This window comes from Ambystoma mexicanum, chromosome 1p (genome assembly GCF_040938575.1).
Source record: "Ambystoma mexicanum isolate Mex_15411 chromosome 1p, UKY_AmexF1_1, whole genome shotgun sequence".
Lineage (NCBI taxonomy): Eukaryota > Metazoa > Chordata > Amphibia > Caudata > Ambystomatidae > Ambystoma > Ambystoma mexicanum.
Genome location: NC_090921.1, coordinates 608280561 through 608352649, shown reverse-complemented (window position 1 = coordinate 608352649; position 72089 = coordinate 608280561).

Sequence of the window (72089 nt, the reverse complement as noted above, 5' to 3'; positions counted from 1 at the left end):
CTGCCACAGATCTTCGCACAGAAATGTATGCTCTAAGAGAAACTACGGATGTCTATGTAATGGACGGGGATATTGGGTCTGTGCGGGATATCCAAGCTGATGCCACAATGGAAGAATCTAAGAAATGGGCTGAAGGCTTGGGGAAATTAGATGATGATGGGTGTTGGGTGGACACAGTTGAAGGGAAATGGTTACTTCCTAATGCCTACATAGTCATGATGGTTACTATGGCACACGGTCCCACACATGTGTGTGCTCAACAGATTATGAAAATGTTAGAGAAAGTCTGGGTAAATGATAAGATTTCGAAAATTGCTCAGCATTATGTAAAAAATTGCATGATATGCCTACAGCACAATGTGGGGAAGGTGACGGTAACTCCAAGGGGTAGCTTTGGGCATCCTTCTGTCCTGTTTGAAGTGATTCATTTTGATTTTATTGAGATGGAGCGGTGCAATAGCTTAAAATATGTCCTTGTGGTCATTTGTGCCTTTAGTAAATGTGTTGAGGCTTTCCCTGTCAAAGATGCTATAGCCATGACCACTGTGAAAATTATGATAAAAGAGTACTTCCCGCGGTTTGGGTTGCCAAGAGTCATTTGGTCGGACAATGGTCCACATTTGGTTGCTGCTGTAATTTTACAGCTATGTACGGCACTACATATTGATAAACGATTTCATTCGGCTAGACATCCTCAAAGTGCCGGGTTGGTAGAGAGACATAACAGTATCCTAAAGAACAAACTCGCTAAGACGTGTGCCGGTACCAAACTAAAATGGCCGGACGCCTTATCGATCGTGTTACTAGCCATGCGCACTACCCCTCAAACTCAGACTGGGCTCTCTCCATTTGAGGTGGTGATGGGGAGGCCTGCCAATATTTGGGGTCTTCCGAAACCTAAAGCACTGAGAAGTGTTGAGAATGTATTTTTTTTTTTTTTTTTGATGCTGCAGTTTATTTGAAAACTTTTTCATCATTTGCTTGAGTTGGATTGGCTTTTTTACTTTTGTTTGTTTAGTTCGAGTATAGAAGATAGGAAGAGAGCAATTGTGTAAGTGTACTTGCTGTTGTGGCCGCTTAGGAGAGCGGTCCATCTTTCTTGCGTACACATTTGTGTCGATGAGAGTTGAAAAAATGCACCGAATTCTTTGCGTTGTGAGGCGAGTTCATTACATTCCATAACGAGGTGGAATATGGTTTCCTCGATTTTTTGGTCTTTGCAGAACCTGCAGTAGTTGTCTTCGTGCTTGATCTGTCTTTTTGTGGATAGGTATGCTTTTGTAGGAAGAATGTTTAGGCGAATTTTTAGAAATGTTGTTCGAATGGTTTGGTCTGGGAAGGTTTGCAGGTAGGCTGGTGGTTCGTGGATTCTCCTATTATCTTTTGTGCATTGTAGATTCTGTTTGTAGGTATTTTTTTGTTGGATGGTCTTTATCCAGTCGTTGTGCAGCAGTTTTGTTTTTGCGTGTTGTGGACGAAGTGTAAGCAGTTCTTCTGTGATATTTTCACTATCCATTTCTTTTCTCATTGTATCTTTCCATTTTTTCAATATTGTCGTGTTGAAGGTGTTTTCTTTGTGTCGCAGTATTTGAATTGCTGGAGTTTTCCCATCTGTCAATATTTTCCGAAAGATATCTAGTCTTTTCCATTGTACGACTGATTCGATTGATTGAGTTGCCAATTCGTAGCGTATTCTTGGCATTGGAAATGTTTGCGGGAGTCGAAGGACTTTGCGCCAGAAAGTCGCTTCATATTTTGTCCAGTTGACTCTCTGAGCGTTCAACATTGCTTCGGTACCGTAGGTCAGAATCGGAATGTACTTGTGTCTGTAGTAGGAGATAATTGGCTTGAAGGAGAACTTGCCGTATTTTCTGTGAAGGAGGCAGCCTTGTCTTGATAGAGTTTGAGATGTTTGTTCGATTTTGTCTATCCACTGCTCTTCTGATTTTGACTGGTTTATTGTGATCCCTAGGTATTTGAACGATGTAACATTTTCTATTTCTGAATTGTCGATCGTGAAGATGCATTGGTTTGTTCTTTTTTTTGATGGTTTGGTGAGGGTCATTGTCTTTGTTTTTTCCGTGTTGATCGTTAGTTCGTTTTTTTTCATGTAATGGCTTAGGTCTGCTAGTGTCGTTTGTAGCCCAGTCAGTGTTTTGTCTAATAGCACAATGTCATCAGCGTATGCCATGATTGGGACTGGGATCGAGTTGATTTTGGGGGGATTGGTTTTATGTGATTTTAAATGTTCTTCGATATCGGCAGTGAACAAGTTGTAGAGTGTCGCTGCGAGAGGACAGCCTTGTTTAAGTCCATTTTCTGTTGGTATGGCAGATGTTGTAGCTCCTTGTCTCGACAATCTGACTTTTATCGTGGTTTTTGAATACAGCAGGATAATCGGTTCTAGGATATCAGATGGACAGTTCCATGTTCTAAGTTTCAACCATAGTTTTTCGCGTGAGATTGCGTCAAAAGCCATTTTTAGGTCAATAAATGCTGCGTAGATTGCCGAGTTGGAGTTGATGGCTTCATGTTTAATTACTTGTAGTAATATCAGGTTGAGGTTTGTTCCAACATTGGCCGTGAATCCTGTTTGTCTGGTCGAGAATTTATTGTTTTTTATGGCCCACGCGGTGAGTTGGTTTAGAAGTACTGCTGCAAATAATTTTCCTAGCGGATCGAGCAAAGCGATCGGTCGGAAGTTTTGGGGGTCTTCTCTAGGGCCTTGTTTGTGGATTGGTACGATTACTGCTGTTCTCCAGGAGTTTGGTATTCTGTGCAGTTTATTGATCAGTTTTGTGATGTGGCACAGGAGGCTTGCCCAAGCGTTAGGATCTTCTTTGATTATGGCATTGGATAGTCCATCAGGGCCTGGTGCTCTGGAAGTGTTGAGTTTGTTAATCAGGAGGATGAAATCTTCAAATTCTGCGTGTACTTTCCATGTTGGGTCTGTTGTGGGTTGTGTGTTCTGTTGATCTGTTTCTCGTGATGCATAGATGGTAGTAAAGTGCGTTATCCATTTTTTTTGGGTTACATTAGCTGTAAGCTTCTGCTGTTTTTGTTGATTGTCATTGAGTAAGTTCCAGAGTTCTTTTGTATTGTGGGATTTGTGGATTTTCAATATATTCTCTGCATCTGCTTGCTGAATGAGACTTTTTTGTGATTTAGTCCAGTTTCGATGGTTGTTTTTCAGAGTTTTGATCTGGTTTGGAATATCGAAAGCTGGGGTTTTCTTTATCTGTCTTATTGTTCGGTTTAAGGCTTTTTTCCTTTCGGCAATTTCTTGGTTGTAAGAATGTCGATGGTCTTTCTGCGGGCGATTTTTACTGGTTTGTCGGAACGGAATTAGGATCCATTCGTAGTCGATTTTTAGAGCATTTGTCAGACTTGCCTGTAGGAATTTTTCCAGTAATGAGGCTAAGGATGCTTGTGGGATTCTCAGTCTTGTTGTTGTTCCGTTTAGTTCTAATAGAGGAGATGGTAACCCCGGCTCTATTTTTTCCAGTGCCGCTTCAGAGTGGGCGGTAAGTTGATTATGGTCGCTCCTATCTGTTGATATCGTCTGCACGTTTGTGACTGATTGGTGAAGTTTTTCAGATAGAAATATATAATCGATGATAGCATGGGATGAACCTCTGCTCCATGTTGGTGTATAGGGTTTCGAAGTGTTCCCTTGACTTAGAAGGAGTAGGTTGCGTATCGTGGTTTCTTTTATCCATCTCTTTGCGTTTGCCGATAAATCTGAGTGCTTTAAGAGGCCACCGTTCTTATCGTATAGTTTGATGTTCAGATCGCCACATATTATTACTTCCGATGACGGATGTTTAGTTATGGCCTCATCGATTGAGATGAAAACTCCATCTAGGAACGTATCTGTTGATATTGCTAGTGGGTTCCAATAGAGGTTTAGGATTAGGATTGTTGAGTTGTCTTTCTCTTCTCGCTTTTGCTGGTTTTTTGTATATATTATTGTGGTCAGTTGAGTCCAAGGGTTTATGTTTTCGGAGAGTATTACTGTACTGTGAGGGTTTATCTTGATTAGGGTGAGTAAGCCTGAAGCGGGTCTTCTTTGTTTTTGTACGATAGCTGGGTTTAGAAGTGTGATAAAACCATCACATGCTGGTGGGTCGCTGAGCCAGGTTTCTTGGAGGCATATGAATTGGTATTGCTCTAGTTCAGCGGCTGTGTCCGTGAATAGATGGAGATTTCCTCTGGTGTTCCACGAGCAAAGTGACCACGTAAATCCATTGTTCGTTAATTGTTATGAGTTAGAGTTCATTGAGTATTCTGTAGATTCTGTTTCTGAGAAGGTGGTTTCGAAGTCATAGATTCTTCTAATTGCATGGGCATCTTTGTCTGGTCGTTGGGTTCTTATTGAGTCTTCTATAGATTCAATGTCTGATGAAGGAGTTTCAAAGCTTGTTCTGTTAGGTTTGTTATTTCTGTTTGAGTATGCTTCTTCTGAGGCACGATTTGAGTTTCTGTCGTCAGTTGCCTGTTTTTGTTTCCTTTGGTCGATGTTTTTTCTTTCGTAACTTGCTGTTGCTTTATATTTTGGTTTGCTTGGTATTCTTATGGATGTTGAGGCCCAGCATGAGAAGCCCAATTTGTGCAATTGTCTTTGTGTTGATATGATGAGTTCTTGGTTATTGGGGTCCGAGAGCTCTATGACGATCTTGTCCAAGTTTCGATCGTCTTTAAAGGTTATCAGATCAAGGTCTTTTGTTGTGAGTTTATTCAAGCGAGGTATTACGCCAAAAAGGCGTAGTAGATTTGTTCTATTTAGGATTACCGGTTCCAGGTTTTTATTTGCATTTTCAATGTGGATTTCATATATTTCATTTTGTCGTAGTGGATTAACAAATGTTGGTCGCATCTGGCTGTGTTGACTGGAGTCTTGTGGTGGTGTTGTTATCGAGATCGACGAGATGGGGTCGTAAGCTTCGTCTCTGGTTGTGTATGTTGAGATGTTTTCCGTTGATATCATCGAAATTTCTTCTAGGGAGAGTTCAGTAAAATTGTCTTGATTTTGTTTCGCATGTTGGTCAAGGATTGTGGTATATTCATCGATTATTATGTAACTCGTCTGGATTATTGATTGCGAAGCCTGTTGATTGTTTTCTGATGGTTGTTCTTCGTGGGTGGTCATGTTGAGCAGTTCCTCATCGATCGGTGATTGTGGCAGGATAGGTTCCGCTAATTTGGGTTTGGTCTGGGCTAGATGAAGTTGAATGCTTTGTGTGTTGGCAACTGGTAGTTTCTTCTTTGATTGTTGAGCAGTTTGGGTGTTCTGGTTTATATTTCTTAGAAACGCTCGAGAGCCCGTTTGTCGTTTTTTGTTATTTTTCTGTTGGGTGGGTTTTATTTCATTTGTTGTTTTTTCTTTTTCGAAAATCTGAAAGTTTTCATTTGGGTTCTTTGTTATGTTGCTTGGGGTGATGGTTTTTGTTTTTTTGTTAATAATATTTTGACTCGGTTCTTTTGGTACTTGTTGGGCGAGGTCCGAGGTGGTTTCAGGTAGTTGTTGTGTCTGAATTGGACATTGTGGCGATTTTAGAAACGGCGGGCTTTGTAGTCGTTGGTCGTTTGGTCTGGTTGCTTGCTGGTGATGGTGTTCTTTGAGCATCTGTACTAGTTCTCCTGTAAGTTTTGTTTTCTCTTGTCGGTCTCCTCTCGCGATCTCGGCTAGTCTTTGTTGCCACCGGTGTGTCTCGTCTGCTTCTATTGTCAGTCTTGATTCCACTGTCGAGACAAAGTGTTCGATGTGTATCTGTTTTGAATGAATTAGCGCTAAAAGGGTCGCTTGATCTTTTATTGCATCTTTCATATCTTCATGTAGTTTCAAGAAGGGGATCATCGACTGGGAGAGTGTTGCGATGAGCATGTTTTGCAAATCTAGCATTGTTGTTGGGATTCTTGGGTGTGTGTCTTCTTCAGCTTGTTCGTGGTTGTCGTTTTTCTGTTGGGGGTCTTTTGGTTTTTGATTCTTGATTATTGGGTCTGGGGTATAGTAAGATTCATCCGAGTCATAGTTGAATCGGGATGGGGCAGTTTTGCGTTCATCCAATTCTGGTTGTCGTTCTTTTTTCATCAGCTTGTTTTGGTTGCCATGGGGGATACATGGTGTTGATGTTAGTTGCATTGGGTTTGCTTCCGTTAAGTCTCCAAATACTTCTTTTCTTTTTTCTGCAGTAGTCATGATTGACTCAATTTCAGTAATGTCCAGTGATAATTTTGCCGGTCTGTTTCTTGTTTTAGATGTTGTTGGTTCCACTGGGCTGGTGGATTTGACGGAGTTGTGGGTTTTAAGCCACGCAAGTCGTGCTAATCTTGCTTTTTCTTTTTGCTTCTGTTGTTCTGGTGTTGGAACTGCTGGTTTTGTAATTTGGTCTTGTGTTCGTTCAATTTGTTGGCAGTTTGAGGTAGGCTTGAAGCCGACATGGTGAGCTGTGCGTTTTGGTTCTTGGTTATTAGCAATTTCCAGAGGATTGCTGACTATTTCGTGTGGTTTCTTCGATTCCATGGATTGTTGATTTCGGATTTGTTTGTCCGGTGTTAGATCCTGTTTTGTGGATGTCTGCAACTGTTTGTTTGTAAGTTCCATGGGTTCTTTATTGCTGGTTGTAAGATTTGTCAGGGTGTCTTGTGTCCTATTGTTTGGAGGATCTTGTTTTGTGGGCTGGTGGTTTGTGTTCAGAGCAATTGAAGGGTCGATCAGTTGCTGTTCAGGTTCGAGTTGAAGAGCCGGTAATGATGATACGGACATGGTGGTTTGTCCAGTTGTTGTGGTTGGATTCTGAGCTTGAGGTTTAATGTCCGGTCTATTCATCTCGGTTGAGGTAAGTTGCTGATTTTCTACTGTACTGTGTGATTCCACTAATAGTCGAGGGGATGTCACAATGGGATTAGCAGATTCTAGGTTTTCTTCTCTGAAGTCTTCTGAGTTCTGTTTAGAATGAGAATTCTGTGTCAGGGACTTTGGAATTTCTTTATACAATGTCACTTTCTTGAAGGATTGTTCCAGTGTTAGCTGCAGTAAATTTTGGTCCGTTGTATTAGCGCTCGCGGTCTTGGCTGTTTGTCTTGTTTTTGGACGTTGAGTTGGGTGTTGTTTGTTGGTGCGAATTATTGTCATTGTTTCCAGGTTGTAGTTTGCAAAGCTTAGGTTTTGGGAGGTTCCTATTTGGTTTCTTAGAATACTGGCCCCCTGGTTACGGCTTGGTACTGTTGTCTTTATCTAATTCAAACGATTTGGTATTTGGTGCGGTCAGGATCCAAGGGTCGAACCCTTTCGGTCTCCTGATCAGCGAGGCTGCGCAGGTGTATCTTCGTTCTGCTTTTCTGTAGAGGATCAAGTTGCGCTTTCAGGATCCAAGGGCCGAACCCTTTCGGTCTCCTGATCAGTGAGGCTGCGCAGGTGTATCTTCGTTTCGCTTTTCTGTAGAGGATCAAGTTGCGCTTTCACGATCCAAGGGCGGGACCCTTTTGGTTTCCTGATCGGTCAGTGGTACGGGGTTGTGTGATCGTTTTGTTCCTCTGGGGCGGTTAGAGCTAAGTTTTCAGGATCCAAGGGACGAACCCTTTCGGTCTCCTGATCAGCGAAGGTAGGCAGATGTTTGCTCTTTGCGATTTTCTGCGGTAGGTAGAGTTGGAGGTGGTCTGTTGCAGCCTTCAGTTAGTCGGTATGGATCGGATCAGGATCCAAGGGTCGAACCTTTTCGGTCTCCTGATCGGTAGGCGTAGACGGATATTTGTTCTTCACGGTTTTCTGCGGTGGGTCGATTTACAGTTTGTCTGTTGTAGATTTTGATTAGTCGACAGGGGCGTTGACGTATATTCTTTCTGTTCTGTTTGATCTGTTCTTTTGATGTTGTAATGTTCAAGGTCTAGGGCGTGAGGCGGGGAGATTTTTTTTTTTTTTTTTTTGTTTTTTTTTGTAGTTAAAAGGAGGAGGTTTTAAATAAAAGCATTTTTAGGGCAGCATTTACTGCGAAATTGGGTAGGAGGACAAGTATCTGCTGCGCCGCGCGTTTGCCAGTTTACTGGGCCGGGTGCTGCTTTCAGATTGCTGTTCGTGGCGTTCAGCCAAAATCGGTTGTGCTGTTTCTTTCTTCGTCGGAGTCCTGACGGGCTGGTATAGGGCGTTAAGGGGGCTGCTGTACAGCTGCGGGTGTCGGGAGTCAGCACGTTGAGTGGCAGGGGCGGGGCTGCAAAGGCACACGCAGCAGAGGACCCTGTTAGGTGTTAGGTGGAGTGGAGGCACGAGTACGCCAGGCACAGGCAGGCTCCGGTGTCAGAGGGGAGTCAGAGGGGAGTTGTTCAGCTCCAGGCCAGCCGATACGGACACACGAGGGGACAGCGCAGCTGTCAGCGGTGAGAGGCAGGTCACCTGCAAGGTTTTGAATGTCTTCGAATGACTCGGTAGGTGGATTTCCTGGGGGTGCGCCGCGGAGCCTGCAGAGCCTAAAGACCAAAAGACTCTGCAGCAGACTCCGCGGCCGCTCCGCGGTCTTCTGGGTATTTTAAAGGCACCAGGTGGAAGCAGGTGAAAGCAGGTGAGACAAAAAAAGGACAAGAAGCAGGTCCTCACAGGGTTCAGGAGCAAAAGCTGTAGAGTCCTCTCGCAACCGCAACCAAAAGACTCTGCAGCAGACTCCGCTTTGAGAATGTATTGCTTTCAGACTACTGTAACCAGTTGACTAAAAATTTGTATTTCATTTATCATCAGGTACGATCAGCTTTACCTGTACGCTACGAGGGCCCAGGTCACAACATCCGGCCTGGAAGCTGGGTCCTGGTGAGAGCATATGAGCGGTTCTCTTGCCTCTCGCCTCGCTGGCGGGGACCATTCCAGGTCTTGTTGGTCACCCAAACGGCAGTGCGGGTGGCTGGAAAGAAGAATTGGATACACGCGACGCATGTCAAGAAACTTCATCACCCAACGCTGCACGTTACAGAAGAAACAGAACCCCTCACTAATGCTGCAATCAATGATACTGAAGCAGCAAATAGCACTGTGAGTGAGTCGGAGAATCTCTCTGAGCCCGTGGGGCTTGTGGAACCATCCATTTTGTCTCCACACTCTTTGGAAAAGTAATTTCCGGAAACCATTGCACGGAATTCTGCAACGTCCATTGCCTCTGATAAGTTGCTTCCCTCAGGGAGTGACGTTACCTTATTTCCGGATCAAACAGTACCGGGAACCACCAGATATAATCTTCGGCGGAGAAAATAGACCTACGGCACGGTTCGACTGTGCATTCAAAAGAAGGAAAGGATCATCAAGGGCTTGCTTTTGCCCAAATTTGAGAAAGAGGGTTCTGTTGGCTAGGGTTGGGGAAGGACTAAGAAGCCGCGCGACCGGGGGGTCGCCAGAAACGAACATTGGGGTTTCCATCCGAATACTACGATGCCTGCCACCGCTACTGCCCGTATTGGACTTGTAAATAAGGGGGTGACCAACTTGGACAATGAACAATGTGCCTGGGCCCGAAAACGTATTGCTGTGTTTTGATGATAATAATTGGGGTTTTTATAGTAACTGCTTTAGGATCCTGGTACGTCGAGGAGATTTATCCTCTAGAGCCTCTTTTGCCTACTGACATTGTACCTACTGTTTTTACTCCTTTTGTATATTTGCATACTCTGTCACCTAGGGACTCTCAGCATAGACAGAAGTATCACAATAATACTATGATGTTGATTATGAATTCGACACATGCCATTTTTAACAAAACCAATTGTTGGGTCTGCTTGCATTTACCACAATATGGGGATAAGGGGCTAGGTTGGTATATTCATCCCTTACCTTTGACGACTGCTTTTTATGCCTCTCTTAGAGCACTGTTCTTTGGCCGATGGAATGATAGCATCTCGGGGAATTTTGATGGAACTAATTTGAATAATTTTGAAAAACGTATTCTGACTCCCCTGGGATGCTCGCTTTTCGCAAATAGGAGTAAACTCAACGTTGCTTCAATTAGGCCTTCTGATAGACTATCTTGTCCTTTCCCATCTTTGGTTTCCTTTAAAATGGCTCCGATAGGCAATAAGGATGCCGTGCCTCCTTCTTACTCTGTTAACCATAGCCCCGATTCAGTTTCTTTCTGCATACAGAGGAATGGTACCCGGTCAATGGGAGATTTTAAAGGCTGTGCCAGCGTTGCAAATTTGACTGGGGAAAATAGACCTTTGTATGTAGGCGAACCTGTCTATTTCGTTTGCGGTAATGTAGCATTTCCATGGTTGCCCAGGGATTGGCAGGGAACCTGTTATTTAGGGATCCTGTTACCTGGGGTATTCATAGAAAGCACTTTGGAAGTTTCAAAGGCTCGTCCACGGCGGGACGAGAATGGTGATACCCCCGCACAAGTGATGGGAGATATAGCAAAATCAGTTGTGCCATTTTGGGGGCAGATAGCAAATTCCGAAGACATCAGGAGACTAGCGAGAGTACTGGAGAGAACCATCAACCGGACCACAGATATACTCTATAACATGACATTAGAGCAGAAAGCGATAAGATTAGTAGCACTCCGGAACCGGATGGCATTAGATGTCATTCTGGCTGAACTTGGTGGAGTATGTAAATTAGTGGGGTCCGCTTTCTGTGTTTTCGTACCAGAATCCTCCCCAACCATTTTCAAAGCAATTCAGAATCTACACGTCCTTAGCTCAGAAGTGCATGTTCCCGAGGGGAACTGGAATCTTAGTGCTTGGTTTTGGGATTTCTTGCGATCTTGGGGTTGGAAGGTACTTTCAGTTCTGTTGATCATTTTGGGAGTTCTGCTATTCCTTTGTTGTTGTATCCAATGTCTGCCGCCTGTTCGATGCTAGGGGGATGTTGTGCTCAGGCGATAGGTACGATAGGACATAAAGTATATGCCCCGGATAAAACTTCCAAGGAGTATGTATTAAAAGAGATCTTAGTGAACGACCTGATGGCCATAGATATCTCTGACAGCGATTCAGGGTGCATGGACGATGACGAATGGAGTTACTTGCAAGGAGATCAGAAGTTGTGTTAGCACTTGGCATGGGCCAAAAGGAGGGTTTGTCAAACTGGATATTAAATTATGCCTCCTATTGTAACGATTGTATGTATATTGGCCTAGGCCAAGTTGCTTAAAACTGTATGCGAATAACTCTCTACGGCAAGGTCTTGACCTTAGAAATTGATGTAGGCCGCCATCTTGAATCAAGCCGCCATTTTAGGTTCTCTTGCTGTGAAAAAGTCACCCTGTACATCAAAATGGTGGACGATGCCATTCCGAATAGAATCTAGGTCGCCTTGACCTCCGTACAGCTAATGTATAACTTGCCTACAGGCCACTTGTTAGGATCATGAACTGAGACCTTGTCCTTCTGTTGACCTGCGTGTAAATGGATTACCTGTATCAACGGAACTGATCTATGCGCATACTGATGTATATATTAGAAGATTGACCTGGCAGAGACCCTAGACCAGTAATACATTCATGGAATGGTTAACCCGCGAAGGAGTTGGACAACAGGCTGGAGAAATGTATAAAGCCTGAATGTCTCAATGTACAGTCTCTCACTGAATACATCGAACCCCGTTGAAGTTCGTTGTGTTGTACTGAGGGCCGATAACTATCCGATTTGTCATTGACTTTGTCATTGCTTGACCTTAAAATAAAGTACTTTGTCCTTTGTAACCGGTGTTTGGTGTGTTTCCTTTGGGTTTCCTGGCCTCATATTATTTTTCTCTTTTCACAGTCAACATGCCTAAACATGAACATATCACCACAGCAAAAGGTCCACTGATAACCTGTCTGGGAACGGATCCTATTTAAAGCATAGTCAATAACGCGTAGATGCCTTTCCCCCTTACCTTTCACGGAAATTAAAAAAGGTAACTCATCCAGACCTCCAGAACTGCATATGCCCATTGACACACCCAACCCAAATTCAAACGTGCCAAGGCGGGAGGCGAAAGCTTTCCAACCATTGCAGCCACACAATGGAACTTACCTCTGCAATCATCTAGGACCTTCCAGAAATCTCTAAAAACGTGGCTGTCCGCATAACATCACAGCCTGTTCCGTTGTATATCTGTTTTTTCTGTAAATGTTGAATGGACATGAAACTGGTAACTTATAAGCGCCCTGAGGCCTACGGGTTTGGTGCACTCTGCAAATGAAAAAGGGGGCAAGAATAGGGAGTTGGGGCTAAAATGATGTAATGTTTGCTGCTGAAAGTAGTTGCTATGATTTCATACTTGTGTTTATGTTATTCCCCACTGCACTACAAATAAGTGCAAGTCTGACTGCAAATGGTCAAACTACTGGAGTGGCAGGAGTTACACACTTTGGCCTCACTAGCAGTGTGGAATGGTTTATCTTTCTGTGTTGATCTGCCAAGATTATGGACACATAGGCAAGGACATTGCTCTACCCATCCTTCATCTATGAATTCCTTCGTCAATCTTTATGGAGAAGCCACTGGCCCTCATTATTAGTTTGCTGGTATCCCACCAATAATTCCAGCGCGATACCAGAAAAAGGACCTTACGTTACTGGCACTTGCTATGCCGATTTACCAGCATATTACAGTTGTCGGCATCGGTAGGTAAATCCCCAGGACTCCATTGGGGAATTGCTGGCATTACTGGCACCGGTAATACCGAAGCTGGTAATACTGGGTGTTTTTTACTGGAGATAAATAAGGTTATCCCACCAGCAAACGTGTACTCAGCCGGTCCGGAAACATGCCGGTAAAAGGAATTACTAGCATGTTAATTCCGTAACGGCAGAATTATATTTGGCCCTCCGTCTTTCCACTCCTTAAAGTCCAGATCAGTCCTTCCAATCATTATTTGCTGCTGTCATATGCCTACTGAAGAGGTATGTGGACTACTTTGGAAAGTAGTGTTGCATTATTTCACCTCTTAAAGGACTACTATCTAGGTGTTGAAGAAAGTTCTATTGTCTGGACGATGTCCAGTAGGTGAATATTTAGCCATCAATAGAGTCTGTTGCAGTTCAAATGTATATAGAAGCCCAACTTTGGCATCAGAGTGTTACCTGTGACCGAGGCACAATAAACCACATCTGATTGTACTTCTGCTGCTTGAAATGTATTAATGTACTGAACTGATCAAAATAGCCCAACAGACAGCCAGGTTGCTGCTTCTCTTTTTGTGTGCATCATTTTGGTCCCATTGGCTGAGTTCAAGAAAGGTCCTGATATTACGTAAGTGAACACTGGGCTTTTCCATTGATTCAAGTTGTGTTGATCTTTTGCTTATGTACTGTGATGAATACCCTGCTTATGGTATCATGCATTAATGGCATATTCCTGTATGTTCTATATTGGTTCAAAAACAGGTACAGGTTTTCTAGCCTGACATTCTTCTACAACATATAATATTGTGTGATATTGTTCTGTAAATAAAGGGTTATATTTTGTTGATGTCCTAATAAGACTCTATGGGCCTCATCACGGGTCTGGTGGTAGCCCGTAGGACTCCATGGGAATGGGGACCACGGAAGCACTGGTGCCATTAACAACGGTGCTGGTGCTTCCGTGAAACTCTGCAAACAAATGCCGTTACGCCTGCCAGGTCTAACCCTGGCGGGTGGGATGGCACCCGCCTGCAGGGTTGTGGTGTGCCGGTCTGGAAAAAACAGTGCTTAGGCTTACTGGCACTGTTCTTTCCGGACTGGAATACTCATAATGAGACCATGGGCCTCATTACGAGTTTGGGGTTAGTCATGCCATTAATAAGCGCACGGCTACCCCCAAACTCGGTTCCGGGTTCCCGCAAACCGGGATTTACCGGGACATTCTGACCTTGGAGGGCCTGGTAATTCCCTTTCGCGGAACCCAGACCCAGTACTTCCCCATTCCCATTTGAGCCCCCATAGGGCTGAATGGGAATGGGGAGGATAGCAACAACGGCCCCTTAATAACGGGGCCGTTGCGGACAACCGTTACTGCTCGCGGGTGCTGCTCTGCACGTCTGGTCTGACCAGGCGTTCCAGAGTGGCATGCGCGAGCATACTCGGAATGTTGCGTTGAGGTAACAACGGTGCCGGTAGCACTACTGGCGCCGTTTTTGCCTTACCCCAACATTCGTAATGAGGCCCATCATATGTAATTATTCAGATTGCATCGATGTACTAATCTGTAATATGACCTGAGCCTTCGGCCTCATTAAAACTCTGGCGGTAGCTGTGCTGTTAAAACCGGCACTGCTGCCGCCAGAGTTGCATTTTTCCTGGCACTCGTGAATGGGCAAGAACCGGGTCATGCCGAGTTTGGTGGACCCGGTAATTGCCCATTTTCAGGTGCCGGAATCAAGGGCCTCCACATCCCCATTGTGGCGCATAGGGCTGAATGGGGATGGGGACGTCGGATGCACCGGCACCATTACACCCACCAGGAAAAACCTGGCGGGTGAAACGGTTCCCGCGAGCAGAGCCTGTAGCTGACCATTCTCCCTGGGTACCAAAAGGCAAATAAGGTCTTCTTGCAAATCCCTGGTTGTACTTTACTAGAAGAGTTGCATGCGCTGGACTGCCCCAAATCTCCCTGAGGCCGACATAACAAATCACGGATTTACAGGCACTATGTGAATTAATCCACAATGAGACCAGATAATTGATAAAATAAAGATGACACTACAAGGTATTAAGAGAAGTAAGATCAAGGGAGTCACGTAGTGAGTCATTTTCAAAACTGGAACTTATATACACAGGCTCAAAGGAGACATCAGGCAAGATGGACCCAAAAAAGGCTTCACACACGGTGTTGTGCTTTAGGTTTTTTTGCATCAACTTCCCCCAAAAGCATGTAGAAGTGAGAACTCGGTAGGTTTTCTCTCTAGAGACAATTTGCACCTCATTACAAGTACAGCAGTGCAGTAATAAAAACACACAAAAATGCTGTGGTAACCACCACAATTCTGTTACCACCACATTACCGCACCACCGTACTGTAGGTTTGGCAGTAAATCCTCCACCTTACAACCAGAAAAACTGCAAAATAGGCCGAAATACCGCCGGCAGTACTTCCACCAAAATCTCCATGGAGCCCTATAGACTCCAAAAATGAGGACTTACACTGCCCTACCACCACTTGCAATCCTGAAGCAATTCTGTAGGACCAAGTGCCGGTAACAGTAATTCCAATTGGCGCTGTTTCGCCAGATTTACTGCCAAAATACTGCGAAACTTGTAATGAGGCACCGGGCCTTCTTGCTCGACTAATTGCCTGCTACTTTAAGACCCTGATTCACAGAAGGGCCCCTTTAAATCCCCCAGTGCTCGAGCACACGGCCTGCATAGGAGTTCACGTCCCTGTCTGAGTCTTAATCACAATGGTACTTAGCACTGTGGCTTTGAACAACACATTGGGTGCAATGGTTAATGGTTCAAAATCAATAGTGCACAATGGGACCCTAGGAAGCAGCTGTGATCTGCCGCTGCCCTCCTGCATTAAGAAACGGATAAAATTTCCCTTTCATTGGATGATAAAATGACATTCAGGAGTTATTGTGCACATGTGAAGTCTGCCCACAGGCTATAAAACATGGAATTGAGATGCTATCACTGCATGGAAAGCGGGTTTGCCGCCAAACAGTGTTACCCAATCCGAATTAGGGGAACTGAAGATTGTCTGCAGCACTGAAACGTTCTCCTTAAAAGAGAGAAACCTTTGAGTGCCCGTTCTGCGCCATGGTGGGTCCAATCTGCGCCAAGCATTTGTATTCTTCTTTAAGGCTTCCTTTCCCCTGTGCATTCTTGTATAAAAGCCGAGTTTTTTTCTGTTCTGAAGCCGGTGTCTTTTAAGGCATCTCGGACAAGCTGGACAGTAGCTGCTTTGAAAAAAACAAGGGGGGGTTCTAGGAGTCCCTCTGCTGGACATTAGTCTCGGTTACGAGAGACGTACCCAGAGTCTTTAGCTCACTATCTTTCACAAAAGCGAAATATCTAAAACATCTCACTCGTTTTCCTGCCCTACGACAGTCCAGCAACGAAATGCTAAGCAATTCTCCACGTGTTTCGGTCTGTTTGGACCTCATCAGTAAGGTGGAGCTGTGCCTCTCTAAGAATAGTGAGCAAGGCGTCCACGTCTGGATTCCCCAAGTAATTTAGGGTGAGACCCAAAGTTACTTAAATATGCAAAAAACAAGGGGGCCCTCGAGTCAGTCTGCTGGACATTAGTCCCGGTTACGAAAGACTTACCCAGAGTCTTTACCTCACTATCTTTCAGAAAGGAGACATTTCTAAAACATATCACTCTTCGTCCTGCCCAGGGGCAGTCCAGCAACGAAATGCTAAGCAATTCTCCTCTGAAAAAGAGTACAAACAGCAACTCCAGACACGTGTTTCAGTCTGTTTGGACCTCATCAGTAGGGTGGAGCTGTGCCTCTCTAAAAATAGTGAGCAAGGGGTCCACATCTGGATTCCCCTAGTAACTTAGGGTGAGACGCAAAGTTACTTAAATATCCAAAAATCAAGGAGGGCCCTGGGAGTCCCTCTGCTGGACATTAGTCCCGGTTGCGAGAGACTTACCCAGAGTCTTTACCTCACTATCTTTCAGAAAGGAGACATTTCTAAAACATATCACTCTTTGTCCTTCCCTAGGGCAGTCCAGCAACGAAATGCTAAGCAATTCTCCTCTGAACAAGAGTACCAACAGCAACCCCAGACACGTGTTTTGGTCTGGTTGGACCTCATCAGTAGGGTGTAGCTGTGCCTCTCTAAGAACAGTGAGCAAGGGGTCCACGTCTGGATTCCGCTAGTAATTTAGGGTAAGACCCAAAGTTATTCAAATATGCAAGAAAAAGTAGCTGCTTTGAGACATTTGTCAAAGGAAATGTTAGAAAAAGTAAACTACTGTTGGCACAACGGGTCTCATGTTGATGCAGGCAGAAGGGGGACTGGGTTGTAGTAAATTACGAGCCAGGCAATTTTCTTCGATTTGGAGCACAGAGTCTGGAGTCCACTTTCACCTCCCCCACCCACTCCATGCATCGGCTGCCTTGCCCTCGCATTGCATTTTTATGTGGACAGAGACGTCTGTTTTTTTGTACCTGCAAACACCATGCGGAATCCATACAGTTACAGTTTCACGTAAATGCTGTCAGCCATGCATGCACCTATGCACCGAGCAGCAAATAATATTAGTACTGTGAATAGGTTTGAAACACCACAGAAACTCGGGACCGCCCGCATTTCCATGCACGAATTGCACCCATGCACAAAAAACATCAAAATAGCACGCAGAGGACTGCAGGCGCACGTGTTAGCCGCCGCAGACTGCTCCATGCTACACGTGCCGAGTACAAACGCATGAAAGGAGCCAAAGGGGAACAAGTCTGTTGTACAGTGCATGTAGCCAGAAAGTTCTCTTTTATATAGGAGCTTGTGCCTTTTATTTTATGTAAATTGAAAAGGTTTAAAAACACATCTGGTCTGTTGATTAATCTGCTGTTGTTGTCATTTTCTTTTCTTCAGAGAATAGGCATAATATGGGCCACAGCAGTGCAAGCTTCACTCACACAGTCATAAAGCATGGGCCTCAGCAGGGAAAGCTTCACTCACACAGTGTTACAGCAGGGACCACAACAGTTCAAGCTTTCCACACACAAAACGAGTGCATCCTGGGCTTGGCAGGGTAAGCTGTATGGACACAGAATAAAGTACACCACGGGCCACGCGGTTCTTAGTGAATAGGTACAGCACGGGTAACAGATGTGCAAGCTTCAGTCGCACAGCGCTACTGCATGGGCCACAGCAGGGCAAGCTTCACAAACACAATGTTACAGCATGGGCCACAGCAGTGCAAGCATTCCACACACAAAACGAGTGCATGCTGGGCTTGGCAGGGCAAGCTGCACGGACACAGAATAAGGTACTCCACGGGCCATGTGGTTCGCAGTAAATAGGTACAGTATGGGTAACAGATTAACAGATGTGCAAGCTTCAGTCACATGGCGCTACTGTATGGGCCACAGCAGGGCAAGCTTCACAAACACAATGTTACAGCATGGGCCACAACAGTGCAAGCGTTCCGCACACAAAACGAGTGCATCCTGGGCTTGGCAGGGCAAGTTGCACGGACACAGAATAAGGTACTCCACGGGCCACGTGGTTCACGGTGAATAGGTACAGTATGGGTAACAGATGTGCAAGCTTCAGTCGCACAGCGCTTCTGCATGGGCCACAGCAGGGCAAGCATCACAAACACAATGTTACAGCATGGGCCACAGCAGTGCAAGCTTTCCACACACAAAACGAGTGCATCCTGGGCTTGGCAGGGCAAGCTACACGGACACAGAAGAAGGTACAGAACGGGTCACGCGCTTCACACTGAATAGGTACAGTATGGATAACAGATGTGGAAGCTTCAGTCGCACAGCGCTACTGCATGGCCCACGACAGGGCAAGCTTCACTCATACAATGCTACAGCATGGGCCAGCGCAGTGCAACCTTTCCACACACAAATCTAGTGCCTCCTGGGCTTGGCAGGGCAAGCTTAACTGACTCAAAATAAGGTACAGCACGGACCACACAGTGTAAGCTTCATTCACACGGAATAGGTACAGTATGGGCAACACACGTGCAAGCTTCAGTCACACAGTGCTACTGCATGGGCCACGGCAGGGCAAGCTTCACACACACAATGTTACAGCATGAGCCACAGCAGTACAAGCTTCACTCCCATGGAATTGGGTGGACCAGGAGTCGAAGTAGTGCAATTGTCCCTTAGAAAATCTGGGTTCAGTATGGCAAGATTCACTCAGACAGAGTAGGTACAGCATGGGCCATAGCTGTGCAAGCTTCACCCACACAGATGAGGTATAGCGGAGGCCCCAGTAGTGCAAGCTTCACTCACTGAGGTCTGGCTCCTTCCAGCAAAGCGATCCCCTTAAAGTGCATATACTTCTTCTTGCAGGGTCAGGCCTTAGAGAGCAAAATTATCCCTCTACAGTGTGCATACTGGAGACCCTGAAGGTCTGCATGTTACAAGAAGGGAGACCATGCACAGACAAATGGAAAAAATGGTGCCAAAAAGACAGGGCAAAGATAGAGACTATGAAGAGCATGTACAGCAAAAGGGGAAACACCAATGAAGAGGAGAGGGTAAAGCTGAAGGCCATGTCAGGGCAGTGTACCAAGAGGGGACAAGAACTATGCAGACAGGATGGGCCCACAAAATCCAGGCAATGGCAAGCTGGGACCCAGGGAGGACCCACATGTCATATGCCGGCAGAAAATAACCAGGCAAACAAAAGGAGCCCACATAAATAAACAGATGTCTTTTGTAGTTTTTGGAACCTGCTTTATAACTATGCAAGCTACATTTTTTGACACACACCCCAGAAATCATACCAACTTGCATAAACATGTAAATATTAGGACACAAACAAGTCAACCTCTCTTTGCTCCAGAAGGGCAGCCCCCTCTCCTTTAATCCATCTTTTGTAGTGGAATTAGCTCTTTATGGTTGAGACGATTCCTTGGTGGCTCCAGGAGAACCCTATGGGGATAGATCGCCACAAGACCGATCTGCCATTGTATGCGGACCATGCTGCAGTCATCTCCCAGTCATTCAGTGAAAAGGAAGTGGCAAAGAACCTGCAAGCTACATTGGACACCATCTCGATGGATAGCTGACCTTCACAGAAAACTAGTCATCGAGATGTTGGATGAGCATCTAGTCAAGCTGAGTAAGAACTTCTGCCAAAGACTGGATCAGAACCCGAACCCTCTGATCAGAAGACTCACTGCCACCACTGCAAACCCTTTACGACCACTACCCACAGCCCTTCACGGCGAAGACCCTGTGAGACCAGCCCTACCTTGACAAGCCCACACAGACCAAGAAGAATCCTAACCCACGACTATATCCTCAACCCGAGAAGATGGAGTAATGAGGCTCAAGCCTTGGTATCCAAAAATCACAGTTGATGGAAAAAATCTATCAGCAAGAAGAAGACAGACAGCCTCTCATCATCTACATATGCACTGCGGTTACTAGTTATAGTTTTGACAGTCAAAGTTTCGAATGCCAATATTCCCACACAAAAGTGTGGGGGGGGTCCAACTTTGTGTCGAAACCTTTGGCATTCTAAACTATTGTTTCAAAACTTTGACTGGACACCATGCACTGCGTAGCAAAATGACTTTATCAACCGAGGAGCCACTCCTGGCAGAGCAGGTGGAGGCACCGCCCATACCGGAGAGGTTGAGGGTGGTTAGCCTGCCAGCTGACTCACTGCTTGGGGGACCTATGATACGTAGTAATTCACTGGTGTCAAGGGCGGAGTGGTTCTCGTAGTTGCCACCACTGTTGGTCAATTCTGGTCCTTTAAAGACGCTGAGCAACAAAATAATTACAGCTTGCTTCAGCAAATCTGCTCCCCTCATGGAAACAGTCTTTTCCTTTGGTAAAGTTTCGAAAGTTACAGTTGAGTTATCTGATGCGCACTTGCTATTGGGTGCTCACCTAGATGGCTGGGAACTAGATATTGCATTCGTGGAACGGTGCAGGTCTGGCGCCATTCCTTTCCAGCTATCGGGTACAAGGTTAAACTCAGCAGTCTTAACACTTATAAACACGGAAGCTATTGTACCTTCACCAGTCTCGACATTGGATTAAAAGGCCACATCATTTCTCTTTGGGCCTCTCCGATTTTGGCTCCGGCCTTTTCAGTGTCATCATCCTCCATTTCTTCAACCTCACTGCAGTCCTTCTTTCCGCCTGTAGCTGTGGCCTCAATTCCTCCGAGGCCCCCTGCGGGAGTTGCGTCAATCATGACGTTCAACTTCATGCTTACTTCGGTAATGAAGCATTACAAAATGATTCATCCTAATATTAAGGATCATACCACTTTGTTAGCTATGCTGAACACTAACATCTTTATAGAAGGGTACATCACTGCGTTGAAAAATACACCAGACTTAAAAGGAGCCTCGACTTCCTAAATGAAGCAAATACCAATATACCAGGAAGTTCCAGACAGGGGTCCTATATTCACTAGTCCTGGCATTCCTACCACGTTCCTGGAGGAGAGCTGTTCATCTACCACTGTTGAGGAACTAAGACACATTTCTTGTACTACTCTATCTCCAGTGCAGGAAACCTCTGTGATGGCCATCGAACATGATCCCCTTCTTTTCCTCACCGTATTTTAGAAGAACAGCAATCACCCTTTGATTATCCTATTTTTTTTAATAAACGCTGAAATAGGAGACAAGCTGGAAATAAGGCAAATCAAATGAAAAAGTTGAAAACCAAAAAGCAGCAGCTAAAAATAAAGAAAATGGACTACAAAAATGGTGTTCGTTCTCGCAGAAGGACACCCGTAGCTCTTTTTCTATGTTTAAGGATCTTAGGGTTGGTCTCCCTAAGTTACCTAGTTCCAGACTTGGACCCCTTGCTCACTGTGCTCAGCGAGACACAACTCAACCTCACTGCTGAGGCCTAACTAGGCCGAAACACGTGTCTGGGGTTGCTGCTGTTCAAAGAACGATTGCCTAGCATTCTGGTGCTGGACTGCTCAAGTCCGTGGGACAAAGAGTGATGATATGCAAAAGATATGATATGGAATTTATAACACGCCTATACACAAGTGTTTCAAGGCATGACGAGGCAAGGGAAGGAGAACAGAGGGAAGATAAAGACAATGATCTTACTAGGCCAGGTGACATTGAGATCGTGCAAGTGCAGGGGAGGGGGAAAGGGAAAGTGCAGGGGCAAAGGGGAGGGGCATTGCAATAAATAGGATCATCAGTTAATAATTAATTAAATAGATAAATAAAAAGAACAATAGGTAAAAAGTGCGGCCCAGCTTGTGCAAGTGCAGGGGTAAGTGCAGACATCAAGTGGCAAGAGCTGGAGGGGACTGTAGGGGAACAGAAACGGCCTCCAAGTGCAGGGTTTGCCTGTGAGACAGTGCAGGTGTGCAGCTGGTGGGGGAGTGGACCTACGCCCGAGATCAGACGGTAGCCACGTGACTAGTGCAGTTTCAGTCAGGAGTTTAGCAGTGGAGAGGAGGAGAGAAAGCAGAAGCAAAGAGGAAGGCTTGAAGTGATTCCGGAACCAGAGATGGTTCTCCTCAAGTTTCAGGGAGGCAGGGAAGCTGTTCCAGAGAGAGGCCCCAGCCGAAGAAAGAGATCTACTACCAACTCGTTGCTTGGTGAAGCGACTGTCCCTAAGTAAGTTGGAGGCGGATGAGCGAAGAGCTTGAGAAGGAAGATATATAGGAAGAGGGAGTTGAAGGTATTGGGGCTGCAGGCCCCAGAAGGCCTTTTGGACAATGCAGAGGGTTTTGAACTTAATCCTCACAGCCACTGGGAGCCAGTGCAGAGATTTCAGTCCTGGAGAGATACGATCCCTGTGCTTGAGTCCAAGGACAAGTCTTGCAGTCCTGTTCTGGATGAGTTCAAGACAGCAGAGAGTAGAAGCAGGCAGATTTAGAAAGAGGCTGTTGCAGTAGTCCAGCCTAGAGAGAACTAGAGCTCTGGAGACAGTGAGCTTCTCGGGAAGGAAAGGAAAGGAAGAATACCTCTGAGGAGGTGCAGCTGGTAGTGTGACTTCATAGAGATGTCATAGTTGTGAGGAGAGAGTGGAGTCGAAGATGACCCAGAGATATTTAGCCTCACAGGTGGGAGAAGGTGGAGGGCCAAGAGAGGCCGGCCAGAGAGCAACAGGAAAGGAAGGAGTAGGTGTGCTGATGAGGAGAATCTCAGTCTTACTGGCATTAAGGCAGAGATCATTGGCGGCACACCACTCCTGGATAGTGGACAGTCAGAGATGAGAGTAGGAGAAGAGGTGGTGGAAGGGAGCTTGAGGATGAGCTGAGTGTCGTCCAAATAGCACTGAAAGTTGGTGCAGAGAGCAGCAATGCAGTGGGCAAGAAGTGCCAGGTATTGGTTGAACAGCCAGGGAGAGAGGTTAGACCCCTGGGGAACACCACAGGCAGAGATAGAGGTAGAGGAGAGGAAGGACCCAAGTTGGACCTGTGAGGGTTGATCAGAGAGGAAAGAGGCCAGCTAAGCCAGGGCCTGATTGGTGATACCCAGGTTATCACGGAGACGGTTGAGCAGGATGGCATGGTTGACTGTGTCAAAGGCAGAAGATAGATCAAGTAAGATGAGGACACAGAGGGTATTGGAGTCAAGGTTGGAGAGCAGGTCTTCACAGATGTTCATGAGAGCAGTTTCCGTGCTTCTGGCAGCTCTGAAGCCAGACTAATATTTTCATGGAGACAACAAACCGATTCAGTGTGAAGATTAAGCTAGGAGATGGCCAGCTTTTCCAGGAGTTTGCCCAGGAAAGGAGTGATGGGGTTTGGGTTGTAGGTAGCAGGGCAGGAGGGTCCGTCTGAAGGCTTCTTAAGAAGTGGGTGCACAGGGAGTGCTACAGGGGGGAAAGGAAGACTCCATTGGTGAAGGAGTGGTTGCAGAAGTTGGGCAAGGCAGGAGCCAGGGTGTCAATTTGGTTCTTGATGGTTTAAGAGTAACAGGATAACCTGTTTTGATGAGACTTTCATAGATTGGACTTGTCTAGAAACCTCATCTGGGGATAACAGGGGAAAGGCAGAGAAGGAGGGAGGAGAGGTGGTTAAATAAGGGCTAGAGGAAGAGTGGGGAGTAGAGGGAGGAGGAGGAGAGGAAGAGAGAGAGGACAGGATATCCTGAGTTTTAGAGATGAAATGAGAAGCCAGGGCCGTGCAGAGGGCCTGGGAGGGGGCAGGAGAGGTAGATACTGTAGCAGGATTGGCCAGCTCCTTGCAAATTTTAAAGAGTTTGATCGAGTTGTTGGATGCCACAGAGATGCAGGCTTGGATGAGGGCTCTCTTCTTGGTGCGGTCAGGGAGCCGTATTGCCTCCTTTGTGAAAGGTACAGTGAGCTAAAATGAAGCTGCAGACTCAAGAGTGGGTACCTTCCCATAGAACAGGTCATTAAGCTGTGTTCATTCTTGCAGAGGGGCGCCATACCTTTTTTTCTATGTTTATGGAACTTAGGGTTGGTCACCCTAAGTTACGTAAGGTTATCCATATGTGGACCCCTTGCTCACTGTGCTCAGAGAGGCGCAGCCGCACCTCAATAATGAGGCCCGACTAGGCCGAAACACGTGTCTAGGGTGGCTGTTGGTACTCTTGTTCAAAGGAGAATTGCCAAGCATTTCGGTGCTGGACTGCTCAAGTGGGCGAGACAAAGACCGATACGCAGATCATTATTCATCCTTTGTGAAAGGTACAGTGAGCAAAAATGTGACTGCAGACTCTCGATTGGGCACCTTCCCCTAGAACAGTTCATTAAGCCATGTTCATTTTCGCAGAGGTGTGCCCGCTCCTCCTTTTCTCTGACAGTTAGGGGGATAACTCTCTCCCCCTTTGCCTTTCTCGAGTTTTCTCAATGCCATGACAAGTGCCATTCTTCTCCTGGCCTGTTTGTCAATTTCCACTGTGCCAAGAGAATGATTACCATCTCTTGGCTTTTTGTATACTCTTCAACAACACCAGAGGGTATATCTCTCTGCTGCTGGTTTCATTCCAGTTCTTCACAGTGCCAAGAGAATGACTCCCTTTCTCTTGGTTCTTTTTACAATGTTCATCAACACCAGAGGATATTTCTCCCTTTCTCTGGTTACGTTGCGGATATTCAGTGTCAAGAGAATGCCCCCTTTCTCTTGGCTCTTTATAAAATGTTCAACAACACCAGGGGATTTCTCTCTTCCCCTTGTTTCTTTCCAGCCTTTCACAGTGCCAAGAGAATGACTCCCTTCTCTTAGGGCTTTGTGTAATGCTCAGAAACACCAGGCAGTATTTGTCTCTTCCTCCGGTCTTCCCCCAACTATCTCTACCAGCGTACAACAAAATCACAGCCCACCTGGTTCACTATCCTGCCAGGTACTGTGACTGTAGTGATGGTCTCAGAGGGTCCTAGACCCTTCTTGGCGCTTCTTGTTTTTTAGGACTTATACTCAGTTCACTATCCTGCAAGGTATTCACTTTGCTGGGTCCCAAACCCTTTTGCCATTGGTTACTTTTTCTCTCTTGTAGTCTAGGCAGCCCTGGTTTCCCAATCTGCTAGAGACTGCCTCCCTCTGTTGGACTCCAGGCCCTTTATGTAGGTATTTCTTTCTCTTGGGTCCCAGTCCCCTTTATATGGATTTCTTTCTCTTGGGTCCCAGACCACTTTGTGTTGTTTTCTTTCTCCTGGGTACCAGGCCCCCTAGTGTGGCTTTCTGTCTCTTGGGTCGCTGACCCCTTTGTATGGGCTTCTTTCTTTGGGTCCCCAACCCCTTTGTATAGACTGCCTTCTTTGTCCTGTTCTCTAGGCAGCCGTGAGTTCCCAGTCCAGCAGGGACTGCCACGAAGAATATGACTCTGGATGTCACTTGTTATTGGGTGTGAGACCCAGACCTGTGGCTCAGTGAAGTAAAGTGTCTCAGGGTTCCCAACAAGCCTCCCTTCTCTGGCTGCCCACTAGTCTTCTTCCACGACTTTTGGGTCTCTCGCCCCTGCTCAAGCACCTCCTTCCCTCCCCCAGGGGAAAATTGACGACTTCCGGGGATTTGACACAGGATGCACTAAGCGAATGAAGGAAATGGAATCCACAGGACTCATACAAATGCTTTCTGTTAGAGCGCCTCCCGATATCCACTCATTTTCTTTATTTTAAACAAATGTAATTTTTGTAAATTGATATAATTCCCTATTTACGTGCAATTGAGTCACGTGATTTTGAATATATGGAATTTGTCAATGATGCACAGTTGGATCGTGTTATTTCCAGACCAACTCCAGTTTGTAAAAGCGATCCCTTCTGGAAGCAGCATCATTGCTCCTCCTAATGGGCTCCAATCTCACAGAAGTAGACAGGCAAGAAATGGTGTCTAAACATGTGAGAGAGCCCATCGAGAGGGTGGACGAGAGAGTGCCCTCTAGGTCTTTGATGAGGCATTTGGCTGGGGGGGGGCTGGAAAATGCAAATCGTATAGAGGAGACCTGTATAAAGTACAATCTGATAGATCGACAGCAAATTTATGAAATGTGGTGATGAGCGCCACAGCAAGTGTGACTCTGGTCCAGGGGGAGTCCACCTTGGCTGGCAGGTGCATTAGCCTCGGAAAAATAAAATATTTGCTTCGCCCCATTGTTGGCAAATGAATCTATTCTTAGACAAAATTTGCTGGTGGACATCATCAAATGAATGCCTATGCTTCTAATGTGGCATAAAAGTATTTGCTCCAGTGGCATACACATTTCTTAAAACAGATACATATATCTGTTTTAACAAACATAAGCATAGGCATTCATTTGATCAGGAGGTGGACGTGAAGAAAAGACATCTTCGTGCTGAAATTAGTCAGTTGGAAAAACCGCTATAGCGGAGCAGATTATGAATATTAAACAATTGAAATTGCTTTATAAGGTATAAGAAATGGTTAAGTTCCCATAAAGAAATTTTGGCACAGCAAGGTGCTGAGAAAACGCTTCTTGCAATTGTGTCAAAGCATTAAGCTGATATTTGGAAGTTGATTAAAGGTATAGTCATGCCACAACTGGCCCTTCAGGACAATCAGGTCTCTGAGGCCGTGTGGGTGCATTACTTTGAAAAGACCTTTGCTAAAGGTTTGTTGGAGAGCCAATGAATGCCTTTTGCTCAATCTGCAATTTGGACTCTTGATTATGATAAAGAGGATATCCTAGATTTAATTAAGAAGAGTAATAACTCCTGGTTCCTGGACCAGACGGCGAGTAATTTAATTTTTAAAAAGTGGTCTGATTTATGGATGGATTTTCTATTTTCTCTTTTTAAAAAAGTGCTCAAAAAGAAGGCAGTTCCGCTGTCTTGGAAATCAGCATTAGTAGTCCCAATTTCTAAGAAAAACGATCAGACGGAGCCTAAGAGCTACCGTCCGATCGCACTTTTGGATGCTCTGGGAAAAATGTTCGCTTGGTTCTATCCAAGTTAAAAAACTAGATGAAGGAGAAGTCGAAATTTGATATTTCAAGCAGGATTTGTCAAAGGCTTGGGCACAACTTTAAATGGATTTATTATAAACCTTCTGAAGTGTAGTGTGCTCTCGGAATGTATAGCAGTCCAAGTAGCCTTCATAGACTTTGCCCTTGCCTTTGAGTCTATCGACCACACTTTACTGTGAAGTAAACTAGGGAGTTGGGGTTGCCCATTCTGCTTGGTGGAAATTCTGGTTGATCTCTATAGCTCCACGTCATTGTGCATTAGATTAAACCAAAGGGGTATGCTGACGAAGGAAACTATGACATACAAAGGATTGAAGCAAGGTTGCATTTTAGGGATCTAAGTGATTTCCCCGAGTTTCATTTTGCCAGAAACAATTTCATCTTTTTATTTAAATGTCTTTTTTAAAACAAATGTATGTGGGGGAGACCCCCTCCCCTGACTCCCCACAGCTTTATTATAACTCTAACCACCCCCACATACATTTTCAGGGCAATTCAGCATAATTTGATGAAATTGTCTGCAGCAAATTCCAACACGATGGAATCTACCTATACATATTTTAGCACTGACGTTATTTAGGGGGTAATTCATAGAATTCAGCGCACAAGTGGCGCATGCGGCTGGCGCACAGTGTGCGCGTGCGAATCCCTGCGCCAGCCGCGTGCGCCAAAACCCATTTCCGCGCACAGTGTATTCATGGATTCCAGCCACCAAAACCAGCCGTGGCGCACAGTGGCGCAGCGACCTTCCAGCAGCGCCAGTTACGCCCCCAAGAACGCCTTCCGCGCAGGGAAAAGCCATCAAAATCCCCAATCCAGCGCAAAGGGCTGCGCTAACCCTGTACCAGCACGGCAAGCGGGCTACGTGTATTTCAGGGGTTCACGTGAAGTTTTACACGCGAATAGCCTGGGCGCGTGTATTTCAGGGGTGCGCGTGAAGTTTTACACGTGAATAGCCTGGGCGCGTGTATTTCAGGGGTGCGCGTGAAGTTTTACACGCGAATAGCCCGATCGCGTGTAAAACTTCCCGCGCACCCCTGAAATACACGCGCCCAGGCTATTCGCGTGTAATACTTCCCGCGCACCCCTGAAATACACGCGCCCAGGCTATTCGCGTGTAATACTTCCCGCGCACCCTTGAAATACACGCGCCCAGGCTATTCGCGTGTAATACTTCCCGCGCACCCCTGAAATACACGCGCCCAGGCTATTCGCGTGTAATACTTCCCGCGCACCCCTGAAATACACGCGCCCAGGCTATTCGCGTGTAATACTTCCCGCGCACCCCTGGAATACACGTAGCATGCTCCCCCAGGCCCGATCGCGTGAAGAAGTTCACGCGAACCCCCGAAATACACGTGCCCCGCTCGCACAATTGCTGTATGTTGCCACTTTTGTAATGCGCAGGGACGCTACCGCCTGCCTTCGTGTGGCGGACGTGTATCAGCTTGTGCGTGTCTTTCGCTGTGCGTGGCTTTGCCCTATTCGGTTCCATGAATACGTGTGGTTCGGGTGCGTGTGGGCGTTCCCTCTGCTTCCCTGCAGTACATCCCCAGTTACGCCCTTGTTTTCGCAAGTTGTTCCCCATTCTGCGCGTTACGCCCCGTGTTCCGCCCACTTTCTAGTGTATGCGCAGAGGTTGTGCGCTTTCACTGTGCGCGTCGCGCACGTCTTTCGGGATGTTGCAGTGACGTGTGCGCCATGCACGGGTTTGGCGCACATCCCGAGGAAGACACGCGCAGGGACTTCCATGTATCGCACGCGTGCGCGTGCGCCTGTTTTTTTCCGCTTGCGCCTGCTTGCGCTGGCTTGCGCGAAGATTTTCGGCGCACGTTTGTTCCATGAATCGGCCCCACAATCTCTTCTTCCTTGACGTTGGTGAGACCTTGATTAGGGTGATATCATTTCCTCCGCATGTACAAGGCCATCCAAAGGTCTGAATCCTGTACGCTGATGATCTTGTCCCCTTGGATCAAACACAAATTGGCCCACAGAGTCAACTGGACATGCTACATCTTTATGCTACAAATAAGGTCTGGCGGGTAGCCTTCCTAAATCGACTGTTATAATTTTAGGTGCGTCAAAGAAAAGGTGGAGTGTGGCTTACAAGTGGCATTTGGATGTATGCCTCTGACCAGGGTGGTTTCTTTTACATATCTAGGGGTTTGCCTCAGCAACAGTTCAGTGAATAGCCCATATGGGAAAGTTCTTAGGCAAAAGGCATTCTTGCAGCGCAAAGGGTTACTTTAAACAGGTGCTTTGGGTGCTTTTCTGTAACCCCTATAACACCTATTCTGCAGTTCTATACATTTATACCAGGTCTCATCCTTGGTATATGGGGCAAAAAAGTATTTTGGTGTACTTCATTAAATGTGTGGAACCAGTTGGAAGATTTTAAAAAAAAAGAGATTCCGCCCGTACCAAAAAGTGTACATATACAACTGATTCGCTATGAGCTCGGCTTCTTATCACTTTATGCCAAAGCACAGTGTCTCGTATCAGAAATGTCTGATGGAAGAGGAGCATTCTATGTTTTATATATTGAGAGAGGCGCTAATTTAGAAAAGGGATAAAACTCTCGGGGCATGGGAACAAGTCGGTTTAGAAATGTTAGATGTGATAGATGCAACACCTGAACTACTGATTTGTAATCCTATAGCTGTTAAATCCAAATGATCATCGTCTGATTGAATTGAAACGCAGACAGCTTGTACAAAATATAAGTTGTTTTATCATTTTAAATCTGAAACTTACCCTATGAATACACTTCCTAAATTCTTACAGAAATGTCCTAATGCAACTTTTAGAAATCTGTTTTTAAGGATGCGTTTTAATTTATTTTCTACGACTGAAGTTCTTGCTGCTTGTAAAAAAAACTGTGATACAGGATTGCAGTTGTAGAATTTGTAAGGCCCCCCCACTGAGGTAGGAACTCTAAAGCATTTGTTAATGTTTTGTTTTGTAAGGGTTTGGCCAATCTGAGGTTTTTGTCTCAGTATAATGCAGTGGATGCACACGGTTGGTGAGGGATCCTTTGTAGTGGGACTACGATTCTTTGGTTTTAGCTGCTATCAGATTTTTAAATCCGTTACCATTATAATTCATTTGTGTGGTTGCATTTTCTTCTTGTTAGTCAATTTGAGATGTGTATTGTACGTGTATCTTTTGTGTATTTTACTGTATTGTAGTTATATTTGAAGTAATGGAAATTGTATTTAAAGGTTCTAGCGAAAGATTTCTGTACAAAGCTAAACGCTTAATAATAAACACATTTTCTTAAACAAAAGTCTAAATATCGTTTATGATGACTGGTTAAATATTCATTCTTTAAAAGCATTTAAAAAATAAAATTATATTCCTGGATTCAGAAATGCTGAGAGCCACAGAACTGCAAGAGAGCCGTGAGAAAGTAAATCTAGCTGGTGGTTTAGTATTGGTAAAGTTTTATCTCTGCAAAGAATCCTATCTATTTATAAACCCCAAAAGTGATCAGCATCGGCTAGTTACAGGATTACCTACAGACTAAATAGGGACATTGATGGGCCCATAATCTATGACCAGAGTCACTGCACCACTGGTTGATCACTTGTACCCTGAGTTTTGGAATGTGTTACCACACCCACTTGGTTCTCACAGAGCATGTGCTCAATAGGAGACAATTCCCCAATCACTGCCTTTTTTATGGCCAATTGATCAGCCTTGTCATTTCCTTCCTAATCTTCCCATGTGTTCTGGAATGCCCTTGCATCTTCCTCCAGTGGATTTTCATCTCAGTCACTGAAACAAGATTGTGAATGGCTGAATTTGTTTTCTATGTTTGAATGTTTTATAGTATATTACAAAACTATTCAGGGCATAATCAGCGTCGGTAACCAAAACTATTTCTTTCAATTTGTTTTCTACTGGTGTGGATATTGCTTTGTAAATTGCAGCCAATTCTGCCACTTGACTACTTTTGGGACCTAGTCTCATTCTCACTCATAGGATACCTTCACATTTGTCCCACACATTCCCGATTCTGGCCACCAATACTATTTTGTGATCACCCCTGACATGGTATGCACATCCATCCACATACACAGTTGAGAGATTCTGAACCCTTCTTCATCAAAGGCCTTGTGTGTTGATTGTTCAAATTCAGTCAAATGTGTTCTAATTCTGTATTATGTGTAGCAGCTACAGCTGCACAGTCATGTAAGTCTACCAGCCCCTGATGACTGGACTCTTGTTATTCTGCCCATATCACACTTCCATTGGGAATGCCAGTGTCCATGATGTAATTCTTGGCTGGCCTAAGTTCCCTGATCTGGTTTTTTTACTCTGCAAGAATTGAAGGGGCTGATGACTAGTTTCAACAATCACCCACTCTCCTTGAATAATGGGACAGAGGTGTTGAATGGCCCCCCACTTTAGTCAACAGTGCTTTTTTACATTCACTAACCTTTGTTTCTACCTGTGACAATGCTTTGCATGCATATGCAATGGTTTTGTTATTTGAATCATGCTTCCGATACAAGACCTCTGACATACACCAATCTGTGAACCCTGTCTCCAGAAAGAACTCTTGGTTCTTCTTTGGATAAGCCAAGCATGGGGCCTATATTAGACAATCGTTCAATTTGGCCACTGCTTCACCTTGTTCCTGTCCTCATTTCTAGGGAACTCCCTGCTTCAGTAATTTAGTCAATGGTTGTGGGATTTCTTCATACTCTTCAATTAATTTCCTATTGTAACTTGTCATCCCTAACACGCTGTTTAATATCTTCAGATTCGTGGGATCTTTTATCTTTTGGGTGGCTTTGACCATTTTCTTTTGTGGGTTTAATCCTTGCTCTGTAACTTCATGTTCCAACACATGTACCCTTTTTCTACACCGCTGCACCTTTTGCAATGACACTTTTGCCCAAAGCCTTCTGCAACTGGCTGAGCACATGTCCAATTTCACTGAATTGGCTTTCTGTATCCTAATTTCTTATCAGGACATCATAGGGAGTGCTTTGCTCAGAAAGATCCCAAATGTACGTCCACTATTGATGAAGGCAAATTGAGTACGATTCCATGCATATTGAGTCCCCTGGGTTGAAAAGGCAAATATATTTTGTATATCTTTGGCTAGGGGCACAAAAGAATACCCTGCTGTTAGATCTAAGGTAGTAAAAACCTTTTACTCTTGGATTTGTGCAAGGCCTTGGTCAATAAATGGGAGTGGCCACCTTGACATAGGCGCCCTCCTATTTAGTTCTCTCACGTCTGCATACAACCGTCATTGACCATTGGGCTTCAGCACACCTAGTATGGGCGTATTTGAGGTACTGTGAATGGGTCTAATGATTCCTCTGGACTCAACATTTTTAATTATTTCTGCAAAGGACTCTAAAAAGGCCAATGGTAGCCTATATTGTTGCACATATACAGATTTCCTACAAGAGCCTTCTGGCAGTGTAGCAACATGCAGATCAGTATGCCAACAATCATAGGCGTTCTTAGCTATTACCTCCTTGAATTCAATGAATATTTTTCTCAAATGGTCTTCAGGGAGGAATTTCTGTGCTTTCTTCTAACTGCGTGGCAGAATCTCTTTGGAGAAACGCCACCCTCAAGTACCTTGGCATTTCAGCCTCCAGCTCAATTTGCTGCTTTACCTCCTCATGTTAATCCACCCAAAATAACATGCAATCATCCTGATGACAATACATCACATCCTTTGGTTCAAAAGGATACACTAACTGAATTCTGAAAATCCCCTTTGGTTTAGAATCTAGAGACTCAGGCAATTCACCCTGTGAGATGACATAGCTTTTATGAATATTCCCAATGACTGGGTTTTTAAATTCAGAAGTGTAGTATGATTCTTGCATTGCCATCCCTAATGGCGTACCTTCTTCCAAATGCATTTCAAGACATCCTTTGTTATCCACCAGCATTCAGATTGGACCATCCCCAACTTCCACTAAAGGTGTGTATTCACATTATAGCCCCTGCTGTCTCATGGACTCATTGAGACACATAAATGCATCAGTCTCCTTCAATGTGTGTCCCTTTCTGTACTTCGATACCATTGTGAATTGCCTTTGAAGAGGGAAAATGGAGACCAAATCCATGCCCCCGCACCCCAAGCGCCCCAGCGCACCCATGAGTGACAAATATGCTGAAACACACCCACTTCACCAACAGTGCAACTTCTATGCTACATTAGAATCAATGCTGCAATATCAGAATCTACAAACACAAAAATCCCTGTTTAAAGGCTTGCAAATGCCTATATGAATTAACATGGTCTAAATGCACAGTGTAAAGCTATGTTTCAGGAAAATTACAGCTAAGTTCATTTCACTCACTGAACACTGAACACTGGCTGCGGGAGCCTTATCAACATTCCTCGCAAAACAAGTCCGACTTGCCAAGGCCGCAAATTCAAGATAAAACTACTTTCTGCAGACAGACATTTTTTAATTATCCACAAATGCGAGTAAATCACGGCAACCCAGTGTGCTTTTTTTCTTTCTGGGAAAGAAAGACATTTTCTCAAGGACACGCACAACATTGAAACATAACTTGTAACAAGCCAGAACCAGGTGCGAACTGCTTGTCCAGCTAAAAAGTTATGGGAACAAAGTCACATTGCAACATGATTAGAATTAGGTAATGGGGGCTGGCACAGCTAAATCAACCCACTGACGCAGGAGGTAAATATCCAATTATCAGGCTCTCTATAAGTGCTACATATGTAACCCACCACTCTGCAGCCAATAACAGGAGGAGATAGGTTTCTGGGAGCTGATCCAATTCTGTGAGGTCAGCCTGCAGTGTGATTATAAAACTTACTTGCAAGACAGCCCCGGGGGAGACGGCGCCTGAACTCGCGATACACGATGCTTTTCTTTGGCTTTTTTTTCTCTTCTGTGCCTAGAAATAAAGCAGTTTGAAACATGTTGCTGCCTGCTTGGAACTCTGTTGCATTTCTGGGGGCCATATGGGAGGTGTTGGGGCCTCCCATAGCTGGTGAGGCTATGGCTGCTGGCCCCCCACTGCCCTGGGGGTGGGGGGGGATCCAGCTTCTCCCCGACAAGTTGGTGCCCTCTGTGAGGCTCATTGCTCATTGTAACATGGGTAATTGAGCTCTGCCTGCGCAAGCCCTGTGATGGACTGAGCTCCCTGCCGCCGACTCAAGGAAGCTGTGAGACCCTCGCCTGCACCTGAAGACCACCGGAAAAACGCGTAACCGGCTAAAGGCTTCGGGGGCCAGTTGGAAATACCCCGCTTGAGGGCAGGTGAGAGCCCTGCAGGAGAAGGGGTCCGGTGAAGTGCATTGAGGGAGTGTCCAGCAGTGGTGCAATTGCCAGTGCAGCATAGGAAAATGTAAGTAAACCAGCAACATGGGCTCTGAGGGGGGGAAATGTTTAAAGTAGAAATGTTAAAGTGTTTTTTTTTTTTTTTTTTTTTTAATTTTTTTTTAGGGAGGGATTGTAAATTGGGTGGTGGGTGATTGTACATTGTCACAAAATTCAGCGCATTGGTAGTGATCGGCACGTGAATTGTAGTTGGGACTGGGGTGGTGGCAGTGGTCCCTTCTTGTGTTTTTGAGCATATTGGGTGGGGTAGTGACTCCCTACACATAGAACAGGAGTGCCGCGCTGATTGGTCTAGAACAGGATTGCCGCGCTGATTGGTCTGGATGGTGATTTCATGTACGGGGTCTGGATTTCCTATGAATTGACGTTATAGATCAATGAGTAGATGAGGTTCCCTGCTAATTGAGCGTTTTAGTTCAGTGAGTGGATGATGTTTCCCCGCAGGAGGTAGCTACATTGTTCCCGAGTGCGGAAGATAGTTGGCTGGTTAAGGTCCCCTGGTGAGGAGCGTATCATGCACTAGGCGACGCAGTGTGTGCAGTCCAATTATAAGAGTTTATTGTGGTTTACCTTGTTCCAGTTGAGACAGGAAGACAGCTGTGGGGATTGTGGGGTTTTATTTTGGGATTTTTTGTGGGGTTGGGAGAAATGGGTTATTGTTCTGTGTATGCACATTTGTCTTTTCATTTGCATTGTGTTTTTAGTTTGGTGACGTCACCTTCAGATTGATGCATAAGGACACAAAGTTTTGATGGTGAGGAGATAGTGGTGTGGTTTTGGATTTGGAGAATAGGTGACCAAGAGGCGGTGTGTGGAAGACACATGCGCAAGATTTTGGGAGTGTGCCGGAGAAGGCAATGGTTTGGTGAAGATGGATTGCACGTGGAGTGCACTGGCTAAGGTGCGGAGCCAAGAAGGCTCACAGAAGTTGAATATTGTTCAATTATCTTCTAACTTTTGCTCCCTGAACAGCGGACTACCGAAATTTTCGAATTGAATAGAGGTAAAATGTATCACACAATACAGAAATGACTCCCCTTCACTTGTTGTGTAGCACACAGCTTCCATGCTGAAATAAGTCAGTAAAACATAGTGTGCAAAGATTCAAAAGTACTGAAGGTAAATTAAAAAGACAATGGCTGCTCATAGGCGGCTTCTCCAGAAGCGTGCAGCAATAGCTAAGGACACACATACACAGCACTTACACGGGAATAGCTTTAAAAGCACATGTGCAGCAATCGCTAAGGACACACATACACAGCACTTACACGGGAATAGCTTTAAAAAGCACATGGCTACAGTTGAACTGTGTGCACGAAGTAGGCACAAAATAAATAATTCAAGCATGCGATGGGAGGGGCAGTTAAAAACAGCTTCAACACTCACGCACACAATAGCAGTGTCAACAATCACCACAATATGCACCGCCCATGTGGGGAGGATACATGGGGCAGGATGGGATCATTTCAGCAGACACCACAAGCACCAATCCAGGTACTGTCACCACTACATGTACAGACACAACAAATGACAGCACCACTACCCCAGGACTGACTAGAATAACAACACAGGGGCACTGCACAGCAGCCAGCACCCATACAGAACACTGACACAATAGCAATGGTACCGGTTACATGACTGGGTGGGGTCTTCCTGATGGGGAACAAATCTTTCAAAGGACATAGATTGACATTATACCGCTAATAGGACAGCCCAAGACAAACTTGATTTGACTCACTCTGCCACACACACTCATGCTCCGCTTCACCGACAGAGCGGGCGAGACGCGCGCCGACACACACACTCACGCACACTCAATAATGCAGAGGACAATTGCATAGGGGTGGTGATAGGTATCAAAACATTTTCTTTTCTGGGTGACAGTGGGGCGACTAGGCCATGCATTAGGGAAGAGACATTTGTGACATCATGAGCAATGTGGATATGACCACCTTATTAACAGAGAAATACATAACTTGTTAAACACCAGACATACACATGTTGAAAGTAAGGAAGATTGTTTAAGAATAATGGGGGTGAACGATACAGAGGGGGGTGCATAATGATAGCGCATCACAAGAGAGTACATTTAGCTACATTTTGAGCACACATCTTTCAGTGAGGAGACTGGGCTCATGAATACACGATTAACACAGAACAATTAAATGAGACACACAAGGTAGAAGAAGGTGCACTTGAGGGGGGAGGACTACATTTCATTGACAGTTCACAACAGGAGGAGAGAAATAGGGGTAAAGAGTGGATGATCCATGTTCCCAACAGAATTAATTTGGCGACAAAATAACAGTGCAAGTAGTACTGCCACTAGCGCTTTTGAAAATAACACTGGCACAAATGCATTAGCCAACACACATAGGGAAAGAGGTCATTGCTGCACGAACTGGAGAATGATGGTTGTATTAAAATTTGAAAGCAGATATTGGGGGGAGAAATATATATTGTTTAAATATAACAGTAATTAGAAATATATATTGTTTAAATGTAACAGTAATTAGAAATATATATTGTTTAAATGTAACAGTAATTACAGTAGTGGAGTAATAAAATACTAGATTAAATGAGTAATTAACAGAGTAGGTAAGCTTTAAAAAGTGGACATGGGGTGGGATAGAGAGAATGAGAGTAAATTGGTAGCGGATTTCATTAGTACCAGCTTAAAGTGCCTGCAGTTCACTGCGAGGCACGCCCTGAGAAGTGTGAGAGGAGCCATAGAAAAAAATAAATAAATAAATAAATTAAAAAAAAAAGGATTTTAAAACCCTGCGATCATCTTAACTAAGTAACATGGTGCACTTAATTTAGAAACACAGCCACCCTATATGACAAATTTACCACCCTGATGTTTCCCTATTTAGCTTGTCAGTGCCTGATGCCCCACGGGACAAAGGCACGCACTATAAATAACTTACAACAAAAGCACAGTAAATACAAAGATCCAAAGGCCCATTTGTACACTAGCACCCAATTTGCATATATATGATCCAAGTGTGTAATGAGTATCTTCACAAAAATTAAGTGCCTACCCATTTTCTGGGTACATTCCGAATTGTGTAATAATTTACAGTCAGACCGCCATTGAACGCCACCAGGTGGTGACAGGATGGTGCAGAGGTGTACCATTGGCTCCTCCCACTAGGACACTGAATAATGTGAGAGTAGTGCAGAGAGGTTAGGTCAAGAAAATGAAGAATATGTAAATTCTCAGGTCTCAAGCGCTTCCATTTCATTTCTCGCCAGATACAAAGGACCCAGGGCAGGCCTGAAGACAACGGACAACCAACACCCAATGGCTATGGACTACAGTGGGACATTTTCCCCTCCTGACAGACTTGGTCAGAAGTGTAAGGCGTCAAGCCCTACAAAGCGGTGGCCACCCTGGCAACGAGGGAGCAACGATCAACAGGGCCAACGCAAGAGATTTTCATGAACTGCAAAATAGCACGAACTCTCCCGAGTTAGGGAAACATGGCCATCCCATGGTCCAACGCACACTAGCAACTAGAATAGGGACTGACACACGCATTTCCAAAGTTTAATTGAGTTTCATATTACATTTTGTGCACCTACAGCTGTAACACTGTTTTGTTTCTTCTCTTTTCCCCGCACATGCAGGTTGTTGCGTATGTATGCTGTTAGAAATGTGTAGGAAATTTCCTTAATGTTATCTTCCATTAGAAACTGTGAGGTCCACTGAGTAAAACATTGTGAAGAATTCCCCACTCAATTGCCCACCCTATCAAGAACCTCAGACCCCTTAGAACATGTTTCCCTGAAGTATATTTCCTTGCTTGCATTGAATAAACAGCCCAAGATTTTCCCTACCCATATTGAGAAATTTTGAAAACACGAAATGTCCAGGGGAAGGTTTGATTTTTGCCCCTAGTGATTGTTTAGTTCGCGGAGCTTGATGTTACTAACATGTACTAACGTATTAACGCTTTTCTTGCGATTTTCAGGCGGGCAACTTTATCATCTCATCAGCTGCAAGGACCCAGCAGCGTAAGTGGTTATGGGCACGCAAATAAGGACTTTTACCTTCACGATGGGACTATTAATGATGAACAAAATTATGGGGGTGGTACTTTGAAAATTATTTGTAATAATGAGCATTACCGCTGTATCCCCTGCTAACATTCCCTAACCTAAGCAGGAACAGTTACGGCGTCAGTGGGTAAGGAAAAGCTGCTGCTAAAGTAAAGAGAGTTAAGGGCAGACACAAGGGGAGTAAAACATACACATAACACACATATCAGAAGTGACCAGCAACATGCCCACATGTACAAAATTGGTAGGGACACCACTGGAGAGAGCTGTCCTGACTGTTCTTTAACATATGCCGGAAGAGAATTGATTACAACAGAAATTACTACAGCAGAGCATGACGCCCATGTATGACAAGGTGCGAAGAAGATTGCAAGGGAAGACAGCAACATTGAGATTGGAAATAAATAAATAAATAAATAAATAATAAAAGAAGAAAGAAAAACAAAAGGAGAGAAGAACAAATAAAATAATAAGAGACAAAAATATGATAAGTGCCTAACAGAGTGAGAGAAAAGAGCAAAGATGGTCACTGAAGAAGGACGTATACTGTTAAGGTACCAACGTTATGTTACCAGCACAACAGTGACAAGAAGTGGACAATCATGCTGGATGCAAGAAGGTTGAGAGAAGTTGCGAGATGAGAGCAGGAACATCACTGCTTATGGACTACTATTGAGCACATGCATCCAAAGATCAAGAGAAACTACCACTGAATTGGGGAGGAGAGTGTTGATTGGTGCGCATCAGCATGCCCTTGTTGGTGATGACCAAGGAAGATGTGAAGAGTGACACATTCACCAAGGTGGAAAACAACGGAAGAAGAGAAACAGACAGAGAAGTAAAAAGAGGGGGGAATTACTTCTCGAGCGAGAAAGAAGAATGAGTGGGTGCAGTACAAGCATACCAAAGAATGATCAGCAAAAAATGCATCTGAAAAGAGAAAGCAAAGAACTAGCTAGTGCTTGCATGGTGATGGATGACATCATGACTGCCTGGTTGCTTGAAGGTGATAACGGAAGGACGAGTACCGAGCACAGCACCCTTGTGCAAGATAGAGATACATTGCAAAAGAAGAACAGAAGAAGTTATCGGAATGCAAACAAGAGACATGGTGAAAGGAAGAGCCGGACTAAGATAGCGGTGCGCAACATGGTTCCAGCAGTAATAAAGGTGGCCACTCCCTGTGATCAGAGGAAGTACGAAGGGGAGTGAGTGTGGTGGAACACAGAAGGGGAACACTGCTATATGTACTGTTGATCAACAACAATGCAGAAAATTATGGACACTTCAAGGAATTGGCAAAGATATGCAGACCGGAAGGAGGTGAATGTTGCTTGGTGGTGTGGTCGACAAAGTCGACCAGAGGGGGGACTGAAGAGGGAAAATGGAGACCAAATCCATGCCCCCGCACCCCAAGCGCCCCAGCGCACCCATGAGTGACAAATATGCTGAAACACACCCACTTCACCAACAGTGCAACTTCTATGCTACATTAGAATCAATGCTGCAATATCAGAATCTACAAACACAAAAATCCCTGTTTAAAGGCTTGCAAATGCCTATATGAATTAACATGGTCTAAATGCACAGTGTAAAGCTATGTTTCAGGAAAATTACAGCTAAGTTCATTTCACTCACTGAACACTGAACACTGGCTGCGGGAGCCTTATCAACATTCCTCGCAAAACAAGTCCGACTTGCCAAGGCCGCAAATTCAAGATAAAACTACTTTCTGCAGACAGACATTTTTTAATTATCCACAAATGCGAGTAAATCACGGCAACCCAGTGTGCTTTTTTTCTTTCTGGGAAAGAAAGACATTTTCTCAAGGACACGCACAACATTGAAACATAACTTGTAACAAGCCAGAACCAGGTGCGAACTGCTTGTCCAGCTAAAAAGTTATGGGAACAAAGTCACATTGCAACATGATTAGAATTAGGTAATGGGGGCTGGCACAGCTAAATCAACCCACTGACGCAGGAGGTAAATATCCAATTATCAGGCTCTCTATAAGTGCTACATATGTAACCCACCACTCTGCAGCCAATAACAGGAGGAGATAGGTTTCTGGGAGCTGATCCAATTCTGTGAGGTCAGCCTGCAGTGTGATTATAAAACTTACTTGCAAGACAGCCCCGGGGGAGACGGCGCCTGAACTCGCGATACACGATGCTTTTCTTTGGCTTTTTTTTCTCTTCTGTGCCTAGAAATAAAGCAGTTTGAAACATGTTGCTGCCTGCTTGGAACTCTGTTGCATTTCTGGGGGCCATATGGGAGGTGTTGGGGCCTCCCATAGCTGGTGAGGCTATGGCTGCTGGCCCCCCACTGCCCTGGGGGTGGGGGGGGATCCAGCTTCTCCCCGACAAGTTGGTGCCCTCTGTGAGGCTCATTGCTCATTGTAACATGGGTAATTGAGCTCTGCCTGCGCAAGCCCTGTGATGGACTGAGCTCCCTGCCGCCGACTCAAGGAAGCTGTGAGACCCTCGCCTGCACCTGAAGACCACCGGAAAAACGCGTAACCGGCTAAAGGCTTCGGGGGCCAGTTGGAAATACCCCGCTTGAGGGCAGGTGAGAGCCCTGCAGGAGAAGGGGTCCGGTGAAGTGCATTGAGGGAGTGTCCAGCAGTGGTGCAATTGCCAGTGCAGCATAGGAAAATGTAAGTAAACCAGCAACATGGGCTCTGAGGGGGGGAAATGTTTAAAGTAGAAATGTTAAAGTGTTTTTTTTTTTTTTTTTTTTTTAATTTTTTTTTAGGGAGGGATTGTAAATTGGGTGGTGGGTGATTGTACATTGTCACAAAATTCAGCGCATTGGTAGTGATCGGCACGTGAATTGTAGTTGGGACTGGGGTGGTGGCAGTGGTCCCTTCTTGTGTTTTTGAGCATATTGGGTGGGGTAGTGACTCCCTACACATAGAACAGGAGTGCCGCGCTGATTGGTCTAGAACAGGATTGCCGCGCTGATTGGTCTGGATGGTGATTTCATGTACGGGGTCTGGATTTCCTATGAATTGACGTTATAGATCAATGAGTAGATGAGGTTCCCTGCTAATTGAGCGTTTTAGTTCAGTGAGTGGATGATGTTTCCCCGCAGGAGGTAGCTACATTGTTCCCGAGTGCGGAAGATAGTTGGCTGGTTAAGGTCCCCTGGTGAGGAGCGTATCATGCACTAGGCGACGCAGTGTGTGCAGTCCAATTATAAGAGTTTATTGTGGTTTACCTTGTTCCAGTTGAGACAGGAAGACAGCTGTGGGGATTGTGGGGTTTTATTTTGGGATTTTTTGTGGGGTTGGGAGAAATGGGTTATTGTTCTGTGTATGCACATTTGTCTTTTCATTTGCATTGTGTTTTTAGTTTGGTGACGTCACCTTCAGATTGATGCATAAGGACACAAAGTTTTGATGGTGAGGAGATAGTGGTGTGGTTTTGGATTTGGAGAATAGGTGACCAAGAGGCGGTGTGTGGAAGACACATGCGCAAGATTTTGGGAGTGTGCCGGAGAAGGCAATGGTTTGGTGAAGATGGATTGCACGTGGAGTGCACTGGCTAAGGTGCGGAGCCAAGAAGGCTCACAGAAGTTGAATATTGTTCAATTATCTTCTAACTTTTGCTCCCTGAACAGCGGACTACCGAAATTTTCGAATTGAATAGAGGTAAAATGTATCACACAATACAGAAATGACTCCCCTTCACTTGTTGTGTAGCACACAGCTTCCATGCTGAAATAAGTCAGTAAAACATAGTGTGCAAAGATTCAAAAGTACTGAAGGTAAATTAAAAAGACAATGGCTGCTCATAGGCGGCTTCTCCAGAAGCGTGCAGCAATAGCTAAGGACACACATACACAGCACTTACACGGGAATAGCTTTAAAAGCACATGTGCAGCAATCGCTAAGGACACACATACACAGCACTTACACGGGAATAGCTTTAAAAAGCACATGGCTACAGTTGAACTGTGTGCACGAAGTAGGCACAAAATAAATAATTCAAGCATGCGATGGGAGGGGCAGTTAAAAACAGCTTCAACACTCACGCACACAATAGCAGTGTCAACAATCACCACAATATGCACCGCCCATGTGGGGAGGATACATGGGGCAGGATGGGATCATTTCAGCAGACACCACAAGCACCAATCCAGGTACTGTCACCACTACATGTACAGACACAACAAATGACAGCACCACTACCCCAGGACTGACTAGAATAACAACACAGGGGCACTGCACAGCAGCCAGCACCCATACAGAACACTGACACAATAGCAATGGTACCGGTTACATGACTGGGTGGGGTCTTCCTGATGGGGAACAAATCTTTCAAAGGACATAGATTGACATTATACCGCTAATAGGACAGCCCAAGACAAACTTGATTTGACTCACTCTGCCACACACACTCATGCTCCGCTTCACCGACAGAGCGGGCGAGACGCGCGCCGACACACACACTCACGCACACTCAATAATGCAGAGGACAATTGCATAGGGGTGGTGATAGGTATCAAAACATTTTCTTTTCTGGGTGACAGTGGGGCGACTAGGCCATGCATTAGGGAAGAGACATTTGTGACATCATGAGCAATGTGGATATGACCACCTTATTAACAGAGAAATACATAACTTGTTAAACACCAGACATACACATGTTGAAAGTAAGGAAGATTGTTTAAGAATAATGGGGGTGAACGATACAGAGGGGGGTGCATAATGATAGCGCATCACAAGAGAGTACATTTAGCTACATTTTGAGCACACATCTTTCAGTGAGGAGACTGGGCTCATGAATACACGATTAACACAGAACAATTAAATGAGACACACAAGGTAGAAGAAGGTGCACTTGAGGGGGGAGGACTACATTTCATTGACAGTTCACAACAGGAGGAGAGAAATAGGGGTAAAGAGTGGATGATCCATGTTCCCAACAGAATTAATTTGGCGACAAAATAACAGTGCAAGTAGTACTGCCACTAGCGCTTTTGAAAATAACACTGGCACAAATGCATTAGCCAACACACATAGGGAAAGAGGTCATTGCTGCACGAACTGGAGAATGATGGTTGTATTAAAATTTGAAAGCAGATATTGGGGGGAGAAATATATATTGTTTAAATATAACAGTAATTAGAAATATATATTGTTTAAATGTAACAGTAATTAGAAATATATATTGTTTAAATGTAACAGTAATTACAGTAGTGGAGTAATAAAATACTAGATTAAATGAGTAATTAACAGAGTAGGTAAGCTTTAAAAAGTGGACATGGGGTGGGATAGAGAGAATGAGAGTAAATTGGTAGCGGATTTCATTAGTACCAGCTTAAAGTGCCTGCAGTTCACTGCGAGGCACGCCCTGAGAAGTGTGAGAGGAGCCATAGAAAAAAATAAATAAATAAATAAATTAAAAAAAAAAGGATTTTAAAACCCTGCGATCATCTTAACTAAGTAACATGGTGCACTTAATTTAGAAACACAGCCACCCTATATGACAAATTTACCACCCTGATGTTTCCCTATTTAGCTTGTCAGTGCCTGATGCCCCACGGGACAAAGGCACGCACTATAAATAACTTACAACAAAAGCACAGTAAATACAAAGATCCAAAGGCCCATTTGTACACTAGCACCCAATTTGCATATATATGATCCAAGTGTGTAATGAGTATCTTCACAAAAATTAAGTGCCTACCCATTTTCTGGGTACATTCCGAATTGTGTAATAATTTACAGTCAGACCGCCATTGAACGCCACCAGGTGGTGACAGGATGGTGCAGAGGTGTACCATTGGCTCCTCCCACTAGGACACTGAATAATGTGAGAGTAGTGCAGAGAGGTTAGGTCAAGAAAATGAAGAATATGTAAATTCTCAGGTCTCAAGCGCTTCCATTTCATTTCTCGCCAGATACAAAGGACCCAGGGCAGGCCTGAAGACAACGGACAACCAACACCCAATGGCTATGGACTACAGTGGGACATTTTCCCCTCCTGACAGACTTGGTCAGAAGTGTAAGGCGTCAAGCCCTACAAAGCGGTGGCCACCCTGGCAACGAGGGAGCAACGATCAACAGGGCCAACGCAAGAGATTTTCATGAACTGCAAAATAGCACGAACTCTCCCGAGTTAGGGAAACATGGCCATCCCATGGTCCAACGCACACTAGCAACTAGAATAGGGACTGACACACGCATTTCCAAAGTTTAATTGAGTTTCATATTACATTTTGTGCACCTACAGCTGTAACACTGTTTTGTTTCTTCTCTTTTCCCCGCACATGCAGGTTGTTGCGTATGTATGCTGTTAGAAATGTGTAGGAAATTTCCTTAATGTTATCTTCCATTAGAAACTGTGAGGTCCACTGAGTAAAACATTGTGAAGAATTCCCCACTCAATTGCCCACCCTATCAAGAACCTCAGACCCCTTAGAACATGTTTCCCTGAAGTATATTTCCTTGCTTGCATTGAATAAACAGCCCAAGATTTTCCCTACCCATATTGAGAAATTTTGAAAACACGAAATGTCCAGGGGAAGGTTTGATTTTTGCCCCTAGTGATTGTTTAGTTCGCGGAGCTTGATGTTACTAACATGTACTAACGTATTAACGCTTTTCTTGCGATTTTCAGGCGGGCAACTTTATCATCTCATCAGCTGCAAGGACCCAGCAGCGTAAGTGGTTATGGGCACGCAAATAAGGACTTTTACCTTCACGATGGGACTATTAATGATGAACAAAATTATGGGGGTGGTACTTTGAAAATTATTTGTAATAATGAGCATTACCGCTGTATCCCCTGCTAACATTCCCTAACCTAAGCAGGAACAGTTACGGCGTCAGTGGGTAAGGAAAAGCTGCTGCTAAAGTAAAGAGAGTTAAGGGCAGACACAAGGGGAGTAAAACATACACATAACACACATATCAGAAGTGACCAGCAACATGCCCACATGTACAAAATTGGTAGGGACACCACTGGAGAGAGCTGTCCTGACTGTTCTTTAACATATGCCGGAAGAGAATTGATTACAACAGAAATTACTACAGCAGAGCATGACGCCCATGTATGACAAGGTGCGAAGAAGATTGCAAGGGAAGACAGCAACATTGAGATTGGAAATAAATAAATAAATAAATAAATAATAAAAGAAGAAAGAAAAACAAAAGGAGAGAAGAACAAATAAAATAATAAGAGACAAAAATATGATAAGTGCCTAACAGAGTGAGAGAAAAGAGCAAAGATGGTCACTGAAGAAGGACGTATACTGTTAAGGTACCAACGTTATGTTACCAGCACAACAGTGACAAGAAGTGGACAATCATGCTGGATGCAAGAAGGTTGAGAGAAGTTGCGAGATGAGAGCAGGAACATCACTGCTTATGGACTACTATTGAGCACATGCATCCAAAGATCAAGAGAAACTACCACTGAATTGGGGAGGAGAGTGTTGATTGGTGCGCATCAGCATGCCCTTGTTGGTGATGACCAAGGAAGATGTGAAGAGTGACACATTCACCAAGGTGGAAAACAACGGAAGAAGAGAAACAGACAGAGAAGTAAAAAGAGGGGGGAATTACTTCTCGAGCGAGAAAGAAGAATGAGTGGGTGCAGTACAAGCATACCAAAGAATGATCAGCAAAAAATGCATCTGAAAAGAGAAAGCAAAGAACTAGCTAGTGCTTGCATGGTGATGGATGACATCATGACTGCCTGGTTGCTTGAAGGTGATAACGGAAGGACGAGTACCGAGCACAGCACCCTTGTGCAAGATAGAGATACATTGCAAAAGAAGAACAGAAGAAGTTATCGGAATGCAAACAAGAGACATGGTGAAAGGAAGAGCCGGACTAAGATAGCGGTGCGCAACATGGTTCCAGCAGTAATAAAGGTGGCCACTCCCTGTGATCAGAGGAAGTACGAAGGGGAGTGAGTGTGGTGGAACACAGAAGGGGAACACTGCTATATGTACTGTTGATCAACAACAATGCAGAAAATTATGGACACTTCAAGGAATTGGCAAAGATATGCAGACCGGAAGGAGGTGAATGTTGCTTGGTGGTGTGGTCGACAAAGTCGACCAGAGGGGGGACTGAAGAGGGAAAATGGAGACCAAATCCATGCCCCCGCACCCCAAGCGCCCCAGCGCACCCATGAGTGACAAATATGCTGAAACACACCCACTTCACCAACAGTGCAACTTCTATGCTACATTAGAATCAATGCTGCAATATCAGAATCTACAAACACAAAAATCCCTGTTTAAAGGCTTGCAAATGCCTATATGAATTAACATGGTCTAAATGCACAGTGTAAAGCTATGTTTCAGGAAAATTACAGCTAAGTTCATTTCACTCACTGAACACTGAACACTGGCTGCGGGAGCCTTATCAACATTCCTCGCAAAACAAGTCCGACTTGCCAAGGCCGCAAATTCAAGATAAAACTACTTTCTGCAGACAGACATTTTTTAATTATCCACAAATGCGAGTAAATCACGGCAACCCAGTGTGCTTTTTTTCTTTCTGGGAAAGAAAGACATTTTCTCAAGGACACGCACAACATTGAAACATAACTTGTAACAAGCCAGAACCAGGTGCGAACTGCTTGTCCAGCTAAAAAGTTATGGGAACAAAGTCACATTGCAACATGATTAGAATTAGGTAATGGGGGCTGGCACAGCTAAATCAACCCACTGACGCAGGAGGTAAATATCCAATTATCAGGCTCTCTATAAGTGCTACATATGTAACCCACCACTCTGCAGCCAATAACAGGAGGAGATAGGTTTCTGGGAGCTGATCCAATTCTGTGAGGTCAGCCTGCAGTGTGATTATAAAACTTACTTGCAAGACAGCCCCGGGGGAGACGGCGCCTGAACTCGCGATACACGATGCTTTTCTTTGGCTTTTTTTTCTCTTCTGTGCCTAGAAATAAAGCAGTTTGAAACATGTTGCTGCCTGCTTGGAACTCTGTTGCATTTCTGGGGGCCATATGGGAGGTGTTGGGGCCTCCCATAGCTGGTGAGGCTATGGCTGCTGGCCCCCCACTGCCCTGGGGGTGGGGGGGGATCCAGCTTCTCCCCGACACCTTGTTAACACAGGAATGGTAACATTCTTTTACACTTGAAGCTCAACTGCATATGGCATTATTTGCACACAATGGTAGGCTGGCCTTCTATCCTCAAATTCAGGTGCTGCTCCACCCACTCTAGACCAAATCTTTTGATTCAAGAAACCTAAAACCACACTCATTCTGTGCATGACATCATTTCCCAAATAGAATGTGTCTTTAGTTCCACTTACAATACATATACTGTGGTAAATGCTTTTGGGCCCTATTGTTATTTTCATCATGCATCTCCCCACAAATCTGTGTCCCAATTCAGGACCATCTAATCCAAATCTGTGTTGATTTTTTACTTTAAATCTCGGCATTTCTTCTCTGTCAAGCATTTGTTTGAACACTGTCTCATGAATTAAACTCCTTTCCTGCTCCAGGGCCAAAACAGCTTCAATCACTCCCAGATGCCCATCCATGTGCACAGGTACACAGGCCTGACCTTCCTTCATGTGTATTTCTGCAATTGTTGAAACACATTTTTCCTGATCTGACTCCGAAACCTCACTTTGTTCACAGGCTTCATTACTTACATAGAGCAATTTGTTTTCATCTATCTGTGTCTGCCAGTTTTTTTTTTCCGGGATCCAAGTGAATCTCTAATGACGGCTTTTCATTTTCTTCCGTGCATTTCACCCTGGCACATGAGAATGACAGTGACACCAGGTACACATTAATTCTCAAGATATACCTCCAATGCTCTCTCTGACCTAGCAACGGGTGGACATTATTTTGGATTGCTAACCTGGCTCATCGCTTTTTGAGTTTTCAGGAGCTTCTAGGCCAAAGTTCACAGTACCCTATTTCCCACGAAATTGTGCACAGGGCCTTCAATCTGTCTCAATTTCAACATGTCTTGTGGGAGTCTCCCTTCATTTATACAATTCAACAATTTCCTTGACATCACAGTGACCTCTGCGCCTGTATCCACCATCGCAAATACATTGCATTGCTCTTCAATTGTAATAGGAGAATAATACCTGTCTTCACATTCTTCAACTATACATAGGGAATGTGAATTGTTGCTAATCCCAGGGCTTATTTTCTTTAGGCTTGCCTGGCTTCTCGCTAAACAAAGGGGAATGTGAAACATCATTTTACCCCCTGTTTTTCCCATCTCTTTTTCAAATTCTCTGTTTATTTTTTGTCCTGAGAATTCATATGGAGTTTTGCTACAGTTTGGCCCCGTTGAATAGCAGGGTCACCTCAAACCTTCTTTGTTCTCCCCGCATAATTTTGATTTCCTTCACTTACCTCCACTCTGGTTCATTGTGGTTTTGTTTTTTCATTAGCATCATGTGGCAGAATATCAGCATTTTGTGTTTGAAACTTACCTGGCTCTTGTACAATATTTATCAATTTCACCTCTTGGAGCATCAGCGGCTCGAAATACTCCTCTGGGAACTCACCTGCAAATGTTCCTGGGAGAATGTTAATTTCTGTGGAAATTTCAGTGCGTTAGAATGGAATTACCCAATTTGATAGTTTAAAATCGATCGAATGGTACATTTGACCGATTTCAGCCAGTACCATTCGATCGATTTTAAGAAATACTGAACATGTGGAGCAGGGGTTGCGGGGGTATCCCCCACTTCCCATGTTTGGTTTTTATGGCCTGGAAGGGTTGCAGGGGTGTTCCCTGCTTCCTCAACATTGGAGGCAGGGTACTGAAAAAAAAAAAGAAAAGGGGACCCTGCAGAGTCAGATCCGACCCGCCTTAGAGAGACAGATCTGACACTGCAGGGGTGCAGGGGAAACAGTGGTGAGCGAGTATGTAAGTAGAGAGTGTAAGACACATTTGGGTGTGTTTGGAAGAAGTGCAAAACAATTTACAGCAAAATTGACTACCGTCAATTCCGCCGCAAATGATTACACTTCGGTCAAACAACTCAAATCTGTTAGGTTTTCATTGCTTTATAATTCTATCACCTGTTTTTCTGTTCTCACCTGTGATTTCATTCACTTTCGTTTATTTATTGCTGATGCATTCAGTGCACCATTAACCCTGCATTGGTGCACTTGCTCACTGGTTAATTGTTCAAAGGTATCTTTCTAATCTTTTTCATGTGGCAATTTCAATTCAGATTGTCTTTTGACCCTTTGCTTTTTGGGTTCCTCCTGTGCATTTTTCCTTTCCGCTTCCTTATCCAAACACACCTGACTAGTTTGGTTTAGTACTAAATTAAACCACACTCCTTTCTTGTGTGAGTTTTTATTTCCTTTGTAATCATCATTTGTTTCTTCTGTCAATGGCGTATCATTTGTGACTTCAGTAAGAGAAGCCTGGCTCATTAGTCATTTTTTACTGCCTTGTGCAATGTCACTCTTATGTACTGCATTCTCACTCAGCTACTGTTTTTGCTCTGCAAACAGCCTTCCCATCTGCTCAGCTAGCATTTTCACTTTTTCCTCAAAGCACTGGACTCTATCCAGATCCCTAAAATCATCTGTCTGAATTCTAGGCTCGTACTGGTTGGATTCATATTGATCAGACCTATTTTGGTTTCTTTCAGGAGACTGATTCCTGTTAGTGTTTCCCCTTAACTCCAAGGACAGAGGAGGTGGGGCGCGTGAGATGACTTTCCTCTGTCCATGATCTCCCTTTGGGGTGGCCTGAACATAAGAGCGAGGGCTATAGGTTACATTGTGTCTCTCATGTGATTGATCCTGCTCCCTTTGCTGATTTTCATTTTCAATGAACCTATCTACATATATTGGCCCTGTTTGATTGCCATATATTATTGTAGCACATCTTAACCTACTCTGTGCCCCCAATGTCTGGTAAGGTCCGTTATGCAGATGTTGACCCCTTGCTCACTATTCTTAGAGAGGCATAGCTCCACCCTACTGATGAGGTCCAACCAGACTGAAACCTGTTTCTGGGGTTGCTGTTGGTACTCTTATTCAGAGGAGAATTGCCTAGCATTTCAGTGCTGGACTGTCCAGGGCAGGACAAAGACTGCTATGTTTTGGATATTTTTCCTCTGTGAAAGATAGTGTGCTAAAGAATCTGTGTAAGGCTCTCATAACCAGGACTAATGTCTGGCATAGGGACTCCCAGGACCCCACTTGTTCTTTGCATAATTTGAGTAACTTTGGGTCTCACCCTAAGTTACTATGGGACTCCAGATGTGGAACCCTTGCCTACTATTCTTAGAGAGGCACAGCTCCACCCTACTGATGAGGTCCAACCAGACCGAAACACATGTCTGGATTGATGTTGGTACTCTTGTTCAGAGGAGAAGTACTTAGCATTTCAGTGCTGGACTTCCCCACGGCAGGACAAAGACTGATATGTTTTGGATATTCCTCCTCTGTGAAAGATAGTGAGCTAAAGAATCTGGGTAAGGCTCTTGTAACCAGGACTAATGTCCGGCAGAGGGACTCTCAGGACCTGCCTTGTTTTTTGCAAGGTCTGTTATGCAACTGGCTTTGGGGGTTACTAGGTGCCCTACCATGTCTAACCGAAACCCTACTCATGGCAAATTAAATACCTGTTGCTACTGTATGTATCACTCTGGTTGGGGTCTGTGGATGGAAATCCAGTTGCCTGGGGTTCTGCCTTTCCCTGCATAGCCACACCCTTCTGGCCATATGAGGTATAATTCTTTGTCCGAGCAGTCTCTAATGGAATTTTCCCTGATCAAATTTCTAACACTGCAGGGGCAGCCTCTTTTGACTTCTGCTTTGATTCTACTCTCATTGTGTGAAATTACTTAAAACACATTTGTTGTTAGATTTAGAATCCACTGCAAGCTCCAATCCCTAGTAAATTCACGAGCAAGCTGGGAGACCACTTCCCTCTGCGGACTGTAAAACGTAGTGGTTGTGAATTCTACTGAATGTACATCACAGGTCACATTAACTCTTGAAAACGCTTGTTTGAGATCTTACTGAAAAATAAATGTCTCAGGGATGCATCTGGCTGTGCTGTCAAAGTATACTCAGCCCTATTTGCATCCTGAATAAACTTTGAGAGAAGTGTTTTCTGATCTGTCACTCAAAATCACGCCATGGTAAATGTTCTTGTTCATCGAGACTGTATAAAACTAGCATAGCTTGCATCCATCGTCAGGTCAAAGACTCTAACATACTGAGATTTTGGGATATCCCAAGTATGATACAATACAAGGACAGATTTCAGATGCTCTTCAGTAGTCACACCCAAATATATTCTAAAAGGTTTAAGTAAGCTTTTCAGATATTTCATGATTTTAAATGGATTAACATGTGCTTCATCTTGACTCATCTCTCCCTGCTCTGCAGAAGCAGGCCCGGGCTGCAGCACTGGAGCACAGCCAGCCCTTGTTAAGCATGCATTAGCTGGCAGACTTCCCAGACTGTTGCTTGGCATAGCCTCCGTGAAAGTCATGCCATTCAGTTCCCGATTCATTGAGGACAGCTCTCGACTTCTAAAATCCGAATGTTGATGCTTTATTTCTCTAAGGTGTGCTTGTAACTCTTGTATTTCGTTATACAATGCAGAGCTCTCTTTCCTCAGTTTGACAATAAATATTTCATTTCTGGGACCTTCACTTTGTAATCATTGATTGCTTCCATCTTTCTATCATCTTCAGACATTAACCTAAATACCTTACTTTTTTAAAATTGCATTCCTCTGGAAGATTGGCTATTTTCTTTGTTTAGTGTTTGCAAGATCTCTGTCTGCTTGGACACTTTCTAAAACTGGTTTTAAATGGGCAATTCCCCACACACTTTTCCCAATTCCTTCTCCTTCTACACAAGTTCCACATTTAAAGCTTCACATTTAGCCTCCAATTATGCACAAACCTCTCCTTTTTCTGGATTCACTTCTTATACTGAAACACTTTCTCACGCATGGATGCCAACTCGGTTTGGAATCCTGCAATGACCTCTTCATCCCTAATTCTCAGATCGATAAGTCTGTGGAAAACAAACCAGGCCTTTGCTCCAAGATGAGCTAAACAATCGTGTTGCCCTTTACGGTCATCAGAGTGAAATATTCTAAGTAAGCATGAACGTAGCACCGTCCCCTCTGCTATCAACTGCTCGGGGCATTTCTTATCAATTTCGGACAACAATCGTTCTTGCCAACTCATCATATTTTCTGACATCCAGGTTGCTATAGCATAGAATTTAGCCTCCACATAAATACAGAGGTATGTTAGTTACTTTAATTTCTGCCATGTCCGAAGTGTGCCAATATTATTTAACCCACAGTGCCAGTAGTGTGTGAATGTTATTTAATGCACAGTATCACTAAGACAACTCATCAAGACAATTCAAAGTCATCAAGACAATTCAAAGCATGATCAGCACAGCTCAGTATGACAGCTATAAGATCCACGCCTAACAAATGCACTTAGCCAAAGTATATCCCTGGCATCTCCACCAAATTATGTATGAAATATTCCTAGGACATTTTCTGTTAATACTGGTATATAGAATTGTGGGTCCTTTGGCTAAGTATCATAAGGCCGTATGGTGTACTAAGCACATACCAAATTGTCACACTGTGGCCCTCATTACAACTCAGGCGTTAAGGGTTTAACGGCGCCGTCGGCGCCGTTAACCCTTAACGCCTGATTACAAGTGTCCCTTTGCGGGTTGGTGTTTAACGCCTGCTTTTAGCAGGCGTTAAAATTCCAACCCGCAAAGGGACTTTGGAGCTAATTACGGCACCGTAATTTACGGTGCCATAATTAGCGCCTTCCCCATTCCCATTATGCCCTATGGGGGCAAAAATAGGAATGGGGAAGGGCAAATGGTGAATGGGGAATTACCGCCCCACTCATCTTGGAATGGGGCGGTAATTCCGCCATCCACCATGGCGGAATCGTAACCTTAGCGGCATGGACCAAGGTTGTAATGAGGGCCAATATATTATAAATTGACCAGGCCACACAATTACAAACTACCACTCAGGATTGCACTTCCATAATGTTATTTGCTTACTTTAAAATCCATCAACACAATGATAAACATTTACATGCATATAACATATTTAAAAACCAATCAGCATAACATGAATTTAACCATACACTTTGTTATAAAGACAAAACAGAATATGCATTTTGACACTGACCTTTTTCAGTGGGATCTAAATGCTAATTTGTATTTGTTGATGATTTATGTATCATGGTTAATTAGTAGATTGGGGATTTTATTGGGACACACATTGGCATGCAATTTAGTTAGTTATGAAAGCAGGTGCACTTTAGGAAGCAGCCCCACCTTCTAGCTACCCCTTGCCCTTTTAGCCCAATGTCCGGTTCATCTGATGTTACAAACTACGGATTTCCTTGCATAGCAGAAAGATTCCCTTAATCAATTTAATTCCGGGCAGCTTCAATGTTCTTTGAGTACCGTTAAAAAGAAAGAAATTGTTCTTTGGGTCAGTCCGATCTAGCCAAATCACCCTATGCAAGAAATTCCAAATCTTTGTAACCCTAGTAATACTCACTTGCAACTGTCACACAATAAGCCCTTCTAACTTGATTGCAATTTCAGCACCCGTCATGGCAGCACACACTTGACAGCCCCCACTATTCAGCCCTCTTCTGAACACTACCTTGGAATCCTGTCACAGAGCCAGGTACTCAGATATCCAGTCTATTCGCAGCCTTCACTGCAACTCCGGCCAGACTTGGCAAAATGCCTTGATGTTCGAAAAGCACAGCCCAGCACTCACACTCGATGAAGGAAAAAAAATAGCCTGAGTTTTCTTTTTTGCAATCAGAGTTTGGAGACAAAACTCTGTTCTTTTAAAAACAATATCAGTAATGCGATGGACAGAGCAGGCTCTGTCAAAAACTCAGGCCACAGAGTTATGTTGAAAGCCTGAGTCAAAAGCGCCCCATGCAAAATTCACTGGCCGAAGAGGTTTCGTGGACTCAGCCAACAGGAAAAAAGTGCTGCCTCCTATCTTGCAGTTCCTTATAAACCTTCCTCTCAAATCCAGCCCAGGAGCTACAGATCCTATACGTTTCAATTCACCTCTCTGACAATGTTGTCTCCTTCTTCCAGCCGATTGTGCCACAAAACATGTGACAGAGTCTTCGGGAATCTTCCACAACCTTCCAGGACCCATCTCACCCCTTTGGCTTTGGCAAACTGCACGCCCCTAAGGTATTCAGAAACTGTAGGCATCCATCCAGGTATTTGCGTAATAATTGCATGATAACTAACAATTAAGGCTTCCAGTTTTATGGCATTTATTTTTCTGCTGTTTGCTGTTCTACTTTTGGGCTGTTTTTTCCATATTTGTCCACATTTATTTTTTGTCACTTTTATCACATAAAAAGATCATTCTCAACCAGAATTTTTCTGCATTTATTCTAACAAAATTCATTTATTAAAGCACACATTCAGCCATATAGGAATGAAATGCAAGCTCAATTTATTCACTAACAACAAACATTTGCTGCTGTGACTGCTGCTGCCTTAAGATACATGCTGTCAGGAATTTGAAAATATTTATTGCTATTTGTATACAACGTTTACGCTCTCCATGTTGCCAATCTGCAATGTGACAGAAAGACCTGTTTTTCAGTTTTTTCCCATTTTTATAAATAAATACAGAAAAAACACATTGATTTCAGTCTGTATTTATGTGTAAAAAACAGTAAAAATGGAAAACTGAAAGCCTTACTAATCATAGAAGAGGGCAATACTACCCTTGTAAAAACGAATGGTCAATGGACCACTCCCTACCAGCAAGATTATATTCATTAACACTCATTTAATGCCACAATAAAGTTCCCACATAAGTGGGGCATTCCAACCATGACACTAGAGCAGAACACGTACTTATTGCTTAGTACGGAGCACATGGTGGCACTCCCAAAACAGCAAAAATGTCCCTCTCACAATAGGATGCCATACACCAAACCCTGAACAACTGTCGGGCACTCCTGAGTTAGCATTTTACTAGAATCCCTGATCTGTCACTTGTGGATCATCACAGAGGCTGACACAGGCATATCACTAGCCGCACAGCACTACTTTTTTTTTTTTTTTTTTTTTTTTAAAGTGTAGTGTTTTAGTTTAAATTTAAACTTTTATCACACTTTCCGTTTCATTTCAATTCATCTCTTTTCCTTTCGTTTCGTCGTGACTATCTTTACGTCCATCGCCTCCTGAGGTATATGTTTGTTTATTCACTTGGTGTGTCCAGATGTTTACATGTTTTCGTCCGCTAGTTCGTTTTCTTTTTCTTTGAGGATTTTATCCAAAAAGTTTATACCCGCACATGAGAATCTGGGATTATGTCCTTGAATAAAATAGTCCCATCGTTCCTCATCGTTGCTTTGGGTTATTTTTAACATGTACCTTGATAACAAACGCTTTCTGTCCTTTGAAACGGCGGTGCAGTTCAACATGAGATGCATCGGTGTCTCCAGTTGACACTCTTTTTGACAGAACCTGCAGCGACCTTCGTTAATGCCTCTTCCTCCAGTTCTGTTTTTATATTCATTTGTTGGGTAGACTCCCAACCGGATTTTTAGTAGTGTTGCTCTATGTGTGTATGATGGAAATTTTACTAGATACTCTGGAAGCACATTTCTTTTTCTATGTTCGACTGCCATGGTTTTTATGTTCGTTAGCTTCATTTTGGCCTCTCTTGTTGCAATCCAGTCCTGTCTCATGAGCTTTTCTTTTACTTTGTTGGGGTTTGTAACCAGTTCTTCTTTGGATGAGTCCATTTTTGTTAATACTTGGGACCATTCTCTTTTCCAATGGTTAAGGTAAGTTGAGCTTTTGTCTACTCCTTTGGTTGCCAGTATTTTATAGCTCTCAGCCGGACTGGTTTCACAGATTTTTCTCAACAGGCATAATGATTTCCATTTCATTATGGCTTCTAGTGACTCGAGCCCTAGTTCCGCTCTTATTGCCACTATCGGAGTGCACCTTGGAAGCTTCAATACTGGTTTCCAAAATCCACTTTCCAGCTTCGACCATATTTTATATGGTAGATTCAAACCGGCTTCACTTCCGTATGTTAAGGAGGGCAGAACTTTTTGAACGTAGGACAATCTTACTGGAGCCAATGAAAATTTTCCATATTTGCCATCTAGGACCCTTCCTTGTGCACTTAGATTTCTGACTTTTACAAGCAGAGTATCTACCCAACTCTTTTCCACTGTAGAGGCGTTGAGTCCGACTCCTAAGTATTTTATCGTCTGTATTCGTTCAAGAGGTTCTCCTGCTATATGCCAATTAAATTTTTTCATTATGGCGTTGTTCTTGCCGTTTATAGTCAGGATCTTTGATTTTCCCACATTAATCATCAGGTCGTTTTTTTGCATGTAGGTTTGTAGGTTGTTTATGAGTCGTTGCAGCCCGATTCTTGTTTCATCTAATATTACTATGTCGTCTGCATAGCATATTATCGCCACTTCCTGCTTGTTTATTTTCGGACTGAAATGTCTTGTGCATGATGTTATTTCTGGAATGTCGGCTATAAACAGTTTGAACAATGTTGCTGCGAGCGGACAACCTTGCTTCACACCCTTGTTGATTCTGATATTGGCCGTCAAATCCCCTCGATCGTTTACTCTGATTTGAGTGGTCGTGTTTTGATGTAAAGCCCTTATTGGGTTCAATAATTCCGCAGGACATGACCAGGATTTTAACTTTTCCCATAGCTTTCTTCTGTTTACGGTGTCAAATGCTTGGCTTAGATCAATAAATGCCAAATGTAGTTCTTTTTTTAACTCTATTGCGTTGGTTTTTAGCATTGATATGATAAATAGGTTTAGATCAGTTCCTGTACGCTTTGTGAACCCTGTTTGGCGCGGGTCAATGATGTTATTCGTCTCTGCCCATTTTGACAGGTTTTTCTGTAAGTCTGCTGCAAAAAGTTTTCCTGTTGTTGCTAGTAACGAGATAGGTCGATAGTTTGTAGGCAAATCACGTTGACCTTTTTTATATATTGGCACTGTAATGCTTTTTGTCCATATTTCTGGGATCTTTCTTTGTAGTACAATTCTCTTGAATAAGATGTTTATTATCACTGCCCATGATTTTGGATCTTTCTTCAGGTGGATATTCGTCAACCCATCAGGTCCTGCAGCGGAGGAGTCTTTTAGTTTCCGAATAGCGGTTTCAATTTCCTCCTCGTCCATCATTTTCATCCAAGGAAGTGTTGTTATCTCTTCTGGTAAGTCTACGTCGTCGGCTCTAGCTGAGAAGACTTCTGTGTAATGTTTTATCCAATCATTCTCAGATACTCCACATATTAATCTACTTTGATGATTCAAAGTACAATTGTTTATTAGGTCCCATGTTTCTCTGGTGTTGGCCTTTTGTAGGGTCTTTAGCATTGACTCTCCTTGCTCTTGAAGTCGTCTTGTTTTGAAGTCTGTGAGCCAGTTTTTATATTGATTTCGGCATACTTTGATGTTCCTTTGTTTGTCTATATTTGAGTCTTTTTTTCTTTTTTTACAAGCTCTTATTTCCTTTCTTAGTTGTTTCCTCCTTTCAACTAATTCTCTGCTGTATTTGTGCTTGTGTATTAATGCGTCAGTTTTAAGTCCAGAGCTCGTTGTTTTGTAGGCTTCTAGTAATGTTTCATAATTGAGGTGTCCCGTCAAATTATTTTCTGGTTCGACGAAGACCTCTTTCAGCGATAGAATATTTTTCATTGTCAGCCTTATTCGATTTACCGATGGATTTAAGGCTAGGTTAGTACTGTTCCCGTACGATTTTAAGTTTTTCTCTCTCCTCCATGTTGTTTTAAGGATGTTATGGTCACTGTCGTTTTGAAATAGTATTTCAAAGTTTTCTATTTCCAACATCAGGGGTAAAGAGACCCAAATATAATCTATTGTTGTCGATGCTTGGCCATTAGACCACGTGTGTTTACCTGGAATGTCGCCACGTGTTTGACCGTTTAACATCTGCAGGTTAACACCTTTTGCCATCTGTGCCCATCTGGCCGCGTTTGAGTTCCCCATCTGTAGTTCTTCTAACCGCGGGAGCCCATTTTTTGTCAGACATTTTATGTTTAGATCACCACATACAATTATTTGACACGTTGAATTCTGTTCCCTTCTTTTGACTATTATGTCTGTTATTGCTTGAAGGAACTGGATGGTTGTTGTACCTGCTGGGTTCCAATAGACGTTTATCACTAATAAGGACGACATTTCCACAATCTTAGGGTCGCTGTCGGTTTCTAACAGAGTCCATTGAATAAGATGGGTTGCATTATCTTTCTCCTTGATCCTCCAGCCACTTCCCTTTCTTATTAATGTAATTAGGCCGGCATAAGGTCTCCCATCTCGTTCTTTTTTTGCGGGGTTCATGGCGATCTCGAAATTTCTGCATACCGGCGTTTCACGTAACCAGGTCTCCTGTAAACATATTATTGTAGCGTTGTTCAAAAGTGGGTTTTCTTTCGTCATCAAGTGCTTAAATCCCCTCGTGTTCCAAGAGAGTAGTGATTCCTCGTTTCTTACATCCGACTTTCTTTGCTATTGGTCTTTTCCATCTGAGGCTAGGGAACATGCTAACCATAGCCAGTCTTCTTGGAGCTCTACATTCCTTTTCAGACTGTCTTTTCTGTCCCTATTTGTTTTTTCTATTTTTCTCAAGTCATCTTTCACCATTTCCTCAAGTTCTCCCTTCATGTTTGTCACTGTTATTTTGAAGTTTTCTTTTTGCTTTCTGACCGCTCCATTTTGTGATACGGGAGTTATTGATACTCTTTTCTGTTCACGAAGTGTTTGCTCTTTTTTCTTGTTGTCATCTGGTTTTGGATTGTTTAAAACTTCTCGAATCTTGTATCCTCGTTTCAACAACTCTTTTCCATCTTTTAAAATTAATTCTTTGAGTGTTCTAGATTTCAGATGTAAAACCACTTTGTCCACACGTTCTTCGTCAATGTATTCAACCACCGCTATGTCTTCATTTCTTAACTTTCTCAATTTGTCCACACAATGAAGCAGGGCTATCACGTTTTTCCAATTTAGGTTTTTTCCTTCGTTTTCTTCAAGCAAGTTTTCGACCAGCACCTTTTTGGGAGACTGGGCTCTTTCGTTTTGCTGTTTTTTCATGTGGTTGTGATTCTGCATATTGGACTGTTTTTTCCTCGGGTGCTTTGGGTTCCATGGATTATATGTTTCTCCTGAAAGGTCGCTTTTGATCTTTGCTTTTTCAATCGGAAGTTTTTCCCTGTTAATTCTGTTTCTTTTTTCATCTAATGTTAGAAATCCTGAACGTTCATGGTAGTCATCTTCCTCCGATTCCAAGTACGAGCTTTCGTCGTCGTTTGTTTTTTCTTCACCTTGTACTGGACTTACTTCATTTTGCACTTGACATGGAGACTCAGCCACTTCCATTAATTTTTGCCTGTTGTTTGCTTCCACCTCTTCAATGTAGAAAGAGGCATCCTCGATCAGATCTCTTGAATTGTCTTGCGCCTCTAGGCCGCTTTCTTCGTCCTCAGTGATCAGCACTACATGCCTTTCTCTTTGTTTGGGAGGCGGTCGAGTTGTTCGTTCTAGTTCTTTACTTAAGGTCACGTCTTCATTTTCTCTTGTTTGTTTAACATTCCTGAATATTGGCCGTATGCTTTTTGTAGATCCCTCTCCTTTTTTTGAGGTTTTCGAAATTCTCTTTTCTTTAGCCTCTACTGTTTTAGTTATTTTGATAATTTTTTCCGATGTTTTTGTAGCTTCGACCATGTTTTTGTTTTGGGTCACCTGCCTTTGTTGACGACCGAACACGGGATAGTACTCCTCTTTGTTCAAGGTTTTCTTTGTAACCTCATTGTCTCTTGTTTCGGCTAAGAGATCGTCGGCTCGTTTGGTCTTGTTGTTCTTCCTCGGGTCTTCAACCAGACCTTCAGAGGTTCTTTCCTTACAGTTCATGTTTTCGCTAGTGCTACTTGGTCGAATTCCTGCATCGTCTGGGTCTTGCACTCTAATTTTTGCTAACGTGACTTTATTCGATTTTTCACTATGTGTTAGTACTGGGCCGTCTTCTTGATTTTCTTTATTATAGCCCTCGAGACTACTTGTATCGGATCTATTTTCCATCGTGACCATTTGTTTAGTGGTTGCAGCCGGCCTCTGGAGATTTTGGTTCCTCTCTGCAGACTCTGTGGATTTCCGCATCCATTTTAGTGAGTCTAGCAAGGCGTTTGTCAAGATGTCTTTTTCTTGTCTATCTCCACTTGCAAGGTCAAACAGTCTCCTTTACCATGCCGCTGAGGTTTCTGCTTCTTGATTTAACCTTGCTTCCAATTTTAAAGCTGTTAATTCTTGGGCAGTTAGCTTGGTGAGCATTAAAGCTACGAGAGCGTTGTTGTCCTTTACGTTTTCACTGATGGATTCGTACAGTTTCATGTATGGGGCTAACGAGATTGTTAAGGCGGCCATTACATTATTCTGCAATTGTGTTCCCAGTTGTAGGAATGAAGTTGGACCTACAACTACTTCTTCGTTAATGTTTATGCTCTCTTTTGTGTTTCCTGTTGGTTTTTTTTTAGTACTTTCCGAGTGAATGATGTATTGAGTCTTTCTTTGTGGTGAGCATTCATCTGTCTGTGTTGCGGTGCATCTCGTCATGATGTTTTCGCAGGACTTTTCCCCTTATTGTATTTGAGCGTCCAGGAAACGGCGCCTCTTTTCAAATGTTGAATGCAAGCATCTTTTGTCAGTTGGTGAATATGTCGATAAGTCAGCATCCTCAAAATTAAGAAACTGCTGGGTTCTTAGTGCCCTACACGGGGTCTTCTCGATTCGAAGTCCGTACTCGCTGGTCGTAGTTTTTGTTCGTGCTCCCAGGTCTTTAAGTGCACCTCTCCCTAGAGAGGGACTGCTTTCCTGGCTGGGTTTTGATCTGTTACCTGTTGTTGTTCTCTTCATTGTGTTTCCTTCCATTTTTTTAATAAAGTGTTCTCTCCATTCATGTTCTCCAATTTCTTCGGCAATTGAGATTTCCTGACCACCATATTTAACAGCAGATCTTTTCCCGATTAGGGGGGAATGCATTTTTTTCTTTGCTGATTGAAGGAGCTGGATTTTCTGTCTGTGTGGGTCAATCCCCTCTTTCTGACTAATTACAGTTTTCTGCGACCTTTGCTTGATTAATGATTCCAATTTTTTATAGTCATTCTCGTTTGGTCCTACTTCCAATTGTGCCTTTATGTTAGTTGTTTGTTCTTTGGAGACATTCACATCGTCATGTGGTATTCTGCTGATGTCTGTTTTATGTTTCTCTCCTTTGTTACTTATTGATAGTATTTCGGAAGCATCTGAGTAAACTGATTCGTCCAAGTCTTTGTTACTTGGTTGTATGGCTTTTTTCAGTATTGCTTTCGCTGGAAATATCTTCATCTTCGATTGTCGTTAGTACTTTGTTTTTTAGATTTTGCTCTAACAGAGTTTCTGGTGGATATACTCTATCATGTTCTCTGTTTATCGTTGTTAGACTACCCTCGTTCCTTTCTTCCACGGGCAGATTTTCTCTTGTTTCATCCTCTTCCGTTCTTACCTCAGATCTGTTTTGCTGAGCTTCCAACAACATTCCAAGATCTGTTAGTTCGGCGTCTGTCACGTTTAGGAGTTCAGCTGGCAATGGTAATGTTGAATCTAAGTCTTCACAGTGTGATTCTTTTTCATTAATACACTGCTGTACTAATACGTTTTCGCCTGTGGATGAGATTTGGACTTTTTCTGCACACTCAGTTGTCGGACTTTCTCTATAGGCTTTCTCACAAAAAGCGTTTCCTTCGTCATGAACTTTTGTGATTGAATTTATGTGTGCGATTGCTGATGTTGTCAATTTGAATGGGTTGATATTCACATCTCGTTTGATTGCTTCCCTCTTCTGTTCCCTCCCTCCCAGCTCTGTGTTTTCTGTGTTTTTAGACAAGTCAATGATCGATATTCTGGGAAAGGTAGCAATCTTACCTCTTTCTTTGTGTATGTCGTGGATGTTCCCCGGCCTCTCTCGTTGTTGCAGTGGAAGTCTTGAGGTTGCTCTTGTGAGTGGGCGGGCTGTAGCCCCTCCTATCGAGATGTTGCTACTGTCTTCTGTTACTGTTATAGTCGAGGCCATCGTTCTTTGCTTCTCTTTATGATTGTCTTATTGCTTTCTAGCACAGCCCTTGTGCTGCAAGATTTATTTGTGATTCGTTCCTTCCCGGCTGGAGATTATGACTGTAATCTCATGGGTTTACGTTCAAGATGGGGATCAAAGAGATTATATCTCCGCAGTCTCCCCAAGTATAGGTGGTGCACCCCAGCGCCAAACAGCCGCACAACAGCCGATGTGCTTTACTCCCTCCCGCGAGGGTGGGTGTCTCCGTGTTTTGAGGCAGCTGGGGGTCACGTGATGCCTCACGTGTGTCTGTCAGGCCACGCCTCCTCCAGGAAGCAGGCACGGGACAGAGGACTTGAAAGAGCCCCTTGGCAGCTCTGAAGCATTCGTTTTCCGGGTCTCTGAAAAGAAAAATGCTGCTTTAGGTAGGTGCTGCAGCGTTCGCCCCTCGGGCGGGTGTCTCCGTGTTTTGAGGCAGCTGGGGGTCACGTGATGCCTCACGTGTGTCTGTCAGGCCACGCCTCCTCCAGGAAGCAGGCACGGGACAGAGGACTTGAAAGAGCCCCTTGGCAGCTCTGAAGCGTTCGTTTTCCGGGTCTCCACTACTGATTTCTCCAGAAAGCCGCTCTACACATAAAGTGCTTGCTAGTTCACCTATGTAATGGCTTGATGTAAACAACGATCGTCACTGAATGGCTACACAATGAACAAGGGTAAGCACCCACCCCTACTTGCCACAAATACATTACCACTGCTGAACTGGCTCTACCCTGTCATCTATCAGTCCTTGAAAGCCCATCAAACACACTGAAATTCAGTGCCTCAAACTTGCCAGGGAATATGCTCAGTCTATTCCTGAGGAAATCTCCCTCAGGAATAGACTGGCAGGGTCTCCTGATCATTAGCATGTTATGGACATAGTAGAAAGAGTATATTGTACTCTCATGGTGCCCCCATACCACCACCTGCAACGCTGCTCCCTGGAGACAGCACAGGAGATGGGTTAGAGATGTGGACACACACACACAATATATATAATAGATGGGTAGCTATCAGCTAAATGGATATAGTCCACCAAGATGTTCCATGTTCGCTATTATGGTCAATCAAATGTCACTCGAACCCCTTGGTGGACTATTTCCCCTTAGTTGACAGCTACTAATCTATAATCCTACAGATATGATATGCTATCATATGATATGATTTGGTATTTATAATGTGCCTTTACACATGTGTTTCTAGGTGCCACAAGACAAGGAAAGGAGACAGAGGGATGACAAGACAATTGATCTTACTGGGCCTTATGACATTCAGATTGTGCAAGTGCAATGAGAGTGCAGGGGAGAGGGCGTGGGGAGAATTGCAGGGAAGAGGTGTAAGGGGAAGTGCAGTCAGGGCAGCAGGGCTCTGAGTAAGTGTGAGGATGGCAGAGGACTACGCAGGTGCAGTCCCAGACAGGAAGGGCTGGGTAGGTCAGAAGGCAGTGCAGGGTACTGGTCAAAGGGGAGGCCTAGTACCCTGTGTGACTCTGAGGGTGCAGCCATCGGGAGCTTTCCGGGCTGGAGAGATGTAGTCCCTAGGCTTAAGGCCAAGTATAAGTCTTGCAATCTTGTTCTGGATTAGTTGAAGTGGACAAAGAGTAACAGTAGGGAGATTGAGAAAGAGGCTGTTGCAGTAGTCCAACCTGGAGAGAACCAGAGCTCTGAAGACAGTGAGCTTCTGGGGGACAGTGAGAAAAGGTAGGATACCTCTGAAGAGATGCAGCTGGTAGTGGGCCTTCTTGGCAAGGTCTATGATCTGTGGAGAGAAAGAGAGAATGGAGTCTAAGATGCTGCCAAGGTTTTTTGCCTCACAGGAGGGTTTGGAGAGGGGGCCCGAGGCAGACGGCCAGAGGGTGAGAGGAAAGCCGGGATCAGGCATCCCAATGAGAAGAATCTCTGTCTTACTGGCATTAAGGCAGAGGCCATTAGAGGCTCATCATCCCTGAATAGTGGATAGTCAGTAATGAGTGAGAAGGGAAAGAAGCCTAAGAGTAGCCTGAAAGAGAGCTGTGTGTCATCCTCATAACACAGTATGTTAGCGGAGAAAGTAGGGACACGGGGGACCATATAGACGTTGAAGAGCCAAGATGAAAGGATAGAGCCCTGGGGAACACCACTTGTGGAAAGAGATATGGTGGAGAGAAAGGACCCAAGTTGGACCTGGGAGGGTTGGTCCAAGAGGAAGGAGGTCAGCCACACAGAGCCTGACCAGTGATGCCAAGGTTCACACTGAGATGGCTGATCAGGGTGTCGTGATTGACCATGTCAAAGGCAGAGGAGAGGTCAAGGAGGATGAGGACAGAGTGAGAGCTGGAGTCAAGGTTGGAGAGCAGATCTTCACAGGAGTTCAGGAGAGCAGTTGCTATGCCTGTGGATGATCTGAAGCCAGAATGATGGTCATGGAGATAAACAGCAGAGTCAGTGTGGAGGTTTAGCTGAGAGATGGTCAGTTTCTCATGCTGTTTGACTAGGAAAGGAGAGATAGAGATCGGGCAATAGTTGGCTGGGAAGGAAGGATCAGCAGAAAGCTTTTTCAGGAGCGGGTGCACAAGGCAGTGCTTGAGAAGAGAGGGGAAAGATCCAGTTCCAAAGGAATTATTGTAGAAATCGGCCAAGACTAGAGCGAGGGAAACAATGTTGTCATTAATGGTTCTGGAGGAGCAAGGGAACACCTGTTTGGATGAAACTTTCATACACCGGACTTGTCTAGAAACATCATCAGTTGTTATAGGAGAGATAGAGGAGAGAAGGAGAGGAGAAGGAAGTGTGGCCGGAGGGGGCCTGGAGAGAAGCAGAGGAGAAGGAAGTGTGGCCGGAGGGGGCCTGGAGAGAAGCAGAGGAGAAGGAAGGGTGGCCGGAGGGGGCCTGAGAGAGGCAGAGGGAATTAGATGAGGAGAGAAGAGGAGGATCACGTGGACAGGATGCCCTGGGTTTTAATGGTGAAATTAAAAGCCAGGGCTGTACAGAGGGCCTTATAAGGAACAGGAGAGGTTCAGGTTGCTGGCAGATTGTCCAGCTCCTTGCGGACTTTAAAAAGTTTGGCTGTGCTGTAAGAGGCTGCAGAGACGCAGGCTTGAATGCGGACACTCTTCCTGGAGAAGGCAGAGAGTCTGTATTGCCTTTGGAGCAGGAAGCGGGCCAGTTTGTCAGAGGATGTGTCCAAAGCCCTCCACTTCCACTCGGCCACTCTGCACTTGCGTTTCAGAGTGGCCAGTTCGGAGTCATACCAATAATTGTACTTGGAGTCAGACTTCAGAAGGATCCTCATGACAGGGGCAAGGATATCGAGAGCATTGGGGATAGAGAGATGAAGGTGGGAGAGGGCTGTGACAGAGTGGCAGTCAGTGGCAGGGGTAGGAGGAGGAGTGAAAGTAGAGGCAAGAGCAGCAACTGACACCCACTCGATAGGGTGAATGGCTGCAAAGGAAGATGGCAGTGATGGGGTAGGTTTTGCCAGGGGGACAGACAGTTTCAGGTGAGAGGAAAGCAGAAAATGGTCAGTCCAAGAGAGTGGAGCAGTGAGAGGGTTAGAGAGGGGGATGTCTGAGGAGATGAGAACATCCATGGTGTCCAGCTGAGTGTGTCATGCAGAGGGAAGAATAGAGAGGAAGAGGGAGTCACAAAAGTTGCTGAAAAGCCGAAGTTATCAGGGGAGTCCAAGTGGATGTTGAAATCCCTGAGTAAGAGAAGCTTAGAGGTGGAGACAAGGAGAGAGGAGGAGAGATCCACCCATTCAGAGGGCAAGAGGGCATCCTGGCCAGGTGGTCTGTAGATGGTGGCCACAGTCAGAGAAAGGCGAGACTGAGATCATGCAGACCAGGCATTCAAAGGAGGAGTAAGCCTGGTCCTGGGTTATGGAGAGGATCTTGTAGCCCTCAGGGAGGAGAGTGTCAAAACCTGTGACAGAGCTGGTGGTGAACCAAGTCTCAGTGAGAGCGAGAACCTCCAGATCAAGGTCTTCAAGGAGGTGGCAGATGTCAGATGAGTCTTTGAGAGCCGCGCAAGCGTTGAGAGTTGCTACGTGGAACAGGTTGCCACATTTGAAAGATTTTCGGCGTGGGGTACAGGAGGTACATCGAGTGGAAGAGGCAGAGGGCCCAAGAAAGGGCAGGGATAGAAGAAGGGGGCAAATGGCCCAGAGAGGAGAATGAGGAGCGCTCCAAAGAGGAGGCAGCAGAGGAGGAGGTGAGTGGCAGAGGAGCCGTAGCGGTAGAAGAGGAAGGTGGCAGAGGAGCCAGAGAGGTGGTAGAGGTAGTACTAGGTGGCCAGGGGCCCAGAGAGGAGGCAGAGGAGAGAGCCAGTTAGAGTAGAGGAGGCATCAGGGGTGGAAGGGAGTGGCAGAGGAGCCAGAGAGGTAGAGGAGGAAGGTGGCTGAAGGGCCAGAGAGGTGGTAGATGGAATAGCAGAAGGGAAGAAGTTGCTAAAACGTGAAAGATGCCTATCCAGGAGGGGGTTGGGCTGAGTGCCCTGAACCTAGACTGTCCCATTTAGATAGAGATTAATTATGGTTTTCGGGGACAGGAAGGAGGCCAAGAGGACCTCCCATCTTATGCCACCATTAATGGGAGATGAAGAGAAAGGAGAGAGAACAATGACCATATGTAGGGTCCATAGGTCAGGAGAAGGAACCACAACGAGGATGTTGGTGAGACACTCTCTGGAGGAGGCACTGACGTGGATGTCAGCAAAAGAAGGCCTGGATTGGAGTTCAGGATGACCTTTTTGAACTTCTTCCTTCCGAATTTCCTGAGATGGATAGGAAAGGTGATAGAAAAGCAGTTAAAGAAGATGGGTGAGACTGAGAGCACCATAGAGGGGAGTAGGTAGAAAGGAGAGTGGAAAGCAAGAGAGAAGAGGGGAAGCACAGCACAGAACTACACCACACAGGATGCACTGGGTGGGGACATAGCGGGGGCGACATAGAAGGGGCACAGTAAGAAATACAACAGGGAAGCACAAGCACATAGACTCAACAGTGGGAATGAACATGCAGGGGAAAGGGCAGAGGGGCAGACAACTGGGAGCAGCAGGGCTAGAGAGAGAGAGGGGGGGCAAGTGAACAGCCAGCACAAGCTCAAGTGGAGGCACAGGAGAGCAGGCACCTAGAAGGGGGGAGAAAGGCCTAGTGGGCACCAACAATAACCAACAGTAAACACAGAGGTGAACCCTCGAGAGGGAAAAAGAGCCTAGGGGCATAACAGCAGCAGAGTGAAAGTAACAGCACAGGAACAACACACCTAGAGGGAGAAACACGTAAAAGAAAAGCAGGGAATACAAAGAGGCAACCATGAGAGAGGAAGCCTAATGGGTGCGCAGAGACAGTGTACATTGAGACAAGTGTTTAGGTGTAAGTATGCACGAGGGCAGAACAGTTTAGTAGAGACATGGGCCACATTGTAACCAAGTGTCATTACAATCACTCATTGAGAATCTGACTGTTTGCGAGCTCTATCACTGCGATGATCACTCATCTATGGAGGAAATATTAGCTGCAGCAACACTGTACACAGGAAGAAGGAGCACACCACTGTGGGATCCATCCCATATATGGCACCACATCTTCATTTCACTCTACCGCCATTACAATCATGCCCCTACACTGCAATGGACTTGAATTCTGGGATGGTAAAATGAGGCACCACCTGGTCTAACAAAGCGCTATAAGGCCATGACACTCTCTGATGTGTGCCATGCAGGTAACAGACCACAACATAATGTACAGAAGCTGATCATGAATCAGGTATCCACCATACAGTTATCTAGGCATAGTTATTATGCCGGCTGTATTATACTTGTCCAAGAATGCCTTTGCCAGTACCAAAGATCATATATGTGTGATTTAAGCTTATGTCATAGGTTATTTATATCAAGGCATAGGGATTGTGGAAGAAGGGTATTAGTCAAAGCAGTTAAAAAGGTTAAGCCACCTTCGTACTGGTCCAGATGATGTTCAAAATGGCAGCATAAATATCAATACATTCGTTTTGCTGAATGATTGTATTTCGTTCTAAGTGCAAGAAACGTTTTCACTTGTACAAAAAAAAATCGATTTGGAAAGACCGAGAGGTTAATCAATGTCCTTGGACCAGCCTACCTTGCTACATTACTATGTGTGCAATTAATTCATTTGTGTGTTAAGTTCCTCCTTCACTAACTAGCGCCTGATTAGAATATCATGTTACAGGATAATTGAGAGTGAGTCCAGAACTGCATGCATTATACGTTAGTGTTTCCTCCTTAAACATCTACCCACTCCCCCATATCCAAAGGCTCTATCATTATTGGGGGCCACTAGATGCTCTATAGCATGCTTGCTTGAGCTTCTATAATGTACACCGGAATGATCTAGAAACACAGTAATTGACACATAATGTAGGGATAATCTCGCAGTTGTCTTGTGAGGTTCCAAGAGTAGAGGGTGAATGACATCTTTCGAGATGTTTTAAATGCACTCACTTTTACTTGCACGCCCCAGATGGAATTGTGTGCCGTTTCTCTGCTTTTAGGAGCTTTGTGACCCTTTGTTTCTATCCGCCTCTTCTGTTTATTTTCTTGATACATGGACGTGGGTGATGTCCTTTCAAGCTACATGCCTTGGCATTTCAGGATTGGTTTTCTGAAGGGATCTGATGCAGGAGCTGGTTCTTTTCAGGGGATGTTTATTTGCACTTTTTTCCTGTCTCTGGTGCATTGAGGACATTGTTGTTGATGGTGATTTTTCAGTTATGTAACTAAATACACCATAGAGGGAATTAAATACTGATTTACAGATACAGTATGCAGTTAAAAAGAGGAACTGGAACTACAAAATCGTGATACTCTATGCATTAGTTCATAACTTGACATAAAACCGTATACTTAGTCTAGCCACATAAAATGACATCTATTTCAATTATATGATATGATATGGCATTCATGATGTGCCTATACCGAAGTGTTTCAAGGCGTGACGAGGCAAGGGAGGGGGACCAGAGGGAAGACAGAGACAACGATCCTACTAGGCCAGGTGTCATTCAGATCGGCCAGTTAATGGGATATAAAAAGCTTATCACTTTAATACATGCAAGCTATGTGCAACTCTACTTCCATGTTGACAATAGCCTACTTCAGGAACAGTTACAACTTCAATGACCTCTATTTATCCCAACACACCAATTGTGTACCACTCTAGCAAATTAATGCTTAATTGTTTTAACATATCGTACATTTACATCCGTTCAATACACTACATGTTTATGTTCAAAAGATCTTATTGTTGGGCATTTGTCAGGGGACATTTTTCAACCATTTCACTGCTTTTTCTTTATATGTGTGAATTATCATTCAACATCTTCTAGTCCTCTTGTCTGTAAATCACAACATTATGGTATTACTTTTGGGAATTAAGCAATAATAGTCAGGTCCCCAAGCTGTAGCTGGGTTGTAACGGGGCAGGGCCCATGTTAAAGCATTTCTCCGGGATTTTACCACCCGGCACAGCCCGTGCACCCGGATGTTATTCCTATTAGTGCCTCGGGTTACCGTCCCAGAGTGCTAGTAGCAATGTGTTTGTTTGAATGAACGGGTCGCTGCGAACAGGTGACACGTTCTCTCAACCAAATACCTGTAGAGAAGGAGCCAAGTACCCCCACCTCAACCTGCTCACCCATATTGCCTATATGTTGGGAACCAGAAAGTGAGACACGTGCAGTACCAGTGAGAATACCATTATCGGGGAGATTCCTGGAAGTAAGGTTCCTATTGAGAAAGCTATACCTACATACATGACAATATGATGGCCATTTGAATGAAATCCCGGAAGAAGCAGGACCAATGAATGAAAGAGAAGAATGGTGAGGTCACACGAAGAAAGTTCGACTTACAATAGAAGAGATGCAGAGACAAGAGAAGTGAAGATATTCTACAAGGTATCAAGAAAGTATCAAAGATAAGTGACATCTTGGGCTCAAAATGAAGAAACTTATGCTACAGAAATGATGAAGATATCAAGTAATTTTACATGTGTACATATGCAAAGAAACGCAAGCAGACAAAGTATTCTTGAGGCTAGCTAAGTAGTGAATAGATTGTGGCAAGCGCCAACGTATACATATAGGAATAAGCAAAGAATGGATGTTTCCTCTATGTATTATAGCAGAGCTGGACAAGAAAAGGAAAGCCTTTCCTGTGTTTTGCAGTTGAAAAAGCAATTGAATAACAGAAGCAGATCTGAGAAAGGCGAGCCTGGATGAGCCCCAAGAAGCCAAGGTCTTATCAGACTTGGATGAGCAGAAAGTAGTTACAAATCGTGTGAAAGAATGAAACTCCTGTTCAGAAAGCATGGACAAAAACAAGGAAGACATCCAAGGTCTATCGAAAATAGTATTTCAAATGCACCAGAGCTCAGATTTGTGGTCTTCAGTCACATGGAAAGATGAAATTGGACCAACATGATGAGCCACACCTATGCATGAAGGCAGAGCGTGCTTTCACTCCCTTGAATTCTCCAGATCAAAGAACATTTCCAAGGACAAGTTCAACGCCTTAATTGACAGTAGACCATTGAGGTGATGATAGATGGTATGCTAATTGGTTGGAAGCAATGGTTATGACCAGCTCACCAGCACCTGGAAGTCCAGCCTGCGTGCTGCTATTGTAGGTGGAAAAGTACTGACGGATGTAAGAGTGCTGACCAATTGTAGAGGGCTGCATAATTAAGGGCCCTATAGTTTGTGCAACCAATGGGACGTCGTGTATTTAGTGACGTTCATAGTGACCTGTTTGAGGGGAGGGCTTAGTTGCCCCACTAGATGTTAAGAGCCTATCACTTTCTTAGACTAATATGGAACCTATTCTGAGATGTTCCTTTGGATCCAATCACAATTGCCACTAGGTTTTTGTAGTTTGCCACGTAGGATGACGTTAGTAAATACGTAGGTTAACGTCATCAATGAAAAGTTTTTACTATAAATGCAGTGTTTTTTCTGAAGCAAATTGCGAAACCATACAGTGAGATGTCCGTAGATGTCTGCTGTACTCCCTGTTTTAGATAATTGATATTAAAACAGTTAACCTTTTTGCCAACTACCTGAGTCATTTAAATTGTTGATGTTTGAGTAACTTCTGCATCCCCATTCATCTCATAGTACTTCTACCTTGTATTAAAGGGCTGGGGCGACTCCTCCAGTTCACGCGGTAGCAGAGTGATGATGGTTAAAGACCCATTGAGATAGTAAGCTTTGGGTTCCCGGCAGTATCGAGCATCCTCTGCCATTTAACTTAAAGGACGTGAAGCTCCCTCTAGGTAGCGGAACCAGTTTTTTAAGACACAAGCCTTGCAAGCACAGGTAGACGGGTCCCTTGTTTTCCGGCAAGATCCCCTCCTGACATCTAAAGGAAGCTGAATGAACGGAAGGTTGGAGTGGCTGATAAAACGGTGTCAATCCCGAGGGTCGGAAGTCGAAAAAGCAAATGGTGAGTAAAAAGTGAGTGACGTGGCAAAAATGTGAATGGGCAGTGAGTGGAGA